A 52,696-nucleotide genomic window follows, 5' to 3' on the forward strand; every position below is an offset into this window, starting at 1 on the left:
TGGATCCCAGCCGGCGCTGTCTATTATACATGTTATATTGATTAATATAGCAAATAAAAACGTCTATTGTTATATATTTTATAAATGCAAAATACTCTATTGTGTAACAAAATATTGTAGTCGTCAAAGAAGGTAGTATCATCTCATTTAACTGAAGTACAAGCAGTTTTGAAAATATTGTTGTTGAGTGAGATCCTTGAACACGTTGAACGAGAAATAAGATAGCAAAAGAATACCCTTTGCCCGAACAAGTTGCGATGGCTTAGTGGACAGAGCGAAGGTGTGCAGTGCCGAAGGTTGAGAGTTCGATTCCCATGTTATCGATGATGAAATTTTTCAGTTCGTTTTTCTTTTCTTTTTTCCTCTCCCTTTTGTCTTTAATAATATAGGCCTAATGAATGTCGGCTTGAAGGCCCACTTTTTTCATGATTTATTTTTTGTTCATGTTTAAGCCTAATCCTACATTCGAGTTCATATCTTTTTAAAAAAAAAAAATTTTGGCATATTGAAGCTAAACTGGTGACATATGGTAAAAAGTGGAATAAATGCGCGCGAAGCGCGCAAAATTTGTGTTTTTTAAGGTTAAAATGACAAGATATGAGGTTAATTAATAACTCTTAGAAGTAGGCCTACTTTAACTTTTTCATTTGGGGGGGCAAACAGGGGCAAGGAGTTTAAAATGGGGGCTCCAGCCCCCTGCCCCCCCCGCTGGTTACGCCACTGGTTAAGCGGTCAAGATATTAAGTGTTTTCTTTCATTTTTATCTCGCTATTTCTGCTTCAAATGTAACGTGAAAACCTTCCTGACAGTTATTTACTAATATTATAAATAGTGTTATAATTTTTGGAATAACAAAACTTCAAATTTGCCCGAAATCGTATATTATGGCTTTAATAAAAATATGAAAAATAGGATTTAAAAATATGAGTTAAAATCAAATCAAAAATCAAAGAGATGTGCTTGCGGGGTTTGAACCAAGATCGAACTTCCAAATACATGTATTTACCACTAAACCATACCAGAGATATGATTAATTCGGTGACAATAATAACAATGTTATTCCCACTCAGTGCCTCACTCGTGTATTCTATTTCTGGAATGAATTAACACCGTCCAAATGAAGTAACACAAACCTTTATGCTGACTTTTAAAATTGTTTGAACGTTGGGAGTATTATTTTCAAGTTAAATAACCAACAATGGACAATTGACAATGAAAGTTTCTTTGCGGGAAAAACATCGGCCGTACAATATATGGCGTGACAGTAGTCACGCACAAAGATAAACATTTCAACATGTTCAATATACGACTATGAATATACCCCAACCAAAATTCACGAAATTTTCAGGCAAGCTAACTTAAGTTATTCTATAACATGACACCGATTTTTGATTCCGGCGCTTTTTCTTGCTTGATGATATGAACATTTTTGTGTTCGTGACATGAAATTTTTCTCATTTTCCGAGCTACTTTGGACATGTTCAAGCTTCTTTTTTTCCATTTAATTCAACATTTACACGTTATTTGTTGCTTTACACAAATGTTTGATGTCTTATCTGTGGTCAGGGTACATGAATGATGCAATATACGACCCGTGTCTTCCATTTCTGGAGCTATTTTGATAAAAAGCGTTTGCCGGCTAAAATTTCAACATTGTGTTACGTAACCCGTGTTCACCAACCCGTATAAATTTTCTGTCGAACAAAAGAGGTCACGAAGTTGCTGTCGTACTGTAGGTGTATGACGTACGTCTATAGCGCGTTTTGCACTTCCATACTTTGTGCTTGCGGTTGAATTGGATTGATAAACTGAATCTCTGAGTTACGGCTTCTAACTTTTTAATATTATCAATGTTGGATGGATTGTGTTATTATAATCTCTTCATAATAGAAGCCAATGGCCATGCAATTATCTATTATAATTCTGTAACTACACTCAAAAGCAGTACTTGAAGATGGATTAGTGTCAATAGAATCCAGAATAGAATAACTCAAGTGGCATAAAGGTTCGACTATGTCATCTTTGGAATGTATAGCAATATATAATTCGAGCCAGAAGGCCTTAACTCATTTTTTGGCTATTTTAATGGGAAATTAATATTTTAATTATCAGATACTTTGGATAATATCTAAAATACCCGATGTATTGGATATTTCAGATAATATCTAAAATATCAGATATTTTCGATGATATTCACTTTTCATTTTTACATACAAATTCTGAACCCCATTCGGCAAAATAAGTTTTTCCCAATTATTTTATTCTTTCCGGACCACAGCATACATTCATAATATAAATACTAAATTTTCCCCGCTGAATTATCACAGTGGCCCGCACAGTGTCATCGCCCCGATATCTGCATGGCAGAAATCGCCATGATGGTAGGTTGAATTCACAGCCACGCATGGCCATTTTGTTCCGACCTGTTTAATAGTTTTGAGACGCATAATGGGCCGAAGGACATCCGACAATAGCCTGGTGACTGACCTTTGTAGATGTCAGTGAGTATGGTATACGTCATCTGCTTTTTAGACTGCCTACACCAGTGGCCTACGCTGCGCTATAGTACCGTGTATCTTCCGTGACCCGAGTGTTTACGAATGAGGGCAGTTGTTTTGTTTTTGTTTTGTTTTGTTCGGCACATATAAAATCAGAATTTTTGTCAGTTTTTTAGTTCAAACGGCCGGTTCTTTCTCAATGCGCAAGCTAACGAATATTCTTTCAACACAAGTGCAAGCCTTGTAGCTTCTTTAAAATCAAATTACGGGAGATATTCATCATTTTCTACCGGTATCCAAAGATTTATCGTTTGAATATCAAATCGTGCATAGAACATACAGGTGTATCGATCCCGGGTATTGATTTTAGTTTCTCTGCTGTACAATGTAATTATTAACCAGGCGATGTCGGTATGGCCCGTAGTGCGGCGATTAGAGCCATGTCTGATTGTTTTCGCTCCAGTTCAAGCCCGCGCACCACTTGTTTTATTTTTCGGGTGTTTCTCTATTTCTCGATTTATTTTTATTCTGATCTCTCTAAGTCTTGTCCACCTACCTCTGCTGTAAGTATGTCGGATCGCTAGCGGCTGGGAGAAAGATCACTAAAGGGAGCCTATGACGAATCTCATTTCACGCATTCCTACACCTCAATGGCTGCCATGACTGGGTCCCGGTCGGCTACAATGCACCCAAAATGTGTAATGATTCGGCCATTGATAATATTTTTTTAATCCCAAAGAATTAGTGCTGAATTTTTCTGGAATTGTGAGTAGAGCGGTTACCGCACCATAGCTGAATCATGGAGCTTTACCAGTATTGTAGTATACCACTATTATATCTATCTGTGATGTGGAGTGTCACCCCCGGTGGGAAATACATTTTCATAATATTATGTATTTTTTTCTCTTCCATTTGACACTACGGGGGTCATACCTTCTTACCATTTCGATATATATATATATATATGAAAAGGACCCAAAATAGGACTATTGACCCGGGTCTTATTAGGAGTGTCACCCGGTAGGGAAAATATTTTTATTATAGGCCTATTCTTTACTTTGTTCTCTTCCATTTAACAGCACTCAGGGGGTCATACCTTTTTGGCACCATATGAATATTGACCCGAGTCTTATGATGAGTGTCACCACCGGGTGGTCACTTTTTGGCATTTGAAGATATGCCCATTTTAGACCAAAAGCGAGTGAGTAAGTAAGTAATTGCAATCCTGCACCTGACTAGAAATATTGCAATTAAAAATCGTTCCTTTCAAGGACATAAAAACCCTAGTTTTAGTAGAAACAATCTGTACATAAAGCTATACCATTGTGGGAATATGGGCGAATTTACCATGGCAGAGACTTGAATCAAATTAAAATACACCTACATTAAAGGGGCATTTCGTGATCCACAGCCTCATCCCCCACTTTTCTGAAAAAAGTTGAGATTTTTATATCACTGGAAACCTCTGGCTACATAATGTTTATGTACAAAATATTTCTTGCAGATTAATACGTTTAGCAAAGATATCGTGAAATTTGAATTTCGTTCTGGTGCACGAGAACGAAATTACAACGCATTGCCTATGGAGCAGTGTAATACACATAATCATGCATAACTCGCGAACGCAAAATCGGAATCAACTGAAATTTTGGGAATAGGTTTTTTCGTGGATATCTAATGAAAAATGACATAAATAGAGGATGCTAGGATCACGAAATACTCCTTTAAGTGTAAATTCCTTTAATATAACCGTGTGACCGAAAAGTATTTTGATCTCTCATAACCCGGAAAGGATTTACATTGACACCGGGAGCTACCGCGGGTATTTCCCAATACGAGGGCCGGTCAAAAAGTTCGTAGAACTCGGTATGCTACTTTGTCGCACGGTATTGAATTTGGTCTCATTTGAAAGTTTGTTCCTTCAAAACATTACTGCAAAGATATTATATTTTTGCATCACTGTATATGGGCAGGACACTCTTCAGAGGAAGCCTACCTCCATGAATTCACAGGTACTACCAGAAGTGAATACAGGGTCATCATGGAAATTACTCCCGACGGTGATGAAAACTCAAATAAATTTTAACAATGTAGAGTTGTTGTAAATGGTAATGAAGTCCTTGGTATTCAACAGCAACGAAATGGTTCTTAGAGTTCAAGAATGGAATGAGCGTCAATGAAGATCATCCAAGGTCCAAAAGACTTACTGACGTCACCACTAATGATATACGCGCTGGTACAGTGGCATTGATAATGAATAAAGAGCCAAATAAGAAAGATGAGGTAGACACAAAATATGACAACTCTGATGAATGTGTTTTCAATATTAATCTATTAACATTTGGATATTCCAGGGTGTCTTCTAAATGGGGTCCCGGAATCTTCATGCACAAAATTGATTCCAGTTGACACATTCAGGTCCACACCTTCTATATACTTAGAATGATGACCAAGGCAAGTTTAATCTATATGTGGCTAAAGGTGATAAGGCATACATTAATCACTGGAATTATGAATGAATTTAGTGGAAGCACCTGGATCTCACACCCCTATGAAGATCATCACTCGGTCACCGTAGTGCAAGATCTTCATCGCTGTTTCTGAGATCCAGTCTTGATGACAGATCATTTGCCAAATGTAAGTACAATCATAGGCATATATCATACAATTTCGATAGCAAAATTGAGGCAAGCCATCATGTGAAGAAGGTTGATGGTAGGAATGTGGCTGTTCTCGGATTGTGTCCTGTACGCTATTCTTAGTTTGTCAAGCTGCCATTCACGACAGAGGGGTCAGTTAATTAAAGTAACCATATTGTGGTTCAGGCATGACCTCCAGTTAGTGAAACCTATTTTAGAATTTTAGGTCCTACTTTCATAATATCAGGTTTGCTGGTGATCAATGCTGGTGAGCCTTCACTGAAGAGTGGCTCAAGGAGCTTTCGGAAGACTTCCATTTTGTTGACATAGAAGGTTTCAAGAAAAATTGCGATGGGTACATTAAGGTAGAGAGAGATAGAAAGATTTTGGCTACAGTGCAACAGAGCATAAATGCCCAAAACTGCAATTTTGGACAGATTGACACGTAATTTAAAATCTAGATTAAAGTGAAAGATGTCATTTACAGCATTTTTTGATCAACCGCTGATCTTTAATAAGGTTGCAAAATTTGACACGTTGTCGTACATTTTCATATAATTAGCATAATAAAAAGAAATGTATGAAAAAAATGAATTTATTTTTTTATCGTCAAAAATAAATATGTTATAAGAATTAAACTTACAAGAAATATTGACTCTTGTCAAATCCTACCATTTTGTCAGAGAATATATGCATATTTGTATTAATTTTTTTAATTAATGGACATAATTGATTAATTAATAAATATTTTTTAATGATTTACCATAATTCCTAACATGTCAAGCAATATGTCAAATTAATGCTAATGAAATGCTTTATAAATTGGTCAGAGCACATTTTGCAAAATGCTTTTAGTTACAAAATTCCAAACATTCTATTCCAAATTTTTGCTATACACGCACAGGAGCTGTACTTTTAAAATCCGCGCCTAATCAATAATGAGTCTTTCACTCCACTGTTAAAGTACTGTGCTCCCTGTAGCATTTATGGAGTGACCAAGTCCTAGAGTGTGATGATTTTGTAGCAGATGACAGTACTCATTCAAGCCTATCAAGGTCAGTTATTAGCCACTTGCTGAATGGCTGGGTATTATCAGCTAACAAAGAGATGCCTTATGCAGCTGCCAATCACAGTAGAGGTTTGATAACATTTTGTAAAAAACCCAAAAGTGATATAAGGACAAAGCTATGCATGTTGGTACTTGATTGTTTGGATTCCTATATGTTGAAAATCCCTTGTAGGAGTACTGTTTTATGTGTAGTGTATATTGTTCATAAATTATATAGCTTTCAAATTTTGGGCATTTATGCTCTGTTGCACTGTAGTACTCTTTCAAGTACCTTGTTCTACGAACTTATTGACCGCCCTCGTATAAACAAGGAATCCTCGTGACTGTGACGAAAGCGGCAACGTACATGCATACATTACAGTAGCCTATCTATGTTTATTAGTATTATTACCACTATCCAGTTATTACAACTGATGTCTGACAAGTTACAAATCTGTCCGTATCATAGAGGTCTATTTATTTGCCTGTAAGGTAAGATAATACCAATATTATAAGAATTAAAATGTTTAATGTACGTGTGAATCAAAACGTTTCCTATAGTACTGATTATAGTGTACAGAGCCATATACCCGTATGCGTAAACAGCACATACCTTGTCATATAAGCCTACTAAAAATCGTGGTATGATATTAGTAATATCATACCACGATTTTTTAACACTGAAACTTGGTGTAGTAGTAACATTTGTTGATAGTTATTTTAACTTGTTTTCCTAATAATTTTTCCTAGATCTGACAGTATAACTATAAGTTATAGAGTGTTATATAACTTTGTTGGAAAAATAGTTTTGTAACATTTTAAAGACGTTTAGTATTTGCTTGTATTCAACAACGCAGTTATTAAAAAAATGGTTTAATGCACACAGTTTCGTGTCCGGGTTGGCGGGTTCGTATTGCTTGGGGTATAAAGTTCATTCCCAGTGCATGTAGTCCGTATTGCCGTATTGCTTAAGCCATTTACTCTAATAATTATTGAATACATGAATACAAAACCCACCCAAGACCATGGAAAGTGATTTTGAGAAAACTAACAAAAATGTGTATAATTTTAATTCAATTAGATTTACCTGGTCAATGGAGCAAGTTTTATATGCAAATGACTCCAAAATGAGTGGGTTAAACTGTATTGTAGGCCTATTGTATTAGGGGCTCTGCAATAACTATGAGCCCCCCCGGGTAAAATTTCCGAGCGACCCGCCAAAAATCGCTCACCCCTCAGCCTGCCAAAAATTGTTCCCCCCCCTTTCAGAACGACAAAAAATTCTCCCCTCCCCACCAATTTTACCCTCCCCCCGGGGCTCATAATTATTGCACAGCCCCTTAGGTAGGCCTAAAAGAATACTTTGATGCAAACCATTAGTAGAAGGCGCAATCACGTAGACTAATATTTGGAAAAACATATAGTAATTTATGTGATGTGCTCTAATTTGCAGAGATTTAAAATGACCGCTCATGCAGGGGTGAAATTTAAATTTTGGTCAAATCTTGCTAAAAACATGCCAATATATTGCCCTTGTCATAAGGATTCAGAAAAAGTATAGTATAACTGATATCTCCGATGTACATTTCTCGAGTTTTTTTTTTATCTTTTCAAGGCTGTCAGGTTGCCATCTTTATTACAACAATACACATACATTTAAATTTTTTTAAATTTTTTTTATACAGAAACATAATTAAGAAAAATTAAAGAAAAAAATATTTAAGATCACAAAAAATCACAAAAAAGAAGGGAAAAAAAAGAGATAGATTGACCATCGCACCATGTATAAAATCAAACAAACAAATATTGCACATAAGTCATGTATCTTCGAATCCACAGTCTAAAAATTAAACAAAAACTACATGCATACCACAGGAAATTTTTTTTAAAAAAACCTCCATTTTTTGAAATGAAGTGAGAGTTTTCCCCTTTTTTTTGCAATACAATATTCAGTCTCTCTTTTATTTTTAATAAAAACTTTACAACTCACAATATTAGGCTTCTTTTTTTTAAATTTACTAACATAAATATAGTTTTTTATACAAATAGACCAGGTTAAAACTGAGCTTTAGTACCACTTGGAGAACCAGAAATTCTCACATGGTTTATCTGAACCAGTTTTGCATGGGGAACAAGATTTTGTTGGGTAAAAAGCCCGTAACCTGAGAACTTTTCCGTGAGGGCGCTTTTTTTTAAATGGCCTCCAAAATCCAATATATATGGTTAAATTAGTCACTTTAGGGCATATTTAACCAGATTTTGGATTTTTATTGATAGCAATAATGTACTAGCTAAGTCAGGTTATTAATATGAAGGTGACAGGAGGTCAAAGATGAGGGCGCTTTTTTTTCAAAATGGCCGCCAAAATCAATGAATCAAATTAAAGTTTAACAATGTCAGCTAAATGTCTTATATTAACACAATTAAATAATTCTTCCATTTTCTATTTTAGTGGTGAAACATAATGGCGGAAAACTACAGTGAAAATCCACCACCGTACAATCCATCGGTACCAAATGAGGTCCAACCGAATGAAGCTGGACTTCAGAATCAGAGTTTCGACTCTCACCCAACATTAACTACTACGCCGTACCCAGCCCCGGTCCATGCTCCGGTCCCTCAAGCAGAAGCCTCACCAGCATACCCACCTCAATATCCCTCTCAAGGTGCATATCCTCCCCACGGGGCATATCCTCCACATCCGCAGCAAAACCAACCAAGGGCTAAATCCGGTGAAACAGGCGCCTACGATCAATCACCTCCAAAATATCAAGATATGCCGCCATACAACGCTCAACAACAGTACCCGGCGCAATATCCTGGTAGTAAGTAAAAATACTCAAATATTTTGTTATTAATATATTATGTTTTATGGCGCACGTTGAAAAGTTATAATATTTTTCGACATTTTGACCCTGGGTTAAGGAACACGAGGGTTGGGAATGTTCTTCCTCGCCTGGTGGGAAATATTTCTAAATACATGAAATTGTAATACCATGAAGTGAAAATGCAAATTGCGTCAAGCCCATCATCATGATAATGATTAGCATCAAATATCATTATGTCTGTATCTTACACATGTATCATGTTTATATATGAGCTGAGCGAATGCAGTAAATTTTACTTGAAGGATATAGTTTTGAAATGTGTTCTAAATAATGAGCAACCATCATTACTTCACGGTGAATGGAGTAACACGATACCGTATTTATAAGTTTAATTACATCTCCCTGATTATTCGCTGTAGAAGTGACGTCATAATCGGATTAACTACCATACATACATACATACATGCTTACTTACACACATACATACATACATACATACATACATACATACATGAGAGCTTTTGTTACACGACATTTCAAAAGATCACAGCGTGAAAAACCAAAACATATGCAAAATATATACAAGAAACAATTGAAAAACAAAAGAAAAGTTAAGCAAAATGAAGTATGAAGCAATCAAAATTATGTTTGCGGAAACAGGTGGGTTTTGAGGCCTTTTTTTTTAAAGGCAGAGACTGTTTGAGCACTTCGCACAGATGACGGTAAATTGTTCCAGATCAGAGGTACATTGTAGGTAAATGCCTTTGCGGCAGCGGATTTAAAAGTCCAACTGCGTATGATCGGCACATTCAAACGATCTGAGACGGATCTAAGGCCCTCGCGAGGATTCTTAAGTTCCAGACATGATGACAGGTATTCTGGTTCAATGCCGGCAAGGCATTTAAAAACATACAGCATGGCTTTGAATGTTATTCTATCCTCTACAGACAACCAGTGGAGCTGATGTAAAAGCGGCGATACATGGTCCCTTTTCTTTGCACAAAAGATGATTTTTGCAGCCCAGTTTTGGAGGGTCTGAAGGCGAGCGATATCAGTAGTGTTGGCACCCATGAGGAGAACATTGCCATAATCAAGCCTGGATAAGATAAGTGAGCGGATAATGTCATTACTAGTATCAAAGTCCAAGAATCGTCTAATGCGAGAGATATTGCGAAGGTGGAATGAAACACTGCGTGTGAGTGAAGAAATTTCGTTACGCATTGTCATGCAGTTATCGAAGATAACTCCAAGATTTCGGACTGTTTCCGATGGTTCAATGGCCTCACTTCCAATTTGGAGTGTGACAGCAGGCATCTGGTTCTTAACATGAGATGAAGCGGCGATGAAGAATTCAGTCTTCTCACGATTGAGTTGAAGCATATTGCACGTCAACCATGATTGAATGTCACCAATGCATGATGTAAGAGAGGAGAGTGCACGATCAATGGACGACTGACATGCCGGGTCAAAGTTGGTATACAGTTGCACGTCATCTGCATAAAGATGGTAAGAAGGGGGGTGTTCGCGTGTGATTCTTCCAATTGGGATGGTGTAGATGCTGAAAGATATGGGACCAACAATTGACCCCTGAGGCAGACCGTAGTCGAGGGCACACTTCGCTGATTGGCAACCATTTACACATACACTGGTGGTTCGTCCGCTGAAATATGATTTCATCCACTGAAGGGCTGTGCCACTGATACCAAGTTCTTGATGCATTCGCTGAAAAAGGATGTTATGGTTGACCGTGTCAAAGGCGGCACTCAAGTCTAATAACACAAGAATATCATAATATCATCTTTGACCTTTAATAATGCCGTCTCTGTGCTATGTGCTGCACGATACGCCGATTGCAGTGGCTCACCCAAATTATTATCTTGCATATGTTTGGTAATGCTGTTTACAACAATTCTCTCAATAACCTTAGATAGGAACTTAATGTTCGATACAGGTCTATAGTTCTTTAAAATGTTCCTATCAAGAGATGATTGCTTAATCAATGGACCTATGATGGCACGTTTTAAAGTGTCCGGGAACACACCTGTAGATAAAGACAATTTGACAATTTTGGTAATGGTATTGACAAAAACCACACAGTTGCTTTTCAGAAACCAAGTGGGTACTGAATCTAGAATACAATGTTTAGCTGCAAATCCATTAATAATCTTCATAACATCATCAGCACTAACTTGATCAAACTCAGAAAGAGTACATGAAACATGACTTTGATATACATTTACACTCAAATCATTGACGCTGTTTCTTTGCTGCTCCAGACCTTCCTGGATCTTATCAACTTTTTCTTTGAAAAATGTAGCAAAGTTGTCACATAAAGTTGCCTCATGGATCTCGTTGTTATACCATGGTTGATGAATACGACTGCTACGGATTTTCTTTATAACAGGAGCATGTTTATCTACAGTGGCAGATAGAGCATTCTCAAAGTTAATGATGGCACTATTTACATCATGACTGAAGAGGTTCATCAGGTCTGTTGATTAAACAGCTAATTAAAGTTCTTTGCCAAGACCAAAGGAAAAACTTACGTTTTTCTGCTGACAGTTTCGCCAGAAACCTTCTGGCTTTCTCAAAGCGATTGATGTTGTTATTGATCCATCTGCTTGGAGCGGGAATCCCGGCCGTAACTATTTACATCATCTTCAGAAATCAAGTTCTCACAGTTCATTGTTGACCAAAAGTCATTTTTGAAGGCATCCAAGTCGATGTTCTTGAAATTCCTGGACGTGATTTCCTCCTTTTGGACTTCTGGTCTCGGAACTTTGAGTTTACAGTAGATGATGTGATGATCAGAACCCATCCTTGGACCTATCGACCAGCTTGCAACAAGGTTCTCCTCTTGTCGTGAGAGTATCAAGTCGAGGGTATTACCATCTCTGTGGGTGGGACCGACGATATGTTGCTGCAGGTTAACTCCTTCCACCGAGGACAAGAAGTGACTCGCATCATACTTAGCAGGTTTATTTACATGTATGTTAAAATCTCCAACATATATGACCTTGCCAGACAATGTGTTGATATACATTAAAAATTCGTCAAACTCGGTAAGGAATTGTCTGGTGGTAAACTTGTTCACTTTAGATGGAGTTGGCCTATACACAGCAACAAAGTTGATCTTTCTAACATTGTCTAGTATGATGGCATGTTCAAATGAGATGGAGTCAAATGTCTTAGGTAAAAGTTGAAATTTTAGAGACTTGTGATGCACGATACCAATACCGCCATGGTTATCATTTGGTCGGGGAACATTGATAAAGTCATAACCGGGAGGGACAAGTTCTCCGATGGTAACTTGATCAGAGTCAACACTTAGCCATGTCTCTGTCAGGAACATAGCATCTATGCGGCGGGCTAAAACAATATCATGACAAGTTGTAGTCTTTTTTCTTATACCTCTTGCATTCCAGTGGCCTATGTTTAGGCAAGACTGGACAGGGTCATTTGATTTCTGTTTCACTTGTGTACCAGCTCTACAGCCTCGATGAGTAGGCTGAAATTTGGCCTTTTCAATACCCAATGACAAAACAGTTCTCCATGTGTCTTGGGGCAGTCTAGCATTGCTCAACTCAGAGCCTCTGAACTTAAGTAAGTCACTTCTAGTGTAAACTCCCATTGTATATTAAGGTGAAGTGATGATGGGGTAATTACTTAGCAGTTGTGTAGGTGCTAGAACCAAATCAATATAGATGAGGTGACCTCAATGTTTATCAACAAAGGCAAGGGACTGGTATATCTTTATGCTTGAATACACCCCCATGCAACCACTACACTTTTCAATTGCCTTAGGGTTACTCCATATGAAATCAAGGAGTCGCCCCACCTGACCCCTTCAGATTTGCTTTATATTTTAGTCATATGTTGTACCTGTAAAAATATTAAAACCTGCAAATTTGAGGTTTGTAGCTCTTACGGATTTTCGGTGGCAGCCATTTAAAGTTGGAGTAGGGGGGTCTAAATTTGGACCCAAAAGTTGGCCTTTAAAAAAATTTCATCTTTGGGAGTCTGTGCCTTCTTTATAAAAAGAAAGAGAGGTCTGAAACTTTGTATACACACTAACTGCATGCCAAATTTGTCAAAAAATAAAAAATAAAAAAATTCTGTAATTGCGCGTTGTGTCACGGGGTCATTAAATATGCAAGAAAAAATGTAATGTTTTGTAAACTGGCAAGTTGAGCCCCTAAATTCACATTTTTGTCAGATTAATTATTTTTTGTTATCACTGATGTTATATATAGGATAGATACAATGTATATCCAAAAAATTGAGGTCACAACTCATTTACATTTCGAACAGCGCCCTCACGAAGATGACATTTATTGTAAATTCAACATTTTCAGGGGGCCCAAAGTCGATGTGGTCCACCTTCAAAATTTATAAAACATCACTTTTATCAGTACGACGGCAACTTCGTGACCTCTTTTGTTCGACAGAAAATTTATACGGGTTGGTGAACACGAGTTACGTAACGCAATGTTGAAATTTTAGCCGGCAAACACGTTTTATCAAAATAGCTCCAGAAAAGACACGGGTCGTATATTGCTCCATTTATGTACCCTAACCACAGATAAGATATCAAACATTGTGTAAAGCAACAAATAACTTGTAAAAGTTGAATTAAATGGACAATAAAGAAGCTTGAACATGTCCAAAGTAGCTCGGAAAATGAGAAAAATTGCATGTCACGAACACAAAAATGTTCATATCATCAAGCAAGAAAAAGCGCCGGAATCAAAATTGGGTGTCATGTTATAGAATAACTAAAGTGAGCTTGCCTGAAAATTTCATCAATTTTGGTTGGGGTATATTCCGAGTCGTATATTGAACATGTTGAAATGTTTATCTTTGTGCGTGACTACTGTCACGCGATATATTGTAAGGCCGATGTTTTTCCTGCAAAGAAACTTGCATTGCCAATTGTTCATTGTTGGTTATTTCCCTTGAAAATAATACTCCCAACGTTTAAACAATTTTAAAGTCAGCATAAAGGTTTGTGTTACATTATTTGGACGGTGTTAATTCATTCCAGAAATAGAATATACGAGTGAGCCATGAGTGGGAATAACATTGCTATTATTACCATATTTTATCAAATCACTGGTATGGCTTGGTGGTAAATACCGGGGGTAAATTAAAAATTTGGAAGTTCGATCTTGGTTCGAACCCCGCTAGCACCTCTCTTTGATTTTTGATTTTATTTTAACTAATTTTTTTTAAATCCTAGTTTTCATTCCAAAAATTATAACAATATTTATAATATTAATAAATAACTGTCAGGAAGGTTTTCACATTAGGCCTACATTTGAAGCAGGAGTAGCGAGATAAAAATGAAAGAAAACACCTAATATCTTGACCGCTTAACTGTGGTGTTCTATAATGGGGGACTAAATAAAACATCAAAGCTCTATCTGAAAACGAACTTCTGCTGATTCCAATTAGGTGTAATCCGAGGTGTAAGTTGGACATTGTGTAAAAATGACAAATATGCCAAAATATTAGGTTTGAAATTCGTGCATCTCGTGATTTAATATGAATGCATAAAAGCTCATAAAATATGTTGTCGATAGGGGAGGGGTCTAGTCCAATTAAAAAATCGTGAAAATCTATGTTGATGTTCCTTTATTTGATAGGCCTATATATAATCTTGAACTAAAAATTACTTAAGTTTGACATGCTTTATTTGAAATTATTTCATGAAAGCTACTGAACTTAAATGCAATTTTTAAAAAAGATCAAATCGAATGTAGGATTAGGCCTAAATATGAAATACTTAGCAACAAGAAATAAATCATGAAAAAGGTGGGCCTTCAAGCTGCATTCATTAGGCCTATATTATTAAAGACACAAGGGAGAGAAAAAAAAGAAAGAAAAACGAACTAAAAAATTGAATATATGAATACAAAAGCCACCTAAGTCCATACTTTGGCCAAATTGAGTTAAGCATGGGAAAGTGTTGCTATACATAGGCCTGTCATATGTATGAAAGAACAACTCAAATTCATTCTCTGTGTCTATTAAGCATGTGAAAAATAGCATGTATGAAAGAATCACCCAATTCCATGATTTGAGTCTTGTAACACATTGATTGAAATCCATTATGTATAAAAAGTCCACTTGTAACACATTCATTGCTAGAGAGTGACTTTTGAACAAAAAATGGGTTTAATAAAGGAAAGTGTGTGGTTTATATTACATGGCAGAATGCTTATCAACATTATACATAACTGTGTGCTTTATTTTGTATTATCTTACTAGTGGTAATCTCATTCTAACATTGTTGTCTTTGTATATGATTCAAAAAACCACCTAAGTCCAAAATTTAAAATGAACCCCACGAAGTCCCTGAAATGCTAATCGTCATACCTAATACAGGTTAATCCACTCATTTGCACGTAAAACTTACCATATTGACCAGGTAAATCTAACTGAAGGAATTAAAATGATACACAGGTTTTTCTCTCAAAATCACTTCCTATGGACTTAGGTGGCTTTTGTATTCATGTATTCAATTATAAGAATAACATGATGGGAATCGAACTCTCAACCTTCCGCACTGCAGACCTTCGCTCTGTCCACTAAGCCATAGCATCTGGTTCTTGCAGCGGGTACTATTTTGCTATCTTATTTCTCGTTCAACATGTTAAAGTATCTCACTCATCAACAGTCTTTTTAAAACTGCGTGTACTTCAGTTAAATGAGATGATACTACCTTCTTTGACGACTACAATATTTTGTTACACAATAGAGTATTTTACATTAATAAAATATATAACAATAGACGTTTTTATTGCTATATTGATCAATATAACATGCATAATAGACAGCGCCGGCTGGGATCCATTTCGTGAAGCATCGTGACACTTGCAACGTGCGCTTACGACACGAGAACTCAAAGAACACAACTTTTCAACCTACGACTAGGTTGTTCCACCGCTCATTTTCGCTGAAAATTTAATACAAGCTCTGGTTAATTAATGTTTATCATAACAGAAAAGCATTAGACCGGCGTTTCCTCCAAGCTGTAGATATAACCATTTTAGTGATCGTGACATGCATTTTCTCTCATTTTTTAGGCTACTTCGCGCACCAAAAGCATTCATTTTTTCCACAATAATTCAACTTTTACATGTTATTCTTTGCCTTATACTCATGTTTCATATCTTATCTATGGGCTCAATATGGAAAGGAAGGGAGGAACGACTCGTGTATTCCATTTTTTTGATGTTTTCTGAAAACCCGTATTTGCCACCTGATTTTCAACATTGCGTTACGTAACAGCAGATGTCACGCCGGTAAAAATTACCGGAAGTGAGCTAAGTTGCTGTCGTACTGTTATATAACTACTAGTCTTAAATTACACCTTTGCTAAGTCCCAGTAATTGTATAGGTTGACTTCATATAAAACAACAAGCCCAAAGTTGACCATTTTCCTATGATTGCATGTAGTGCAAATGTGCCGAATTCGGAAGGCTTGAAAGTCAAATTGGCCCCAATATTGAAAATAAAATGGAAATAAAAGTAAATAGGGCCAATAACTACGCATCTAGTCATTTATTTTCAATATTGTGGCCATTTTGACTTTTTTAACCTCCGAATTCGGCACATTTGCAGTACATGCAATCATAAGAAAATGGTCAACTTTGGGCTTGTCGTTTTATATGAAGTCAATCTATAAAATTACTGGGATTGAGGAAAGTTGTAATTTAAGACTAGTAGCCATATAAAAGTGATGTTTTATAAATTTTGTAGGTTGACCACATTGACTTTGGGCCCCTGAAAATGGTGAATTTGCATTAATTTTCATCTACACCAACTTTAAATGGCTACCGTAGAAAATCTGTATATATTGAAAATGAAATGGAAATAAAAGTAAATAGGACCAATGACTACTCATCTAATCATTTATTTTTAATATTGTGGCCAATTTGACTTTCAAGCCTTCCGAATTCGGCACATTTGCACTACATGCAATCATAAGAAAATGGTCAACTTTGGGCTTGTCATTTTATATGAAGTCAACCTATACAATTACTGGGACTTACCAAAGTTGTAATTTAAGACTAGTAGTTATATAAAAGTGATGTTTTATAAATTTTGAAGGTGGACCACATCGACTTTGGGCCCCCCTGAAAATGTTGAATTTGCAATAAATTTCATCTTCGTGAGGGCGCTGTTCGAAATGTAAATGAGTTGTGACCACAATTCTTTGGATATGCATTGTATTTATCCTATACATAGCATCAGTGATAACAAAAATAATTAATCTGACAAAAAGTGTGAATTTAGGGGGGCTAAACTTGCCAGTTTACAAAATATTACATTTTTTCTTGCATATTTAATGACCCCGTGACACAACGCGCAATTACAGAATTTTTTAATTTTTTATTTTTTGACAAATTGGGCATGCAGTTAGTGTGTATACAAAGTTTCAGACCTCTCTTTCTTTTTATAAAGAAGGCACAGACTCCCAAAGATGAAATTTATTTAAAGGGCAACTTTTGGGTCGAAATTTAGACCCGCCTACTCCAACTTTAAATGGCTGCCACAGAAAATCCGCAAGAGCTACATACCTCAAATTTGCAGGTTTTTAATATTTTTACAGGTACAACATATGACTACAATATAAAGCAAATCTGAACGGGTCAGGTGGGACGCCTCCTTGGTTTCATATGGAATGACCCCTTATTGTAATGAGGCGGGAGTTTTAAAAACACGAGCCCTGAGCATAATATGATGCGTGCGAATACTGCCAGGCAAAAAAACAATGGAAATTGTGATGATGCGTGCGCATACTGTCAGGCATTGACGTCAGAAGTCACATCATCTATAGACTAGCACCAGTCCAATGAAGCTAATCACAGTGTAGTTCATTGATCTAAATGAAGCAATGGTAGCCATGAGCATTGAGTACAGTAGCTAGCATGAAGAAATAAGGATGGAAAATACTTGCAAAGTCTGCTGCAAACACAAACATAAAGTTGCTCAAAATAGTAAGTAGGCATCCAATGACTATTAGTACAAATCTCAAATGTGAATTTCAATTGTATCTGGTAGAAATTAAACACATTTCTGGAACTGGCTGCCAAACACAGGCGCATCAGTCAGGTGTTTCTAGACCATAGCAATAGATGAATAAAAAATGTGACTATATCGCCCTGCACTACAAGCAGATTGCACCCATCATCTGTTTATGTCTGCAATCATAGATTGAATACAATACCGCTCTTTTTAGGGATACTAATCTTACAGGTGCGAGTGATCAGCATGATATGGTTCAATGCATACGTATCGCGTGAACTTTGTAGAGCATGGCGATATAGTGCATTTAGAAAGTCGTCAAATCCCGTATAAATTTATGATCTATATTATCTCACCTCCCTGATCAAAGGTATTTTGTAAAGTTGTAAAGTAATTGAAAACAAAAGGCAATCAATATTTCCCTGTATTTACCAGTATTCCCCACTTTGCCAAATTTCTTTGGAATATTTGCTGGTAAATGGTAACCGTATTTCATACCCTGGTACCGACCAACCCTGATGAACTTAGATATACACCGTAAAAGTTGTATTTAATTTTTTTTTTAAAGCGCGGTGATCTATAATGCGCTACGCGCAGGCACAACGCCTAGACGTTGATCCACAAGGTTTCAAATATTTTGTTTTTACAACAAAATCTACCTTACGTCGTATTACAGCTTACGGTGCCACAACAGTTGTCCAACAGCCTACATTAGTTGCAGGAACTGCAGCAGTTGTTCACATATTCTCTAATCAGCCAGTTACTCTTCAGTGCCCAAATTGCCAACAGATGGTCACAACACAAGTCTGTTACGAATCCGGGACTTTGGCTTGGTTGTTATGCCTCATTATGTTCGTGCTTGGGTAAGAATTATCTTTTGTTTATCTCAACATTATTGATAAATGCTGCCTTTTACGATACAATTTACATAATGTGTTTATGATTTTTTCTGGAGGGGGAAACGTCCAAAACTGTGATGTATCAATTAACGGTTTTAATCCAAGAATCGCAAGACCGCATGGAGATATGAATGCGATTATTGACTTCCTTGACTCATTTCCTATTAAAAAATTGGTTTTAATTTAAAGAAGTTCACTACAGTTTATTAGTTAGATGGTTAAAGCTGGATAATTATGGCTCATGACATCGCCTTAATTGAGGCAAATTCCAAATACATATTGGTTATAATACTTTTCAAAATTAGAATATTTATTAAAAAGAAAATTTAAGGGAAGGGGTATGAACGTTTGGACAGTATTTATTGTGGGACATTAGAGCACATCAGACATATCGAATTGCATTCCGAATACGAAGAATGGCCTTCTGATATCAAATAATTTTGATTTTTGGAATTCGCAATGTTATACACATTTTATGGCAAATCATTAAAAATTGATATTTTTGATATTTAACAGTACTCGAAGTAAACTTCATAAATCTGATGATTTCTACCTAAAGTGTATGTAGGTGGGATGAAAAGCCGACGATCAATTGAAAATTTTGACCTTTCGTATTGAAGATATGGATTTTTTTCCCAAAACACCAAAAATAGGTCTTTTGGGAACACAATCCATATCTTCAATACGGCTTTTCCTCTCAGCTACATACACTTTAAGACTATATCATTAAATTTATAAAATTTACTTCGAGGACTGTTATATCTCCAAAATGTGAAAAATATCAAATTTTAATAATTTGTCATAAAATTTGTATTATATCGTGAAAATGAAAATTATTTGATATCAGAAAGACATTCTTCGTTTTCAGAATGCAATTCGATAGGTCCGATGTGCTCTCATGTTCCACAAAAAATGCTGTCGAAATGCTCAAAACGCTCATTCCAGTTCCCTTAAGGTGAAAAAGAATTTTAAGCAGTTGAATGTTCAAATCCATGCCAGTATATATTCGAAATGAAAGTCTAGATCATGAACTGGTTATGTCCAAACTTCATATTTTGAGGTTTAAAACGATTGATTCTTTTAAAAAAATCCCAGCAGCATAAAAAAAGACAAAACTAAACAATCCTTCAAACATAGGACAGAAACACCTCTTTCAAAATGACCATGTCCAACTTCATACTATCATGGTGGACCAAATCTAAGTACCCTCAAAATAAACAAGTCATTATTTATTATTTTCATCACGATTAGAATAATTTATCAAATAAAAAAATCACAAGCATTATTTCAACTATTTTTGAAAGCGAGTATTTCAACAATAGAATACTCTGTATATGAGAGCTGAAAATTGATATTAATTGGCATAAAATAATGCCCTGTAAAAACGGCCATAATGTCACCGTGTTAAGGAACTTGCACACATATAAACTAAATTTATACCATATTCCTTGTTTTACCTTTACAGAGCGTGGTTATGTTGTTGGATACCATTTCTTATTGATGATATGAAGGATGTAGTTCACATCTGTCCCCGATGTAGACATGAACTGGGACGATCTAAAAAGATGTAATCGTAACATAATAATTCATTGTGAAAAAAATTACTTCGTACTCTAGGTCGGTAAACATGATATTGCTGATTTCGCTACAGAAGTGACGTAATAATCGGATCAACTACCAAAGCAATCGATGAATACAATATTTGACTATATCGCCCTTCACTACCACGTTCACGCGGCACCTATGCATTGAACCATATTATTCACTCGCACCTGTAAGGTAATATCTTTGAAAAGAGCCGTATTGTATTCAACCTATGATTGCAGACATACACAAATGATGAGTGCAACCTGCTTGTAAAAAAAAAAAAAAAAAGCGCAGTGATTTATAGTGCGCTACGCACAGGCACAACGCTTAGACGTTGATCCACAAGCCTCAGCACACTTTACAGGTTGTCGCTGACCACTACGGCCTCACATCATTCCATAAACCATTAAACAGCAGTGAGTTCCTTGTCCAGGTGAATTTCAATCAACTCAATTTTACACGAGAGCGTACTAGGCGCCACCAGGGTTCGAACCCGCAACCTCTCGCACTATAGTCGAACGCCTTATCGATTGTGCAGGGCGATATAGTCAAAATTGTACTAATCTATTGCTAAGGTAATTAATCCGATTTATTATGTCTACGGCGAACCCAGCAAACACAAACAATTTTAAAAACGTTTTAAACAAGTTATATTTTGGGTTTTGGCTTTGTTAAACGTTTTGTATGAAAACACACTGCAACAATATTTTAAAAATATTTTCAAAATATTATTGTAAACATGTTTTACCAAATACTTTGTCAACACTTACATAACATTATGGCAAAATATTTGCAGTAGGTTATCAAACAAATGTTTTTTAATGTTATGAAAACGTTTTATACCCTTTATATACTCTTTTTATAACCCGACATTTAAACGTTTTCTAACAACCGTTATGAATAGAATCCACGTATAAACCGTCTGTAGTATATGCCAACAGAAGGCGACCTTACTGATTTTTACAGTAAAACGCCGTTTTTGCCTTGGTCCTTTCTCGCGATCGCATTCCGCGAATCAAGGTATTTCATGTGTTAGAAAGAAGTTGTTTATTATTAAACTATTATTCGATGTTCTGTACAACTCACAACGAAAATTAATTCTGAGCATATGGCCCAGTAGCGTATTGCATAATATTATAGATGTCACTCTTTTCGAGAAAAAAAACCCCAATTCTTTGCAAATTAGAAAATACCAATTGCAATTTGAATGACTTATCCTTCACTTTTAAGCAATTTTTAAACAATTTAAATTTGTTTACCCTTGCGCTGGGATCACTGAACGGGCCTTTAAGTTATAACTGCATAAAATGCATAAATATTCCACCTAAACCATCTTTATAGATTAATTGGTTATAATACAAATATACGTTTTGGTGTAATGTTTTTGTTTTTGTTGCATTGCGATAAACACGTTGATATACGTCGCGTAGCTATTATAGGAAGTTTTCGATGACCTGTTTAACCTAATTCCGTCAATACAAAATTCCCTGATGGCTGTAGTAATGAGAATCACGTTGGCAGGTGTGCATGTCCAGGCGATATGCTCCCCTCGCTCTTCCCTACTACAGTGTCCCAAAAGTCGCGCGCTACCATTGTCACGTTCTTAATTCAGTATCAGCAAATAACGTTTTTGATGATAGATATAAAATGCAGACAACTTAAATTTGTTAAGATCATTGATATATTAGGTTTATACATTTTTTGTAATGTATAGCATATTGGGTCCTACACAATATGCTGTAAGTTTAATAGACATTTTTGCCAGCAAAGTTGCCATAACTATATAAAAAATCATAAGAATTATGAATAAAGACACTACATTTTCTTACAGATTGTAGGCCCTATTTGTACATAGTTGTATGTTGACAAAACCAGCGGAAATGTCAATAAATTTACGGCATATATATTTTGCAATGGAATGTACGTTTTATTACTACTGACTTTTTTATTGTTTGTTTGTTTGTTTGTTTGTTTATTGTGTTTTTTACCGATGGCGAAAATATGATAACGAGCTTACAAAAAGTGACTCGAATACTCGGTATAGAAATATTGAAAGAGTACTTCTCTAGGCAAGATTACGGGGCGTAGCTAGGGTGTTGGTGGGGGTACAATCAATGCACAACATAATGATCCCACTGGTTTCTAAATCATCTGCCAATGGTTTCCAGTCTCAACATTGGAAGTATGTGGGTGACTTCACTTTTGCCCTAAGCATTAGATTTACCACAATTGTCTTACGCTATGGAATAGAGTAAGACAGTAAAATCACTGCCGTCTGTCCTTCCATCCGTACGTGTGTGATTATAGGTCTATCACATTCTCAATCGTGTGTTTGTAGTCACTAATAAACAGGAATTTATAAAATAAAGTTGGTATCATTGTGTGACTTTTTGTTAAGGTTTCCTCAACATAAAAATGATATCGTATTATCTTTGAACAAGTTCATTTGGATTGTTAGATTTAACTGTTAACATTGTTCGTTTTATGCAAATCCAAAATAGGTGAAGATTTGAGACTCACATTTTGAGTGACGTTTCACCACTACACTAGTGGTTTCATCGGACTGGCAACTCATCGCATCTAACTGCTTCCTTTTATAGGCAACAGGAACCGCTATAGAAGTCGTGATGAGTTGGTCAGATGTTGTTGAGTGAGTAGGCCTCCTCGTCCTTGTTTAGAGTGTCTTTTCCTTTTCGGCGTATCCAGATGGCTTCTTTCAGCCACCTAGTGGTCTTGTCAGCTTCTCTGTCGATGACTTTTGAGTTTTCCCAATTGATGGTATGATTTGTAGAGACAACATGATCAGTGATAGCTGACTTGTGAATGTCTGTGATAGATGCCGTGCGGCTGGCTCTTGTGTAGGGCTTAGTTTCAAAATTGTCCACCTCTTTTTGGTGTTCTTTGAGGCGAACGCCGAATTGACGGCCGATTTCTCCGATGTTGGTGCCAGCAGAGTCCCCGCAGGGAATTTCATAGATCGCCTCTGCTTTTTGTTGAGGGAGAGGTTTGTCCTTTGGGTGAACAAGAATATTGGGGATGGTGCGGTGAGGTTTCATAGCAGTAGAAAAACCATGTTTTTTGAAAACCCTTGCGGCTCGCTCAGTAAGTCCCTCTACACAGGGAATTACAACCATGCCTTTAGACTTTGCACTGTCATCTTTATTCATTGATCAGAGGATGATTTAAGGAAGCCCCATCATGCACTGCAAACGTGTTATCACCAGAGTTTCAACTGCCACTTTACTTTTCAAATCCCATTGTATTCTGTGCAAAAGATGTTGTTTAAGAATTGTGCGTGTGTCATTATTACTTGGTCGATTTCAGATCTAAAGTGATGTATGTATGAAGGATAATTCACACCTTCTGTAGGTAACATAAAATGTGAAATCGACCAGCATTGTGAATGCGTTTTTATTGTAAATATATCAGTCCAAATTCAAATTTAACCATGCCCGTCAATGCAATGTGCGAGCAGTGGTGTCATGTTCACTCACACAGCTGTGCTATTACCGCAAGTCAACACAGTGGCGTGGTGGGAAGTGCTTAAATCATCCTCTGTTCATTGATGTAGACTTTGTTTTTGGAGTGGCTCTATTTTGTTTGACTTTTTTTGATCGACTTATCTGGATAACGCATCCATCTCCCCTTCTCTCTCTCTCTCTCTCTCTCCCCCTCGACCCCTCCCACTCTCACTTATTCAGTCTGTCGGGCTCAAGTATCTCATCCCCCTTCCCCCTTTGCACAATTTATCATTATGATCAATGACTGACAAAAAATTTAAAATAAACTCAGGTCTCGCATGTAGGCCCAATTATCAGATAAGCAATTGCTATTGTGAAGATTTAATAGAAAAAATTTCCTTCGCTGGAATGCGAAGAATGAACAGAATAAATTACCTTCGTTCGAATGCGAAGAATGAATAAATTACCTTCGATCGAATGCAATTCTTTTGTGTTGCATATCAAAATAACCATAATAACGTGATTACCAACTCGCCACTTGCACGCCCCAATTGGGCGATATTTGATCATTTCATTTTCTCGTTTAGTCGCCAATCGGAACGACTTTTGCGTACTTCTTGGCAACACGAGTAGTATATATTTCGACGCTAGGCTATTTTCACGAGCCACTCCCGCCTAGGCGGAAGTGCCTATAACACCCAACGCAAGTTAATTGAAACAGTATAACTAATCGCGAATTTAAGACCGTAAAATTTAGACACTTCTTTTGTCTAGATTAGCACCAACCCGCTCATCTCACGTTTTCATGTCAGAAATTAACATAACTCACCAAACCGTTCAAACCTCTTCATTCAACTTTCTAGTGAGCAACAAAAGACTAGAATAAAAGGATTGCTCGCACGTTCCATGCTAACACTTCAAAATAACAATACGATCTGAAACCGAAAACTGAAACATGAACCGAAACCAAAAAGATAAAAAGACCCTTAGGGTTTTTTTTAATCTTTTCAGTTTTGATTTCTGTTTTCGTTTCGAAGTGAAATATGCAGAGATACAATGATACGAAAAAGTCAAGAGGGAACGGCGACACTGCGGCCATGCACAGGCCCATGCCAGGACATATTGTGACCGGCTCAGAACCTTTCAACGTTTATTTTCAACGTTTTTACAGAAACAAGTGGGCCTTTTCATTCGGAATGGCATTTTGGGGAAGTGCGTCGGACCTCCCCTCACCCCTGGCGATGGCCCTGCAACATCATCCATAGCATAGAGAGCATGGTGATTTGAAAGTCTGACTTAAAGTGTTACATTAATGTGAACCAGAATTAACAAATATCAAAGCAAGCCCTATTCTGCAATAAATGTAAGAAGACACGAGCGAATCTTTATTTGCAGCAAGCATCTACCTCTATTGAAATAGATATTTCAAACTTAACAATGAATGAAGTTACATATCAACTCACATAATCCTTTGCATTTTCTTTCTGAACTAACAGAACCTAAAAAGATTAAAAAAGACCATACGATCGTAAAATTTACACTTTTCTTTTTTTCTGGATTTAGCACCAACCCTCTCATCTCCAGTTTTCATGTCAGAAATTAGCATAACTCTCCAAAACTTTTTAGTGACCAACAAAAGACAAGAATTAAAGGATTGTAAAATAACAATGAGACCTGTAACCGTAAACAAAAACTGAAACCAGAACTAAAAAGATAAAAAGACCCTATCCTCCCAGCGTGTATAAGAATATACGAAATACTCTTTCCGGTCAATGTATCAATTTAGCACAGTTTAATTTTAGGCTATTGCAACAATTATTTACAACCAGGTTTTTAAAATTGACCCAATAAAACATAATTGTTTTGATCAGTGGGCAATAAATAAGATGATGATTTTAGAGGTGCAAGTCTTAATGGATATTCAATCTCTGTTTGACTTTCTGCCAATTACTAGGTCTATCAAAATACCATTCACGTGTTGAATGCTTGGCGTGGAGGTCTGGATGAACATGGAGTTTCAGTCAATTCTACACATGGGATCTAAAGCTATACAATAAGTAACAATATTGCTAACGCTGCTGTTATGACGCTAAATTACACTAGTTCAGTTTATAACATATCTTTTATCAATTCTTCACCAAAATATATGACCATTTAACATTACAGCCCGGTTTTGGATATCATTTGAAAGTATTCTTTGCTTTGAGGGTTGATGGAGCAACATCCATGAATAGGTATAGGATGGTTTATACATGTAAATGAAGCATTCCTCCGTTGGCTAAACGTAACATTTATACCCACTGACATTTGGCGCGGTCTGGGAGGTCGATTGTTGATTTGCCACGCCTTTGTACTTCCTCTGCTTACAAGGCATCGGCAACACTGACTCATATAAAGATGCGTTCAAATGAGGTTTTATTACGACGTCAAACAGATGTGATTACAAGTCTTCAAAAATTAAGAGCTGGCGAAAGTAAGATAAAAAGAATTTTGAAATAAAAATGGGAATTAGTCATTTTTGACACCGAGATCAACCTAGCTTCTTTGATGTTCACTGATGTAATGTATACCACAAGAAAGGCTATTATAGCATAACAAAAAGGTACTTCCACAAAGATGCACCCGGGAGATGCACAAATCCATTAGAGTGTGAAATTTGTTATTTGCACATGAAATAACATTATTATCCTTTCCTGGCGCATGTGTGTGTAATAAAAGATAATTTCATAGTATGGTCTGGCTGAAAAAGGTCCAAATTCAAATAAGTCACATGTACAGCACATGATGTAGTATATGTGTATAGACGTAGCGATTGGCAGTGCTATACAGTATTAGAGACATAAGGATCTGACAGCGTTAATATATTCTGATTTCTGATCGATCAGCAAGGTCAAGCCAATAACCAATTTAATGCCCGAAGCATTTTGTCCGAAACAATGGTATCACTTTTATGAATAGCCTGTCGGCAATTCATATCGGCATCGAAGGAGCAATGTGTTACGTAATCTGTTGTCTCTATAGGGCCAAATTAGACGTGGTGCTTTACGATCAAAATGCAACATATTAAGAGTCATCTAATTTGTAGATTAATGTTTTAAAAGGTCATAGATTTATTTTAATACCCTGATGTGTACGGTACCAATCATTTTGATACAGCCTGCATTATAGTTTCTAGTAACGGAAATGAACCTTAGTTGGTCACAGCTCCTTATTATTTTATTGTGCAAAATTTCCTTTCGCTGAATATTTTGCGAACTAAAATCATCAAATTGTTTTCCACAAATGAACGCGTTCATTGGAAATCGGTTAATATTTTGCTCCTAATCGAGTTCAAGTTTGCAACCGTAAGTAGGATCGTAATTATATCTTTCTTGTCTTGGTCTGCTCAAAAAAAGTTGATTTCAGCAGGAAACTTGTTACAGTTCATTGGTCCGAAAGGACATTACTCCGAAAAGCCAATAATTTAGTTATAAACTCTATCCTTACTCTAAATTTTACCCTAACCTAGCCTAACCCCTAAACCTAACCATATACATAACCCTAAATATATCCTTACCCTATCCCTAACACTATCCCTACCATAATGCTGACCCTAACCCTTCCCATAACCTTATCCCGTAACCATAATCCTAACCTAAAATGCCCCAAACCCTAATTTTAACTCGTTTTCGGACTAATGACCCTTGTGACTCTTCAATTCAATATTTCCGTAAATGATGCGTAAACATGGTAAAGCAATAGAGACAAATAAGTTTTTGATCGACCATTGATGCTTGGTCGATCCTTATTATTTATGAAGTCAAGCAATTATTCAAGCAAGACTATTAATTATGATAATATATGAATCTTTTTCTTCATTAATCACAAGCATCGAAGCAGCATCGACGGTCTATCCAGAGACCGAACAAATTTATTCCTGGTGCCTTAAACGCTCATTGCTATCAACACATATTATAAAATAGTAGCAAATGAAGTGCATTCAGTTTTTCATTTAATGAATGCCTTCAGCGGGATGCACTTTCACAATACCATCATTATTTATCATATTTAATGACGTGTTGTTACTACCCTTATTAATAAAAACCATGACACAAGCATTGCAGCTCATAATTTATTTTATCATTCTAAAGCATTCTATACATAATCATATTTGCCAATTTTACAATCTTTAATAACAATCTTGTAAAATGATTCGTCAACGTTGTGGCTTACGTTTGTGCCTTAAACATAAGTAGATACTTGTTAGGAGACTTGAAAATTAAATATAATACACGGTTATATGTGAAATTTGGTTCCTGATGAGAATTTTAGTCATACTTTACATGGAATATTTGAAATAATCAACCACAAAACAGATGTCTACTCTGTCCTAAAAATGCCGTCTGGGAGGTGTAGTAGCACAATTCAAAATATAGTGAACCGAATCTGATCAGATGAACGTTTCACACACGGTATGAGAAATTAGAGAGCTCACCATTCCTGTTAGCATTTTGTGTCTCCTCTATATTTTTGAGAATTGTGTTACAACCCCAACTGGATTTTTTGAGACACACTGTTAGTTTTTGGTTATTTCTGTTTTTGACTGGATTTTCGATAACTGTAAAATTTATTCTTATAACGCGATACAACATGAATTTGAACTCTAAACAATTTTTATGATCTCAACAAAATCAAAAGGATTTCAAAGTTCTCAAACTATAAAATTTTAAACATTGTTTTAATTTTGGCATGATGGTGTGTTGGCTGTGTAGTCGCAACAGCTGCATGCCTCGTTGAAAACAAGAGGGGAGCCGCAAGATTGAGTGTGGATGATCTGTCCGCCTGAGCAATGATGGAATTCTGGGCTGCATGGTCCTGACTCAACCATAACACCGTCAGGAACGCCAGCACAAGGGTTGTTTGGGTCCCTCGTTGGTGGTTGAGTGGGTGGGTCAGTTGGTGCATTAGGATCTCGAGTTGTCGGTGGTAGTGTAGGCACTGTAGTTGGTGCGGGTGGTGGTGAATAGTCACCTAGAAGAAAACAGAAAAATAAGAAACAGCGTATTTTAACAGGGTTTTTTTTAGACCAGGCTATATGACGTACGCCAGTATAGATTCCGTCCTGCAATCGTTTATGAACCGATCCGCCTATTTTTAAACTTGTTGCACTCTACTTTGTAACATATTACAAAACTGGTTTTGTTTTGTTTTGTTTTGTTTTGTTTTGTTTGTGCAAATTCTTTAACATTATATATGGATTGTTTTCTTCAATATATTCCGCTTGTCTTCCTTTAACCAAAATAATGGATCCCTATAAATAGATATAAATAAATATTATCAATGCCCCCCCCTCCTGATTGGTGACAAATTAATTATTTCATCAACATATTTTTAATTTATGTGTGTAAATATTGAAATAACCACATTGGAGAATTGGTCGATTACAAAAAAGGATCCCCTTGATCACTGAATCAAAGAAGATATTCACAGTATTCCCAAATACAATGACTGATTTAACTTTTTCGTGTCTAACCTCGATACGATACATGATTTACCGACAAGTGACTCATTTCGGAATGCAATCATGCATTATGAAAACAAAAATAAAGATAGTTTCCACGGCTTGGGTGGGACTTGAACCAGCGATCCTAAACTTCGTTGTTTGGGTCAAAACACACATGACTAAAAACGAGCAATTCGGCGAAAATCCTGTCGCAGCTATTCAACTTAATATATTGTACTAATGTGGATCGTAATATGATTTGGAATATCTTTAACACATAACAGGCTATAATATCTGAAAATTTGATCATTCAAATCGTATTATTTTGAAAGTAGCGATGTTTCGAAGTTGGCTGAGTGGTCAAAACCCCTATGTCGCAAATCATGAACTTTACATATTTGTGAACACAATGAATATGCCTTGAAATAGTATTAAAATGTACTTTATAGTGTATTCCTGCAAGAAAAACAGGAAAACACCATCCCTAAATTATAAAAGATGATTTATTTACAATTGAAATTTATCGCAATATTCCGTGTAACCTACGTCACATTGACATGTTTTCTAACCCTTGATTACCTTTTTATCAATTTAGGTATCATGTTTTGCCTTTATAATGTCAAATTAATAGCGTGGAAATAAAATTCATGACTGAAAACGTAATGTGGGTATCCATTTTAGAGAAAAGCAAGACAAAGTACCATAATCTATGATATGGTTAATAAAAGTAACCTACGTTACCAATTTTCTGAAAATCAAACGGTAGAATATATACATGGTAGGTAGTAAACATTAGCACGTGATACCCTGCTATCATTAACAGAACATGTGGACATTTTAGAAGTTTAAATGAAACATCCGTTACCGAAACATACGTTACCAGTATTTGTACGACCATGATCAAATTTAAGAAAATCACAACAGACTCTGTCTGCATGTAATATTTAGTCCGTCTAGCGCCCCTTTGCACGACTAGCAATGTACAACATTTTTATTTTTTTGAGTTCTATGAGTATGTAAACGATTTGTAACATACGTTACGTAACATACGTTACCATTCTTAACAGTGACACGATGCAATATTTATGAGGAACCAATATTATGGAAATTATTTGATGGTATATGTCAAACACATTAAACAAGAAACTTTTTGATCCAATACTTGCATACGATTCTCTAAGTACCAGATAGTAGTCTAAATTATGAAAGATGTATACTAGATTACTTATTCCACATCTCCTATATTCAAATTCACACTCACTCCAGGATGCCAATGGTAAGGGTGAAATAAGTCTTTGGGTTGAAAGAAGCAAGTTCGAACATCCATTTCAAATAGTGAAAACCGAATATTAGTAATGCGCTTCCCTCACTGACAAAAACACTGCTGAGTCTTACAAACCATGGTAACGTACGTTACAGCAGTAAATTTCGATAGGTTACTTGTAAGTGCCATAAATAAATAAAAAAGTTCACAATATTACGTGCTCATATTTGTCTGGGTCCGAATTCGAAGTGTTATCTCTGATTTTATATGTGTAAACATAACTAGAATAACATTTTATTTTTCCCATTTTTGGAAATCCGAATTGCTCGTTTTCAGTGGTTTTGACCCGTTTATGCGTCCAGGTGTTTACCGCTCGTCCATGGAGACAGTTGAATGGAGCAGCACAATAATAAACATAAATCTCATGATGCTATGTTTAGCCTTTTGTTTACATATTAAATAACATATTTTGTAAAGATGGATTGGCCGGCGAACGTTTGGAAACGGTCTCAAACAAATAATGAAGACACTGATACGATGAAGAAATAGCATATGTCGGGAAAAATCTGCGTCGCAATGTTTTGTTTTGGTTTTCGAAATTTACATTATCATTCGAAATCAACAAAAGATATTTCAAAGGTATATGGTCTCATTCTTTCTCTAGAGTTTTTTGAACATGTATGTGAAGTGAAATAGCTTCAACAACGGTTTGCTGCATAACATTTAAAACAGCATTGAACTAAAAATGGGCGAGAGGTGTCATATTTACGGATTCAGGCGATTACAAAAAATTAATTTTTGTCATTGATTGACATTGTGTCTGTCAATCATTACACTTAAATTTGTACTCCAAGGGCTCTTTGATTTCTTCAAATATTTTTATAATGACAGAGTGAATCCTCTGGCCAGCTATAATTACGCGCAAAAGATCATGGCGCCTTAAATCGTTTGTCCTGCCGAGCTACACAAAATTGTATGCTTCAGGTCATGTTTTGTATACTGGCACCTAAAAAGGGTGGCTTTGTTGCATTCTTACTCATCAAGACGTGTTTACATGCATGTAGCTTGTTTATTTGATATTTATTATGAGCTTGTTTAGTTCTATTTTTATCCTTAGACATTGGTCTTTCAATTTCTGAAACAAAAATGTATGATTTTCATTTGTACTAATTACTGTAACTCGTTAAGTCTAATTAGTCAGGGGTGGCTCATGTGGCGGAGGATCATGTGGTGGAGGATCACAATACTGTACAATGGTGATCCTCCACCACATGATCTTCAATAAACATTATTGATGGATTTCTACTTATCTGTACTTGATCTCAGCCAAGTGATATCATATTTAGCATTCATTGCCTCAGTATGTGTTAATTAGACAATTAAAAATTACTAATTACTTGTTGCTACATTAATAAAGTTCGTTGCCCTCTATGTATTTGAATATGGATTTAATGTAGGCAACATTCAAAAGGGTGCTATGGACAAACGAAAAATGAAAAAAGACTCACATTTCTTAAGCAGACCTTGGTTGTGATCCTCTTTACTTTAGTAAACTAAAAACTAGTAAAATCTGAAATCTGAAAGAGCGCCCTTATGCTCACTTTTGATCCAAAAAGTCCATTTTTACGAAAACGCTTTGTCGAATTCTCTTTTAACTTTCAAAACTGGATTGTTGAGCTTATTTTACATCTAGTTACATGCCTCAATCATGAAAATTTGCATCTCCGGTGCCAGATAAGGGGTGTTTTGAAGAAATTTATATAAATATTGATAGATTTTTGACCACCTAGTATTTACATACTTGACCGCTAAAAGTTCCATATGGCTGGGTGGGCAATTAAGTTAACTATATTAAACATGTGTCAAAACTTTACATTATCAATGTACGTCGAGGGGTGACACCCCTAACGGAATTAATATTTTCATCCTTATTTTGCTTGTTACACCCTGTATATTATATGGGTCACCCTGTATAATGACTCCCATTGTATTGTTTCTGAAATCGTCTGAGTATATGCTCTCAGAATATATACTTTTATTGGGTTCTAATGTTTTGAAGTTATAGTACCAAACCTGTAAAAACATGTGATTTGTTTGAAAAATACACATGCTACGCAACTGGTGCCCAACATAAAAAACATGACCTTCACTGATTTTGGTTTTTGTAGTTGATAACATCATAATCTAACCAATCAACATAAATAATTTTGCCTGTGAGAAACAGAAACCAATACGCTTAGGCTGATCTCCACAAAAGAGGGTTCAAGCGCATTCTATGTAGTGAATTGAGTCAACCAACCAAACATGGAAATTAACAATAGGAAAACAGAAAACTAAAAAAAAGTATATTATACGAGCGGATATTCATACGTAATGGTAGATAAAAGTATATTGTTTTGCAATGCAAAGAAGATAAAATGACCCAAGATTGTGGTCCTTTTACACCAGTTTAGAAAATACACAACATATAAAAAAGATCCGCCAGTTGCATGCAATTGATATTAATGGAGCTCATATGTATTTGATTTCATGGGATATGTGGGTATCAACATTTTTTATATCAAAATTGCCGCAAAAAGTGCAAATTTATGTGGTTTGGGGAGGGGGGGTAAACTGGGGGTAAGAAAAATATATTTTTTTGGGGGGAATTAATAAAATGTCCACTAATCAGCCTCTAGTGGCCCACAGTTGATATGTTAACATGGTAGCTTTTGTCGTTCACCCATCCGCAGGCACTGTAAACTTTAGTCGCCACAATCAGATCAGATTAAAATCAGATTCTAATCTGCTCGTCTCCCCCAGGAGCGGATCAGATGTTATGGATTTAAAAAGTGACAGTTTTGTCTTCTTAAACGTTTTTGTTTGAAGCAATAATAACAATATTTGTATACAAATGTTGTATTTTGCACAATTTCCAACTTTCCCTCAGACACCCTGCGTGTGGATAAAAATATGTCCGTTTGGCTTCTGCTTTGGACACCTATATATTCGTTGTTTTAAGTAATAATGACAATAATTATATAGATATTGCACATCAAATGGCTTCAATCGGAAGTTCAGTTTACAAACATTTCCAACTTCTCAGGGGCGCATATTCATTTTCAACAACCCTTAGGTCGGGGTAGGACAAATGTGACCCGATGGTCGATTTGCAGCCATATTAACATATTTTGGTGATCCTTACACAGTCGGACCCCCTAGCTGGTTTAGATCAGCCGATGCGTCCCTAAACGTTAATGCTTCCGCCGCCACTGAATCAATATTTTTTTACAACCTAAAACGTAAAAGGCATTATTGCCGTCCAGAAAAAACATAATGTGTGCTATTTACCTCCAAGACACATATGTTTCATTTTCTTGATCAATGGCCATGTTCCTTGTCCACAGAATGTACCTCTGAAGTCATCAAGATCCAAAGCCCAGACCATACCACCTCGAAGACCTAAGCCCTGCATGATAGCACCCTATAATAAAGAATAATTCAAATTATTATTATTATACACTATAAATTATGACATAATCTGGCATTTCATTGGTAGAAAATTACGTCAGCATCCGAGTGCGGTACTTTTGACTACCTCTCATTGCGTACAAGCTACATCATAATGGTTTATAAAGGTTCTCTATGAACAGATTTGCACTCAACATGCTCAATGACGTCTTCAGCAGACGACAGGATCGCAGATTTTACTAAAAGGCTGTAATTTCTTGCTCTTACTGTCAGTGAATTGCTCTGAGAAAAAAACGAATCCAACTGTATCGTCAGATATATGTGAAAATACTCAGTTTTTGAGAATATCATAAATAAGCATGATATGCCCCAAATACGTTTGGACATCATAACTAATTACTTTTGGTGTAATTTTTTTGCTTATGGATTTCAAAAACTAGACATGTTATTTTTGAATTTCTTCCGTGTTTTAGAAATATTTACCGCAAAAGGTTTAAATTTGAACGGTTCAACCGAATTTAAGATAAACTGACGCATATTTTTAACAATATCTAATGTCAATGCATATTGCGTTTTGTGATCATCCAAATAATAGCAAAAAGGCGCTAGCATTAGAGGTGCTTTGGGGATTTTACCCAGATTTGGCCTAAACATGGAAGAGGGGTCTGTTTTGGGATAAAAGTGGTAAAATTATGTGTATTTTTTTGCTTATGGATTTTCAAAAACTAGACATGTTATATTTGAATTTTTACCGGTTTTTAGAAATATGGAGAGGGGTCTGTTTTGGGATAAAAAGTGGTAAAATTCTAAAATATGTCCAATTTGAATGAGAATTGATATGATTCAAAATATGATGGATGTCAACAAATGTCAAACAAAGGTTAAATTTTAAATTTTGTTGTATGATAGATTGTTATAAAACTTAGTGCATGCATTCTTCACGAAAAGACAATTTTGTGCAAGGTCATTTCAAGGTCATCAAAAGTCATTTCAAGGTCACTTCTGGACTTCGTGGTCTTTTAGACCGCAGCATATCTAGTTGTTATTGTAGTTGTTTTTGGACACGTTGACAACGCCTAATTCAAGGTGTAGATTTTCATCTTCCCACTGTTATCCTCTTACCTTTCTGTCCAAGCTGTTTATGTCATCATATCCAACCCATTCAGTAGCAGAATGTGCGTAGATAATTTGTCTGACAGGTTCCTCCTCCACCTTGAAGCCTTGAGCCAATTTCTCACAGATCTGAGAATGTATGAAATAGAAATAACAATCGAAATTGCCATGTTCTTTCTCCACAGAAAATTCAAGTCATCATTATCCAAACACAGATAGTATCTATATACGAAGACCCGCTCACGATTAACCTGTTATTCACTTCCACAACTCGTATGTGTCAGCATTAACTTGATCATCGGTGTAACTACTCATTCGTACATATGTTACTCTTTCTCTAAAACTGCACAACTGTGCAGGTCTGGTTCTGAAAGTTTTCTTAGAATTATCTCACATTATCGCCACTGTAGACATTGAATGTCTGCTCACAAGTTAAATTAGTTAATAACGACGTGGACACTTTGAAGATTAGTTTCTCTGAAACAGTTTAGTTTCTCTTGTGGTTATTTTTCAATTCATAGTAATCCACTTACTCTGGTGTGTGTTTCGTTAGGAATTATTTTGCTGATGTAAGTTCAACATCGTTCACTGAGAAGTATTTCTTACCTCATAGTAAGACCAGAAACCAGTTTCTCTGGTGTATGTGCCTTTTGAGGCTCCTCCAGATGCAGGTGCATTGACTCCATTCTCTGCTCCAGCAAGTGTGAATGCCCTTCCGTAGGATCCCATACCAAGTACTAACTTACTTGCGGGTGTGCCTCTTGCTAGCCATTCATTTGCCGCCCATTCCTGTCGGATAAAGATAAATTGTACAACGGTTGTTCAGAAAACACAAACAAACAAACAAATAAATAAAATTACAAAATATGAAAAAACATCATGGTCTTATGAGTACTCGTTTGTCTGGGGCAAATGTTACAACATCAATTTAATTCATATACTTAACGCGTCGTTAAAGATCAATCTTCATTAACAAAAACAAACTAATTAGGGCCTACCAAGTCTGGGACATTGGCTGAGGAAGACGTCCTTAATGTTTTCAACATTCTGAATTTACACGATTGTAATGTACTTACAATTGTAATAATCTCACATACCATGCAAAAACGTCTTAAAGCCTTAATGTACGATCTTTTTAAATTTTTAGATTTTTCTTTTTTTCTTCTAAAATGATAATATGCAATCATTATGAAAGTTCCCAATACATTTGGACGCGAAAAGCATTGGGAATTTGCAAAGAAACAACAACATAAACTTCACCTCTATCACTCGAAACATTTCGCACTATTTGGATTAGGACAGCGAGTGCGGCCTCAGAGTTAGTCTCCTACGCGTCCAGTTTGGTTACGCTCCCTCCACATGTGGAGGGAGCATAACCAAGCTAGTTTTGTACGAGACTACGGTTTGCGATCGTGGCCGACATAAAGTCATAATCTGAAAAAATTATGACTTTATGTCGGACCAACAGAAAATCGTCCCGTTTTACTACAAATAGGACGAATTTGACAGTTTGCTCATAGATTTAAGTTAGAACATGTGTAAGTATTACAAATATGTCAACAAATCGGTTTTGAAAAAAATAAAGGTAAATTCTGAAAAAAGATCGTACATTATGACTTTAAAGGATGACTCCGGCAATCACACCATTATACCTTATGTAGAAAAACAATTATCAAGCACGAATCGCGATATTCAAAATTCCCAGGCTGTCTAGTGCAATGACGTCATGGTTACTTGTGCTCAATTGTTGTCAGCCTTCATTGTATTACTAGGACGTCATTGCACTGGACAATTTAGGCGTCTAGGAATTTTGAATATCGCGTGTTGAGAGACGGCTGTATTAATTCGTTTTTATCGTTTATGGTCAATATGAGTTTGTTTTATATAAATAAAACTACGTGATTCGTGCTTGATAATTAATTTTCTATCGTATAAGGCATAATGTAATTGCCGGAAATTTCCTTTAATAAGACGTTAATTCATACGATAAGTGGAATGCGTGTACGATGTTCACGCACTGTACGTAAATTGGGTGGTACGCATTGGCAACATCGCCGCTGGAATTAAATAGCGACTTTGGTCCTTTAGGTCATTTGTTCGTCTCAAAATTAAAAGGGGACATATCTGACAGTGAAAACTAACATTTTATGGAAAATAAATACAAATATAATTTTAGGGAAATGTTACAATATTGTTTTAAGGCGAGTGAGATGACAGGAGATATATTTTACTTCTTAATATCTTATTTTATCTTATAGAAAACGACAAGATGCTGTATAATTGCATTTATATAAGTGGATTTATATACTCATGGGTCTTGCGGTTCTTGAGCTAAGACCAATAATAAATATAACAAAACGAACGTTTTGGGTGTTTTACCTCTCCCGAGAAAAATCATGCACGCATATGAGGCGGAATGACACTGTTTATATAAAACATTGCGATCTCCTTTTAAAAACCTATACCAACCCTCTTGTGCTTTATTTGTCTCAATATTTGAGTGCAGACAACACTCGGTATGCTCCCCTCCGTCCCGCCTTAATAGTGGAAATATTTGAGCAGTGTGCCAACGAAAATAATGCAACACACAAACACGTTAAAACACTAACCACTGTGAGAAGTTGAGTATCAGCGTCGTCCTCGCTATGAGGGCGAGTTGTGGTATGATGACCAGTGACTGACTCCCAGGCTCCTCTCAGATCGTAGCTCATCAGATTAATCCAATCCAAAGAACTGTAAATGGAAACGGGAAAAAAAAGACAGAGTTACAGCTCAACTATAAATGCATGTTCCTAAAGAAGGTGAACCATGCAGAAAATGAATCAAAAAAGTTGCAACGGACAACCGACAACGCCTTTGCAAGGATAAAAAGCAAACAATCGTACCTAAATGTTTAAATGGTGCATGGTAATTTCTAATGTTGTATGCGACGTGAGTCTCGTGATGTACGAGCTTCAGATTCTGACTTTTAATGCATACAGGGGAAATTGTATATTTTCTTCATCAGGAAATCCTCTGATCTATCTTTATTTAATATCAGAACGACATGCACCGAAAATTCCAAATGTTTACATAGTGTTTTTCTAACGCCAAGCTGCAACAATTTTGACAAAATGACTTACGCTTGGAACTTGTTGATTTCATATGCAGCATCCATGTTTCCTTTGCCAGCAGCTACAGCAGCAGTCAAAAGCAAACGCTCCTGGCCAGTTGCGGCAGATTCGGCTTCAAAGGCAGCTCTCAATTCCTAGAGAAAGTTACCAAAATATTTAAGTCTTTATTCACACAAACAAAAAATGCTGTCAAATTTGAAATACAAAACCAGTATATGAACAGTATAATAAACATGGTATAAAAGAATCTATTTCGTTTTTGTCCAAAAAGTGAACCTGAAAGGCGTAGTTTATTAAACCTAGGAAAAATTGATTGACCAAATTGTTGTCGGAAAGGCTCTCAAAGTTTTTAAGTAAAAGTATCAAAAACATTCCTGTTGACTATATCTTGAGCTTCAAAATGGGTGAATCGCATTGGGATTATTTTGAGTTCAAAATCTTATTTTTAACGAAATCCAAAATTCCTGAAAATTTTTATAAAACTATATTTCTGTAAAAAAAAAAAAACCTAAAACAACAACATATTTTCTTATTATTAATGACGTACGTACCGCACACCATACTGTAAGCAATTCCCTGTTTTCTGGTCTCTTCGACGGATCATCACCTCTGACATTGTCTCCTGGATACTCCCAGTCAAGATCCAAACCATCAAACTTCCACTTTCTCAGATAACCGATGGCATGATCATTGAACTTCTTTCTGCTTGAAGCTGATGCTACCACCTCCGTGAATCCAGCAGATCCATGGGTCCATCCACCGACAGCCAGTAGAGTCTTTAGGCCAGGGTTTTGCATCTTCAGGTCAGTGAAATGCTCGAACATACCTTTTGACCAATCTGTAGATTCATCATTCCATTCATATGGAGCTAGAACACCATTGGCAATTTTAGCGAATGAATAGAACAAATGGGTACATAGGAATGGATCGATGTCGTAAGGGAAGAATTGCCCTGCACCTGGACGGTATTGGGACCAGTTGGTATGGTAGCAACCAAACACTTTATCTGTAGATAGAGAAAAACAAAACATGGCATCATATTCATTATTATTTAATCAAAAAGAACAAACTTAAACACCAGTTCATTCGTGTTCCATCTCCAATACGCAAAGAAGAGTAGAAATTTTGTGCATCTGCCCATAGCATTCTCAATGTGCCCAATATACTTGCACAATATAATACCGAATTACCGTAGTCAAATTATTTTTAGATGTTTGTAAAACTACGTTGGACCTTAATAACGATTTTATGTTTTTTTCTTTAGGTTGGACTGCTAATTAAAAAGTCGTTGTATAAAACTACTTGTTTCGACAAAATTCATAAATTAATATTAAGCATGTTAAGAGAACTAATTATTTGTAGTTACCATTTTTTGGTTCAATAACAGTTCCCGTTTTAACACCACTTGTTCTCGGGCTCGAGAGAACTCCGCAGACCAACACGGCTAAGACTATAAGTCGCAACATCTTGTTGTATTCTAAAAAGAAGAAAATAGAAAAACAAAGTTAACTTTAACAGAAACATACTAGGAAAGTCTTGTAAACAAATATGGTTCTTCTAAAGGGGCGAGATGATATTATACTCAAAAGTAAGTATCCTCTCTATCGCATTAGACTTCGTGTATGACACACGCATTTCGCTTTTAGGAGTAATTTTTAACTCATTTCGGGTTTTTTATTTGAGAAATCTAGACTATTTGAAATAAAAAAAATGATGAAATGTTTTTTTGAAAATATTTGTTCTCATAGAAGATGTGACATGATCATTCTGTTTGGATATCTCCCCCTTTCTCGCACTGAAACAATACCACCCTAATAAAATTATGTTTTGATACAGAAGGTTACTGGCCCTGTCAAGTTCAAATATTATTAGTGTTGACTGATCTTCCAAAATGCTATACTTTGGTATCCTAGATGTGACCACAGTCCCGCACATGTGTATTTTCTATGTACAGTGACATCATCTCGGTAAAGCTACTAATATCGTTCACCAGCATTATACCAATCATTACTCAAATTTGACCTCAAGATTTGGAATATGTATTTTTGTACCTAACACATTCAAAGGTCATTCAATTTTTGTACAGAAATATTGGGCTAAAGAACTGGTGCGATGGGGAATGATGTTACTTTTACTACATCAGTTGGAATTGTGTAGCGTAAGTTCAATAACCCACATAGCTTCAAAAGACCTCAAGTTGTGGAGTATGAGGCATTTGTTGTTGACGTCACCATGGTGTATCAGAATTTCCATCATGGAATACTAGACGACCCAATGAATTGGGTAGCCAAAAAAGGGGGTTCGGAGTAAGATTTTGAAGAAAATCATTAAAAATCGCGTTTTTCCAAGTTTTACTATAAGCTTCTATGGAAAAAAATATCATGTTGATTAAACTCTTCATATAACAGTATAACATGTATAAACTTAAAATTCACAGAAATATTTTGTTTTCACAAACGTTTCTAGGCGTTGTTGCCTACTTTGAAATATATAGTAAAATAAGAATGTGGTTTCCGAGCTCGTTAGGCTTTCGCTATTACCCGCCACTGTAATTCGTGTTTTGAAATGAATCCATCAATAAATTAAGTCCTGCTTTCAAGTTATCATTCAGGAATCATTACCAGCTGTAATATACGGCAAAACTATAGGAGAAACTTTACCCACCAAAGTCGGTATCCCACATGTCTATCTCCATGTCGATTGTCTGAGCCCAGTCCTTTTCACATTATATCTCACAAAAGCTGGCCATCAGAGCACCAAGACAACAAATGCATTGGCTATCAGAGGACCCAGACAATACATTATATCACAGGTATGCGAACAAAATAGTATCAAAATATATTCTACCACATCTTCAATATTACAATTACAACAACGAGCAAGATCATACCGTTATCATTAAACAGTAATACGCTGACGACATCGGATGAAATAGCCAATTCAAATATCATAACGGATTAAATAAAAATTCGAAAGATTCTCACGAGAAGAAATCTCAAAGTAAACAACAACAAGACCGAAGACGGCAACGACGAATGGAATAAATGAAAATCTCCTAGATACTGCAGAAGACATTACTAGAAGAAAACGACTGATCCTATTGCTGCTCTAACCATGTTTACACAATATGAACGTATCCTAACAAATCAGCTGCCCAAAAACAACTCGTACAGTACGTATGTTACAAGCATCTTCCTATACAGCATTGGGCTTTGACTAAATCACAAAAAAACTATAATTATCATGATTATTGACATCTTCCAAAAAAGACTTCAAAGAATGATACTAAATATCTGTTGGCCATATACTATTATAGGAATATAGTGATATATTTTATATCAGAGAGCTGGTGAACTGAACAGCAATGGTCGGAGATAATAAAAAAGAAGATGCTTTAAATGGCTGCACAAAAAACAAAACACTGCACAGCAAGCTATACGTAAAGCTCTTCTACCTGCAGAAATACCATACCTCAAGGTAGACCCAAAATACTTGGATCTAAAGAATCAACAAAGACTTGAAAAAATTAATCTTGAATTCGAATCATCAAAATTCATCGATGCAGCAAGCGACAGTTAAGTTCGGAATGATTTGGGTGAGGGCGTTTGCACAGAGCTGACCAACGGTGAAACACTGTAGAAGCAGAAGAGAAGGCTTCTAGTCCTGAACAATATCGCGGAAATAATTTTGAAATAAATTTGTTACTAATGGCATAAAACTTCAAAGAACAGCTATCACCAAAATACAACAAACATCTATCAAACGGTAATATGTTTTAAAAGAAAAGTATTTTGTACTTACCGAATGCGCCAGCAAAGACGAATGAGGATGAAGTCTAGAGAATGGGACTTTATATACATTTTGGAAGGAACCTAGACACGATCACACATGTTACATTCCCCACGATTTTTCTCAGATAACAACTGACACTGTCAATAAAAAACGAATAGTTGATTGATTGACACAGACAAGATATCAATGATGGACTTCTAAAAAGTTGTCTCGCCAAGTTTAGTCTGAAGTTTCAACAATCTTTTGTCGCCATCTTAGGAACGTCTGTTGTTGTTCTGGAAAGACAAAATATGAGTGAATCGAAATAACTATCTTCAGAACAAGTGATTCTAAGCTAAAATGCGGAATTGTGTATTTGAATACCTACTCATTTTCGTTTAAACATTAGTGTTTATAATCATATTATGACATATTTTTTAGTTTATCCTTTTTTCCACCTTTGTAAACGTCATAGTTATGTTGTGGCAAGCAATGATATTGTGATTGACATTCAGTAAAAGATAATATAAACGTCAAAATTCTGTCTTATCAAAACTCTGCTTCAATCATAAGTTGAGTGCGGAGTATTTTGACAAGTTAACACACGGTCAAAAACGTTTGGAGTTAAGATAACGGAAAATATGCCAGGAAAGCTATGTAAACCATCACGGTTCTTTCAAAGTTGCTAGGTAATAGTATACTTAAATTTAGTCTACAGGGTGTCCCCCCCAAAAAGAGAACCCTCATTTCGCCCTCTTTCTCTCCTATTTCTAAACAGTTGATCAAATATATTTTGGTGTGTAAAGAAACCTTTAATCGTTAGCTTTAATAAACCAAAATAATTATATCAATCGGCTCACAACCTTTGAAGATATGACCTTTCAAAGAAAAGGACCTGTTTTTCACTCTGTCCACGGATAGATAGCAAACAGAGTGGTTGGGTCGGGTAAAGCTGTGGAGTGGCCTGCAAGATCACAAGACCTCACACCACTTGATTTCTGCATTTGAGGCAAATTCCAAAGCGATGTCTATGAGCGAGATCCACCAGCTAACCTACAGCTTCGCAAATGTATTACTGATGCATTCGCAAATATTCGGCGGATCGTACACAAGGATGGTACAAAACGCAATTGATGCAATAAGGACCAGGACTGAAATTTGTATTCGCCAGGAGGATTGCTGAGCAGCACAGTATACTTACTTCATAAGAACCAAAGACAAACCATACTGCAGTTACTGTCCGTTTTCCTATACATAATACACAGTGCTCTTTCCCATTGACGCGTGACCTCTACAAATAGCCTACGTTAAAAGTATGGGGATATGCCTAGTTAACGTCGCTGTGTGAAAAATAACCGCCAATATTAAAAGTACTCTTCTAAAGTTCTAGAAAATATAGTTTTGTAACATGTCCTAAATTTTTAGCTAATTTAGATGTTTGGAAATATTCGCACTTTGGTGTTTTAGTTAATGTTATAGGTAATAGTACATTGCCTAGTTAACGTCGCTGTGTGAAAAATAACCGGCCAATATTAAAAGTACTCTTCTAAAATTCTAGACAATATAGTTTTGTAAATTTTTAGCTAATTTAGATGTTCGGAAATATTCGCACTTTGGTGTTTTAGGAAGGATATGTAAACGACAGATAACACCAAAAAATATGAAGAAATTATTTCCAAACCGTGTTAAGTCTGCAAACCACCATGTTTCTCATTTTCAAGAACGCTGGTTAACAATAAGCACGTATTGTCTCATTTCGTAAACAAAGACCACACACAATTGTTCTCTAGCGCTCGCTTTATAATCGTTCACCCAACTGAAACTATAATCCCAGCGCATTGCTCCATTGTACGTATAAAAGCAGAAACATATGATGTGTGTAATTAACCAGAGAAGATATGATTTAATCAGTTGAGCTGTTTTCAATGAGTGTTATCTTGGTTTAATAGCTTTTAATGGGGTTTAAGTCCTGCAAAGGTCGAATTGAATTCTACTGTAGACATGACTGCATCATGCAAAACAGCCCCTTTTAGGGCTACCTTTTATCCCAAGAAGAGAAATGACTTGTGTTTAAAATAAAAAGAAAGCAAGAAACAACAAAGTAAGAAAGTAAGAAACATAATAAAACAAAAAGGCATATAAATAACCAAGAAACAATAAGTAATTGCAAATAATTATAGCAAAAAGAGTCCCATCCCACATCCATTTTACCCACAAATTAATGACATTTACCAAAATTCATAGCCCACAAGCCCACCGGTAAAGCCCATGCCCTAAATAAAGTTATTTTTATAAAGTTCCCAGCAAACACAAAACGTTTTCGACATCATTCGCAAAAGGTTATAAAAGGTTGTCAGAAAACGTTTAAATGTCGGGTTATATAAAGGGTACATTAATGGTTTAAAACGTTTTCATAACATTAAATAACATTTGTTGGTAATTTAACACAAATGTTTTACAGAAAACATTTAAATGTCGGGTTATGTAAAGGGTACAAAAACGTTTTAATAACATTCCAAAAACATTATTGAAAACTTGGTACAAATCATTCTAAACAGAATGTTATTTTGGGGTTGAAAAAATATTTTGCAAAAAATATTTCCCCAAAATATTTACAATAACGTTTTTAAAATGTTTTCACGACCTTAATATAACCCGACATTTAAATGTTATTAAAACGTTTTTACCTAAACCAAAACCCAAAATATAACTTATTTAAAACGTTTTAAAAAGGTTTTTGTGTTTGCTGGGTTATCTTTGAGGAATGTTTGATATTCATGCATGGCGCATGTACTCCTTTTTAATTTAAAAAGAGCATATCTTCAAAATTAGTGAGCCTATTGAAATATTTGTATCGGTTTATTAAAGCTAACGGTTAAAGGTTTCTTTACATACCAAAATATATTTGATGATCTTGTCTGAAATAAGAGAAAAAGAGAGCACAATGAGGGTTTCTTTTTTTTTTTTTGGGGGGCACGCTGTATAGGAGGTATACATCTGCTATATGGTATTATAATGTGATTGAAAATGATTAAACTTGTTCTTTTACTTTTCATTTTTTTTCTTATTATTTTTAATTTTCCACCTTTTAAAAGTACAGTTGCTCATATTTCTGCTGTGCCAAGCAATTATTGTAATTGACATATAAAGTGAAAGATAAAAATGTCAAAATTGTATCTTATCAAAATTGTGCTTTAAAGTGAGTGATTATTTGAACAATTTATTGTCAATCAAGCTGTCAAAAGTGTTGTTCAAGTTTTGAGAAGATAAGTCCTCCATAACATACCGTATTGTTATCATACAAAATGTGGCATACTAAGTCACCGAACTTTCACGATCACAGGAATGAGGGACCGTTTATAAAGACTTTTGGGGGACCTGATGCAAATTGGGGCCCTGGAAACCTTCTAACGAGGCTTGGAAAATATTATGTTATAGTATGCAGTGGTATGCAGCACTTGAAGCTTTTGTTAATTATTAAATGGAAACTATGCATCTTCCAAGCTTCACGCGTTCTCATCATGCAACGTGGGGTGTGGTGGTGTGTGAGGAGTTCTCCCTGACAGAAAATGAAACAGAAAATGTGGAGGGCAAAGGAAATGAAAAAGGACAAGGAGTCCACCAAACTGTTTCCATGCTGGCAGCACACATTGTCACAATAAAGCCCTTTTCATCCCGATCATGGGGGAAAATTTTGTAAAATACAAATTATTTTGTCAAAAACAAGATTATAAAGCCTTTTTTGGAAGCATGAATACAGTACAGTCTCTCTAAACACATAACCGGTATCCCAGCAAACACAAAAATTTTCTTAAAACGTTTATTCAAAACGTTTAAATAACATTTAAATGTCGGGTTATATAAAGGTCGTGAAAATGTTTCACGGTGGCTGTGTACTCTCAGACATGCATGTAGTAAAGTGCTATAACTTTGTAATTATTCACGCAAGACGTATAAAAGTATACATTTTTTAACCGCAAGACATCAATGAACCTGAATATAAAGTACAGATATGGCGTGATAACATCAATTTTGAAGAAAATCACAAAAAAGGGGGAAATTTTTGTAATTTTTTTGGTACATAACAAAAAAAGACTCTTTCCAAAAACCTTCTTTTTGTTCTTCTTAATCTTGAGACTCGGTTTTTGTTTTTTTGTTTTTTTTATATTGGCCTTATTTTTTGAGATATTGACCATATAAGGCATCAAAATGAACTTTTAAAATCCACAAATGCTAATTTGCATAAAATTATGCCTAAAATCGGAAATAGTCCAAAATATAAAAAACTGAGAAAACAGTTTCTTGGGTCGATCGTCCTTTTTACGATGAGCATAATTGCTTACTAGATGCTGTATTTATTGAGTTATCGTGTACCTAAATCGTCATTTTACCGAGAAAATGAACAATGAAATAATGGCCGTTGAAGTTTGAAGTAGTCACATTTTGCACTTTCATCGAATCTCCGTTCTCGTTCTTCTACCTTACATTATGTGAACATCTTGTAAATCTGAATGTTATTAAAATGTTTTTATACCATTTATATAACCCGACATTTAAACGTTTTCTGTAAAACGTATTGTTGTGTTTGCTGGTATTTTGTATGATGCAATTTTTACTGCGGGTAGCTGTGTGCGTATTGAAAGCTTGACTCCGCCCATCCAAACAATGCACCACTACAACTGCTCTTATTTAAACGCCTAAATCAATCTGCCGGGCGTCTTTGCCGACAGGGCCCTTGATCTTAAATCCGCTTGTGATTCATGGTACATGTTGTGTGTCTATGTTGCTAGTTTTAATTACACTTACATTTTACAGCACTTTCGTTTAAATGTTCGACAAAATTTGTTGATTTTGTATATGGAGCGTTTAAAAAGTTAAAAATAAATGTATTTTAACAAATGATAACATACTGGGGGTCAATTTATTCCTCATATTTTTGTCTATCTGAATAAACAAACAAAATCCATTTTAAGTTAAATAAGTCATACACCCCTTTAAACTAAACAATCTCCCAGATTGTGTCCATTTGTTCATTAACCCTAACACTGACCCATGCTTTTTGGTATCGGAAGTCAGAGAAGATCCGAATTTTTCAAGAAGAAGAAGAATTTTGACTTGGCACCCCTGGATTCGAACCTTTGACCCCTCGCATGCCAAGCGAACGATCGCGGACCGGTAGCTGCTCGGGTTATTGCTGCCCGGCCAGGAATTCCGTGAGCATATCACACTTCGGGTGATTGCGTCATCGCAGACCCTGGGATGCACGCATGTTATGAATTTTTCATCGTGGTATTTTGTGGTTTTTACTGGTGTTAGGGTTAAACTAGCAATTTAAATTTTAAAGCCTTTGGTTTGGAGATTTGGAGATTGAAACATAAAGATATTGATATTACCATTAAACATTATAGATTCATATTTATATCATTATATGTATTAAGGTCAGGAACACAATTTGACTTTTTAAGCTTTAAGGTTAGCAACTATTTTAAACTGTTGCGATTTGATAGTTCACACCATCTAGCGAATGGTAGTGAGCTTTGGCAAAAATTGCATTAATCATTTCATAGCGAGTGTGTTATGTAGAAGATTTCAAATATCACAGATATACTTTTGTAGGTCCTGTGGTTCTTGAGTTATGTTGTAAAGAGGGCTGAAACAACAACACTTTTGTAAAACGTACATAACCCATTTACAACAATAAATCAAGCAAAATTTGAAAGCATATGATTTGTAGAATATACTTTCGCAATTCCCCCGACAAAAATAATGTCCACTAATAGGCACGTCAAATTATGAAATGACTCATCACTGATTGTGACATACATTCATCTCAGCGCTGTTGCATGCAAATTTGGAACTCTTCAACTACCTTAGACTTGTGAATGTATGGTTTCTGGTGCAAATAGTGATGGTTCACTTAGGGTTTTCCAAAAAAAAAACACCACATAAAATACAGTTTGAAAACGGGTTGGATAACAATATTAAAACAATGGTGCTGGTTACAATTGCCCACGACATATTACAGAGATTGCGATTTCCAAACGACTTGATCGGTCGCACGTCGATCTATTCAAAACCACTCTCTTCTTGAAGCGAGGTCGCGTATTTAGCCAGATTTTAAGAGTTTGCATCGTTGAAAATGCACAGAATATGATGCAGTCATGTCTACAGTAGAATTCACCACGACCTTTGCAGGACTTAAACCCCATTAAAAGCTATTAAACCAAGATAACACTAATTGAAAACAGCTCAACTATGTTGCATCAGATCTTCTCTGGTTAAATCTACACTACACATGTTTCTGTTTTACCTGTGCAATGAGCAATGAGCTGGTATTATAGTTTCAGTTGGGTGAACGATTATAAAGCAAACGCGGGGGTAACAATACTGTGTGGGCCTTTTTTCACTAAATGAGACAATAGTGTGCATATTGTTAACCACATTCTTGAAAATGAGAAACATAATGGCTGTGGACCGTAACACGGTTTGGAAATAATTTCTTCATATTTTTTGGTATTATCTGTCGTTTACATATCCTTCCTAAAACACCAAAGTGCGAATATTTCCAAACACCTAAATTAGCTAAAAATTTAGGACATGTTACAAAACTATATTTTCTAGAATTTCAGAAGAGTACTTTAAATATTGGCCGATTATTTTTCATACAGTGACGTTAACTAGGCAATGTCCTATTGCCTATAACATACACAAAAACACCAAAGTGCGAATACTTCCAAACATCTAAATTAGCTAAAAATTTAGGACATGTTACAAAACTATATTTTCTAACATTTCAGAAGAGTACTTTAAATATTGGCCGGTTATTTTTCACACAGTGACGTTAACTAGTCAATTGCCTATACTTCTAACATACACTATTTGTAGAGGTTACGCGTCAATGGTGAGAGCACTGTGTATTGTGTATAGGAAAACGGACAGTAACTGCAGTATGACTTGTCCATTTCCAAATATGTTAAAGACAGTCAAGGATAATGAACATAAAAAGGAAAGTCTAAGTATTATCATGATCCTTTTTGTTTGTAAGAAATCATAATAATAAAGCTACAGCGATGTGTAAAAGTTGGACTTAATTCAAACGCGAGGTTCATACGTAGAGATTTCCATTGAAATATGTGTGATACTTTCCGTATAAAAATGACATTGCGATTTCACATATTGGACTCCAACGTCGTATAAATCGCACGTGCCCCTTTGAAATATGCTGATTCGAGGTTCATGCAACGCGCCTAATTTTCACCACGAAAAAGTATCATTTTGAAAATAAGTCAGGATATATGCATGTAGTGGTCCTTAAACTACAGAAATATAAGGTTCCTTGTAAAAATAATAGTCGGGAAGTACTGAAAAACAATCCATTTTAGGGACATTATCTAAAATCGAATGAAGCTAACTTTTCGTTATTACATAGGTCACCGTAAAAACCAAGTAAACGCCCTCCAGAGTATACCGGATTTTTATTTCAAACATTTGACCGCAGGAGGGCCGAAAGCTGTATCCAAAATCGGTGGTTGACTATACACAGTCAATAAAATAATGTTTAAACGTGCGTATTAACGTACGTATAAACGCAGGGTCCACGTGCTGCGTATGGAACATGGCAATCTCTATATAATCACAATAATCACTAACCCTTTATGAACATAATCAACGCACAAGAAAAAACATGACATTAACTTTAAAACCGTATAACCCTGGCGAACAAGTCTAATTCTTTGCAACCAATGTACACTCCACTGGGAAGTAATGCCGATGTGGTTTATTTTCGATCTACTAGCAACGTTTACAATACAGTTTTCATATCGTTCATTCCATGTTTTTTTTTCCATCCAAATCCATCATTCCTATCTCAATTAGATATTGCTTCTTGCAACTATATTGAGTATTTTGTAGATGTAATCTGTAAATAACAAGGTACGAAAACTGATAGGCCTAACTGATACCTAAATAGGGCAATATCGACCCCTTCTTTCACCATCACACATCTTTGCCTGCCGCACGCAAAACCTTGAATAGGTTGTTTAAAATTGGCAACAAGGGTCTGCGCTGAAAATTGTCATGCATGTTGGGGCCAAATGTTAAAGTCACTGTAAAAGGCGGGACTGAAATTGTTACGGGTTTCATTAAATGTATCAGCCCCTTCGCTTATTAGTGTTTGTGAAATGTCCCTTACAATCACGTGCAGGGTTCTGCTTAATTAAGATCCATAATAATTAATTATTAGTAAATGGTGCCAACAATTTCTGTTTTCCCCGACAAAAATAATGTCCACTAATAGGCACGTCAAATTATGACTGATTGTGATCCATTTCACATAAACACATCAAAAGAAATAAGTCCCCCTCTGAAAATTTCGTCATAACATCGTAAAGTAAAACTTTGTACCAATAAAACTTACTTAGAAATAATTATATGATTGTTTACTAAGTGTTGTGTGAAAATGAAAGATTTCCATGACTTCATGGCTGAATGAACCCAAATTGAAGACAAAGACTGCCCTTTCCAAAAGTCACAAAGTAGGCCTATGCTTGTTAACTGCAAGGCGTATTGTAACAAGGAATGGAACTGGCCATATTACAACTCACTGTGCTGAACTCTGCACCAAGGGGATTTGCATGGCTGAATGATCAAGAATCGCATTTCGATTTGGATTTGGAAGATACCTTCTCTTAAATAACAGCATTGCGAACCACCAGCATACATAACTCGATGTAGAGAGTCTTTCCTATTCAGAGGAAATATTGCAATTACACACCTTATTGCCTTTTAACAATAACCATTGACACTAGCACATATCAGAGAAGATGTAAGAAAAGGAAGGAGAACATAATTATATCCTTGAGGTAATCCTGTTGCACCTATTCATAATCCTTTATTCTCAAGTGGTGGGTTAACCAACAATTAACAATGAGAGGACATTCCTGAACCTCCTTCAGTTGGGGATGATTTGAAGTGACCGCCTATTATGACCATTTGATATTCAATACCAGCAATGTGAAAAAAAGAAAGAAATAATGTAGTGCCAAAATAATGTACCCTTTTACGGAAGGAGCAAAGTTTAACAAGTTATAACTCCGCTTCTGCAGAACGAATGTCAGCGGCGAATGTCAGGTTATTATTCCCCAGTCTTTAAAAAAATTGCAGGCAGAGGTGGGAATCGATCTCGGTACCTCCCGGTTTAACAGCACTGTGCAAGACCACTAAGCCAACTAAGTATCTGTTGTGAGATGTGTGACATTAATCTTTGATATTGCTTAATGGAACAAATCGCGGAAATAAATCAGTAATAAAAGAAGTAGATTCTTATATAGCGGTCAAATTGGATAAAAGGGGAAATATTTGTCCCTGCTGTAAAGAAAATATAGGTTAGAAAATTATCAAATAAATTTAAATTAAAAATGGAGATTTTATATTTGTTTCTTTCACGAGGCGGCATTATCACAGACAAACACTGCATAAGCTAAAAACTCGACCCTCATCACTAGATGCTGTCATAGCTCAATGGTAGAGCATCAGACTGCTGATATCAATATCGTTGGTTCGAGTCATCCTGCCAGCAATGGTTATATTTATGATTTTAATGCTACACTAAAATTTGTTCATTTTTTTTTTGTTTATTTATTCATTTATTTATTCATTTATTTATTTATTTATTTATTTTTGTTTATTTATGTAAATAATTTGATATATTTGAAAGAGGTATTTGAGCAATTCGAAATTTTGATTTTATAATCCTATGGGGTCATTTTGAACCCCCACCCCCTCCCAAATTGCCGAACTCACAACACCTATGAGTTTGCATCATGCATAATGATCAGTACGTCCATGTCATCATCATAAAAAAAAAATTCTATGTATTCCTGACGCCGGCAAAAAAAAATAGTATCACATCTTTCCTGCTCAATCAAAATAATACTTGCAAATAGATCATAGTTTACTAATCTAATCCTGTTTTATATAGACCTGTAATATCACCTGTATGGTTTGTTACATGGTTTGTTATGGTTGAGATTAGTGTCCGATCTCTGTAATGTAATGTAATGTAAATGAAGCATATTGATATACAGGAAGAATCGATCAGGACGCTAGCTTTATTGTCCTATGAGATGTAGGGCCTCGTGCGAACTGTCCAAGCTGATTGTTCATTTAGTATCATAGTCTATTAGGGAAAGATAAACACTATTCAAAATATCAATAGATAAGAAGAAAGGGATTTAGAGATTTGTAATTGAGTCATGCATGATTTAACAGAAGGTTCTTTCCAAAACCCAAACGTAATGGATACACATTGGGGTCGGTTCATAGTGAATATTCGAAGGCGAATATTCGGCTTCGAATACTTTTTGTGACGTCAAAATATATACGGCAACGAATAAAATATGATGACACGTCGAGTTGAATCGGATTAAATATCGCGCAACTGATAGCGAGATACTATTGATTTATATGAAAGGCTCGAGGTCACCTGAATATCGTTCGACGAACTTGATGA

The 52,696-nt window shown here is 35.8% G+C and overlaps 2 protein-coding genes across 3 annotated transcripts; one reads left to right on the forward strand and one right to left on the reverse strand.

The window, feature by feature from the left end:
* Positions 1 to 6,517: 6,517 nt before the first annotated feature.
* Positions 6,518 to 22,900, forward strand: LOC140156414 (lipopolysaccharide-induced tumor necrosis factor-alpha factor homolog). 2 transcript variants are annotated; one of them, XM_072179373.1, is made up of 4 exons: positions 6,518 to 6,672; positions 8,638 to 9,010; positions 18,723 to 18,909; positions 20,411 to 22,900. In XM_072179373.1, the coding sequence occupies exons 2-4, from the start codon at positions 8,650 to 8,652 to the stop codon at positions 20,514 to 20,516; spliced, it is 654 nt and encodes a 217-aa protein (XP_072035474.1). In that variant the 5' UTR covers positions 6,518 to 6,672; positions 8,638 to 8,649; the 3' UTR covers positions 20,517 to 22,900. The 2 variants fall into 2 exon arrangements, with proteins under 2 accessions (XP_072035474.1, XP_072035469.1); XM_072179368.1 differs by having other exon boundaries at positions 6,519 to 6,677.
* A 5,228-nt stretch (positions 22,901 to 28,128) lies between these two features.
* Positions 28,129 to 42,296, reverse strand: LOC140156454 (chitinase-3-like protein 1). Its single transcript, XM_072179403.1, has 9 exons — positions 42,217 to 42,296; positions 39,782 to 39,892; positions 38,967 to 39,421; positions 38,425 to 38,549; positions 37,912 to 38,035; positions 35,909 to 36,091; positions 35,312 to 35,431; positions 34,070 to 34,202; positions 28,129 to 29,003 (listed from the first exon to the last, which is right to left on the reverse strand). The coding sequence occupies exons 2-9, from the start codon at positions 39,879 to 39,881 to the stop codon at positions 28,711 to 28,713; spliced, it is 1,533 nt and encodes a 510-aa protein (XP_072035504.1). The 5' UTR covers positions 39,882 to 39,892; positions 42,217 to 42,296; the 3' UTR covers positions 28,129 to 28,710.
* Between the last annotated feature and the right edge of the window lie 10,400 nt (positions 42,297 to 52,696).

Source organism: Amphiura filiformis, chromosome 1, assembly GCF_039555335.1.
Source record: "Amphiura filiformis chromosome 1, Afil_fr2py, whole genome shotgun sequence".
NCBI classification, from domain to species: domain Eukaryota; kingdom Metazoa; phylum Echinodermata; class Ophiuroidea; order Amphilepidida; family Amphiuridae; genus Amphiura; species Amphiura filiformis.

What these genes read in the sequence shown, in the direction of transcription:
- LOC140156454 (XM_072179403.1), bottom strand. Translation starts at nt 39,881, where the DNA reads ATGTTGCGACTTATAGTCTTAGCCGTGTTGGTCTGCGGAGTTCTCTCG. An exon ending in TGCTTACAGTATGGTGTGCG is followed by an intron (nt 38,550 to 38,966) that starts GTACGTACGTCA and finishes AACTTTCTCTAG; the next exon opens with GAATTGAGAGCTGCCTTTGA. An exon ending in GAAATCAACAAGTTCCAAGC is followed by an intron (nt 38,036 to 38,424) that starts GTAAGTCATTTT and finishes TTCCATTTACAG; the next exon opens with TTCTTTGGATTGGATTAATC.
- LOC140156414 (XM_072179373.1), top strand. Translation starts at nt 8,650, where the DNA reads ATGGCGGAAAACTACAGTGAAAATCCACCACCGTACAATCCATCGGTA. An exon ending in CCCGGCGCAATATCCTGGTA is followed by an intron (nt 9,011 to 18,722) that starts GTAAGTAAAAAT and finishes GTCGTATTACAG; the next exon opens with CTTACGGTGCCACAACAGTT. An exon ending in CTCATTATGTTCGTGCTTGG is followed by an intron (nt 18,910 to 20,410) that starts GTAAGAATTATC and finishes TTACCTTTACAG; the next exon opens with AGCGTGGTTATGTTGTTGGA.